The sequence below is a fragment of the Nanorana parkeri genome, unplaced genomic scaffold (genome assembly GCF_000935625.1).
Source record: "Nanorana parkeri isolate BGI_ZX_2015 unplaced genomic scaffold, ASM93562v1 scaffold1138, whole genome shotgun sequence".
Lineage (NCBI taxonomy): Eukaryota > Metazoa > Chordata > Amphibia > Anura > Dicroglossidae > Nanorana > Nanorana parkeri.
In genome coordinates, this window is record NW_017307406.1 from 286881 (window position 1) to 358969 (window position 72089).

A 72089-nucleotide genomic window follows, 5' to 3' on the forward strand; every position below is an offset into this window, starting at 1 on the left:
CAAACGTTCTCGTGCTGTGCTGGTTGTGTATTGGAGCCTCTCTGGGGAAAGGAGACCTCGACGTGTCATACATTACACAGATGTCAAGCAATTCAACCACTGTGGCTTAAGAGAGAGGAAGAGGAAGAGCCAAGTGACTGGTGGATCAGATGGGTTAGATACAGCACACAACTCTGAACTAAGATAAGAATATTACACATACTTACAATACTTTTGTTGGAGTCCATTTAGAGCAGTGGTCTCAAAGTACCGGCCCGCAGTCAGCTCACAAGTCTGGTATACGGCCATGGACCGCATACCAGACTTGCGGGAGCAGCTACACGGTCTGCATCTCTGTTTGATGCAGACCGCATAGCTGCTTCTGTGCCGGCACTCGGATCCTGTCGGCCGGCTTCTTCGCTAAACGCTGGCCGAAAGGATTGATTAGATTAGTAAGGTCTGCAGCAGACATTACTAATCGCCACTAGATCACCAGGGATCGATGATCGTGGCTCATAGCCTCCTCCCTGCAACATGGTAAGCAGGAGAGGGGGCTGTGCATTTTATTTACATGTAGGTGTGCGGTGCAGGGGGGAGGGGGCTGATACAGATACGAATGGGGCTGGGGGAAGACTGGGAATTATATTGTTATATTGGGTGCTTTGACTGGGAATTATATATATAAATAATGTGTGTGTGTGGGGGTATTTTTTCATGTGTATGGGGGGTGTAACATTTATATGTGCAGGGATAGGTTTTTTTTTATGTGGGGGGGGTATAAGTGTATTAGGCTCCATTCACACCTATATCTTTAGGTGCTATTAGGGATTCCTGCATCAGGAATCCCTAATCTGGCGTTTAAAAGCGGCAGCTGTCACCTATTCAAGTTAATGATCAGGTGACAGCAGTTGCATATAAACTCCTGCACACCGCATGTAATGATATGTGATATTATTACATTTGTTTAGAAAACAATCACTCTCCCTGGACGCAATGATTGTGTATCCAGGGGGAGTGTTTTCTAACCGCATGTAAAAATATCACATATCATTACATGCGGTGTGCAGGAGTTTATATGCAACTTCTGTCACCTGATCATTAACTTGAATGGGTGACTGCAGCCGCTGGTGTAAACACCAGATTAGGGATTCCTGCTGCAGGAAAACGCAAGTTTCTGACGCAGGAATACCTAATCACACCTAAGCCTACAGATATGAATGGGGCCTTATTGTGTGTGTATTGGGGTCCGTAGTACCATATTGCATATAGTAAAATTTTATTTTAAAAGAGAACTATGAGGTAAGTGTTTTTCCCCATAGTTCTCCTCAGGGTCACGGGAGGACATAAACTAGCGTCCTCCAGTGACCCAAAGCTAAGTATACCACAAGATTTTCCAGAGGCCTGTTTTTTTCTGATCATTTTCCAGAATTCTTGCCAAACAATCTGCTGTTTACCAGTTTGTTAGGTTTGACATATTGCAGATCAGGTTGACAGACTGCTAGGTGGGGCTGGGGAAGACCCAGCTGTTATAGTGCATACTGGTATAAATGGAAAAGTTACAGGCAAATGGGGCATACTATGAAAAGGGACTTTTTTCAGGGACTTAGATAACACAAGCTTAAAAAAACGACCCCAAAGGTAGTACTTTCATAAATATGTATTGTGCCAAGGCCACACCAGAGGCAGTGAGGGTTCATGTAGCTGAACAAGTGGCTGAGAAACTGGTGTTGGAAGAAGGGTTTTAGGTTTCTGAAGACCTGGGCTGACTTTTCTACTACTACTACTACCGTACTACTGTAGGGATGGACTGCAACCAAACAGGGGAGGGAGCAGCTTTGTTTGGGGAGAAAGTAGTTAGAGGGGGAAGGGGACCTTAAACTAGACAGCAAGGTGAGTACATTATCTCAGTCCAATACAGTAAGTGTTTCAAAATCAAAATGTAAAGCTAGGGTGAGTAATAATAACGTCTTCATTGTTTCTGTCTTTTCGATTAATCCTAATAGACTCCATGATGTTCAAATCAATACTCTTTGTTGTTCTTTTCGCAAACTATACAGGTGAAACTCGAATAATTAGAATATCGTGCAAAAGTAATTGCAGTAAGTGCTGCAAAAGGGGCCCAAACCAAGTACTGAGTACATATGCATGCTTGTACTTTTCAGAGGTCCGATATTGTTCTATGTACAATCCTTGTTTTATTGATTGCATGTAATAATCTACTTTTTTGAGGTTGTGGATTTGGGGTTCTTGGGGTTTTCATGAGCTGTAAGCCATAATCATCACAATTATGACAAATCACGGCTTGAATTATCTTGCTTTGCATGTAATGAGTCTATCTCATATATTAGTTTCACCTTTTAAGTTGCATTAGTGAAATAAATTAACTTTGCACGATATTCTAATTATTCGAGTTTCACCTGTAGTTCTTTATGAGTTTGGCTGTGTGTGTGGGGTCATTGTCTTGCTGCAGAATGAATTTGGGCTAATACCTACCTTTTTTGCACACCAGTTTTCATACTAGAGGTGTGGCTTTTTAGTCACAAGTCTTCCATAACGACTTCTGACCAGACTTCTCTGGATTGTAGATGGGTGTATTAGGGTCCCACTAAGTCCTACCAAGTTTCAGCTGACATCTTCCAGCATGATGTGTCTTAATCTTCTGCACTAAATTTCCTAGGCTGACCACTGCATTTTCAGTTGCCTGTTTCTTTGTGCTTCTGCAGAAGAACTTAGACATCAGATGGAAACAACTTGAAAATGTCTGTCTGTAAGAGACCTTGTTGATGCATTACACTACCTTATGTCTTGTTGCTGAACTTGGGCATACCATTGTGTAAGATCTTTTTTTACATCGAACTGTCTCCAGTGACATTTTGCCTTTTTTTTTTGCAGTGCACTGTGTCTCAACAAAATGCAGAACTCTATGTCCATGTGCATGGACCTAAATGGAGTAAAAAAAAAAAGTAAACAGTGTGGTGCATGCAAACAGCGAATCACATCCACCCACCGCACCCACCACCCACCGCAACCATTACACCACACCATTTTAGGAGGTGAATGGGCCCTTAAAGGAAAAGTGTGGACACATCAAATACTGATTTAAAGAAGGCTTATATCCGGTTTAAGTACTTTGTGGGTTGTTAACTGATAAAGAAAAAATATAATTTTTTATATTTTTTAAAGCATCCTTTAAAAGTGGAGTGGAGTATGTGTGTATATAATCATATATATATACACACACATATATATCATATATACCGATGCTGGTTTTTCGGTATCAAGTACCGAAAGTACATGCTAGGTCGAGGAAAAAAAAAAGGGGGGGCACAATAAGAGCATATCATTATAATCCATCAAGAAGAAAAAAGCAAAATATGCTGCATCCTAGCTGAAAGGCACCATAGAAAAGAAGCTAATACATAAAAATAGCAAATGCAAGTAGATATGGAATAAACATATACAGGTTAAAGGGGTCTGGCCAGTCAAAGTAGGAATGAACAGCCTAATTGTTGATGCAGTCATCAGGTCTTACTTTCATTAGGCCTAACTCATTGTTGTGCAGCTAGTCTCTCTTTCTATCTCTCAATCCATCTGTGTAACCCAATTCACACAAAGATAACTTTCTAGGAGTCTAAGTTAACATGGAAGCTGTCAATCAAATTTCAAAATGTATATTTATGTACAATTCTGTGACAGATTCTTCTGGAGGAGTTTGTGACAATGCCATGTTATATATTCATCAAAATATGACACCTATTTTTAAAATGTGATGCAGTAAAACTTTTACTCAAGATTCTATTGCAAACTCTCCAGAAATTACAGCCATATAAAAATATAGAAAATGATGTACATAATAAAAAGCATTCAACATTTATGATTTCTCTTTGCAAGGATTTACTGCCACCTAGTGTATTTCTAAAACTCTTGCAGCTCTAATATATAAGAAAATACAATACAGCAGGCATTGCTTTACTTTACAATTATTTCCAGTAAAGACTTTTTAGTAACATGAATGCCTATCCTAATAGAAAACATGTATAAATATGCTAATAATATATTATGACAGTATACCATAGGATAATTAGGGAAATCCAAGAACTACTCTGACCAAATGCTGTGTTCCTACTAAACATCAATCAAAATAAACACAAAGCAATCCCTTTCTGCCTAACTTAGCCATGAGCCTACTATATCACTAACTGGTCAAACACTTATTTATCTCTACAAGATGACTGTGGTGAAGTACATTCACAGAAAATAGTGGAAAAATACTTACCCCATAGTTCTCTTTTAAATTGGATGACACTTAAGCCAGAAATAGAATTCACAGAGCAACAGTCTTGCTTACTACAGGGCAACTAAACAGCTCAGTGATATACTACCTCCCATGCGTCATCATACCTTTCTGCCCTAAAGGCCAAATTACACCATATACAGTACGTTCTGGTCCGGTTCGCGCCCGCAACGCACTGGATCGCATAGATCAAGCCAGGCAGCGTTGTGGGGCGGGAGGGGGTGTGTCGGTGCCATTCATGTCAATTGCACCACAGGCATGCCCGCAGTGCAGTTGCCCGCACTGGAACACGAGGTACAGGAATGCCCTCCGTTCCAGTGCAGTGTGATCTGAAAAAAAAGTGCATGCAGCATTTTTTTCAGATCGCACTGCACTGGAACAGAGGGTATTACTGTACCTTGCGTTCCGGAGCGGGAGATCACACTGAAGGCAGGGAGGCGTGTCTGTGGTGCCATTGACACGAATGGCACCGACACCCCCAGAACGCTGCCCGGCTTGATTTATGCAATACAGTGCGTTCTGGGCGCGAACCGCAACGGAACACATTGGATATGGTGTGACTGGGCCCTAAATCCCCTTCAGTACTAGAGCTGTATTTTTTACCTTGGAGAAGTCTCAGAGCAGCACATTACATATTCAGGTTTTGTAAACTACCCTAAAATATTATTCATAGTTTAGGGCTTTAGATCGGTAGTGAATTTGGATACATATATTTTTATTTCTTTGGTTTTTATTGGGAATCAAAAGTAACAAAAAATTTGAAAATAAAGCTTTCCTAAAGTAAGATGCATATGTTTACTTTGAGCTTTACCATTTCACTGTTACATAAAGTCACACTAATCATTTTAATCAGCTGATTTTGCTGATTATATTTTGTGGTAAATATATGGGCGTGTGAAAATTAAGTAAACACTGTGCTGGAAAAACCTACAGGAAAGTGCATTTTTCCATTTTGATGCATGTGGGGAAGAACAAATTGTTAGTTACAAATTGTAAATTGTTACCTTAGAGCGAACCTTTACACTCACAAATCAAATTCTACCAATGCATCCCTGTATGATGGTTAATAATAACATAGGCATGTCAGGTGTAAAATGCTGAGATTTTGAAATAGTTACACTTGTAGAGCATTCACTTCCTGCTTTGAAAGGGCAAAATTACTACAGCTTGCCAAAGCAATGCACACTGGGATTGCCTTGTCATCACCAGAGCATTGCTGGAAAATATCATCTGTAATCTCAGGGGATCTCAGGGAAAGGCTTTTTCCTCTCCTGAGATTTGACACGGTACCACATAAACGCTTGCTACACTTGCTGAGATCTATGGGCATAGATGAAATAGTGTGTACATAGATAGAAAACTGGGGCGCATGCGCGGGCTCCGCTAAGATGGCTGCTCTGCACCTCGGCAGCACGATACCTCTTCCCGGCAGCTAGGAAAGTCCTATACGGCACGATTGAGGCTGAAGGGGAGCCAAGGTCCCGGTCCAGATCCAGGGGAGCAGACGAGGCTTGGGTCGGCCCGAGGCCGTGTAACGAGGCCGCATTCTCGGGGACTGACAGGTGGCTCCTCCCCTCGAAATACCATGACGGAGGCTTGGAGTAGCGAGGGACGCTGAAGCCATTTACCCAGCCAGAGAAGTCAGTGGGCAGACGCTGCAAGAGATATGTCACAGAGGGGTCATTAACATCTCCAGAACTGGCAGACGGGAAGCCGCAGATACAACAGAGGTAAAACAAACAATATGGACTCTGAATTTGCATATGCAGTGCTGCACTATAAGTACTAACTAAGGGACTTAGTATGCAATATGAAGCAATATGCAATATGAAGCAGAGGATGATACCTATGTTTGATTTAGTGCTGAAAAACACAAAGTTTTAACTAGAGACTGTTTATGCTGATGATTAGGATGGATCACTGGTTCTATAGAAGTCTGGCAGTCTGGAAATGAGCGTCTTTTAAGGATAAGTAAAGAGTCTATGGGACTGTATAACATCGTGGTTTCTGTTGATTTTTGGTAAAAATCCACTAAACATCTTAGATACTGTTTTTTTTTCTCTCCTCCCTTTTTTTTCTTATACACTCTGCTTTGCTTTAAACTGAAAGGCAGGACAAAATCGAGGAGACTGAATAAATATTGGATGAACTGTCAGTCTCTAAATATTGGGAATCATAAAAGCAGCTTCAGCGGTCAATATATCTCAATGTCCGGGAGAGGGCCTAAAAAATCTAAGAAGCAGTCACAAAAGCAAAGGTCAGAGACCCTGAAATCCAAGATGGCGGCAGTACCATCTTCTTTGCCTATACAACAGAAACACACAAGAGCTAGACACAGCGATGTGGAAGATTCTTCCGACTCCACACATCGGATCTTAGCGAGTACAGATTCCTCTGAGCAAAAATCTCCTGCTTCTACTGTGTCCCTTATCGAGCGTACAATAGAGGAAATACTAGCCACGAAGAGGTACTACCCAGCCGACTATAAATCTCCAGGAGTATTACAGGGAGACTATATTCCAACTGATATAGCAGATGATCACCCCCTGATTATCAAATTGTCTGATATACTGGAAAAAGGGCTAGCTCGCACCACAAAACAAATCACAGCGGATATTAACCAGTTGACATCCGCGGTGTTAAACCCCCTTCCCAGCCAGGCCATTTTTCAGTATTCAGCGCTGCGGTACTTTGACTGACATTTATTCCGTCATGCAGCGCTGTACTGAAATGAATTTGATACCCTTTTTTGGGGACAGATAGAGCTTTCTTTTGGTGGTATTTATTCACCACTGGGGGTTTTATTTTTTTACTATATTAAGGAAAAATTCCCGAAATTAAAAAAAAAAAAAAGTTTCCCCTATATTAAATGATTAAACATTTATTATAGGATATACAAGAACTGGGCTCCCGAATAGACGCCATAGAGCAAAAAGTAGATGATACAGTAGCCTGCACTAACGAAAATACTGCTCAGATTCAATCTATACAAACACAATTAGAAGAAGCCCAGGCTAAAGTCGATGATCTGGAAAATCGATCCCGAAGAGGTAACTTTAGAATCAGAGGACTGCCAGAATCTATTAGTGATCCAGAGGCAACGGTCAGACTATTTCTGAAGGATACTCTGCCTGGTATCCCAGATCATAAACTTGAATCGGACAGGGTCCATAGGTTGTTTTCAACACCTCGGCAAGATGGCCCAGCTCGAGATGTTATCGTGAAACCGCTCTACTTTCAGACCAAAGAAATGCTGATGGTTAAAGTCTGGAATCTACCTGACCTACAGATCGCATCTCATCCGATACAAATTTATGCAGACATCTCCCCTACTACTATTCAGAAGAGAAGAACTCTAAGGCCCCTTCTTCAAACTTTAACTAAACATACTATTAAATATAGATGGGCCTTTCCATTACGGGTACACTTCTACTTTGAGAATGGGTCATACTCCTTCTCAACATTGTCAGAGGGAGAAAGGTTGCTCACACATCTGGGCCTTCAGGGGATGGAGATCATACAGCCAGGCAAGGCTTCCTCAGAAGTTGGAGGGAGGGGAGGAAGAAAGGCTGCCCCTCTAACATCACTTTGGGACAGACCACGTCCACGGCCTTCGGCCCGGAAGACCCAGATGTGAAGAGAACCTAAAGGGGGGGAGAATGATTGGTACTGATAAATATGAATACTCCTGATGGCCAGACGGAGGTGCATTATTAATCTACAATAGAACTAAAATTGATTTAAGGCTGTATACCCATAGCCTGTAAACATCGGGCACCACTCCTAAAGGAGGGGATATGGAGTGGGAGACCCTATATTTGGCGAAGACCTAGTTGAGTGGGCCCAATTGTAGTGCAAAAGGGCCAGACTAGCTGACAAATAAGTGAGGTTTGGTATCCACCGGTAATCACGATGGGATAGTAAAGGCACATTATTGGGCTGAGGGGTAGAACACGGGATTTTCTTTTTTTTTCTCAATGTTTGAGTAATGGGTTTGCGCCCTGCGGTGGGCGCCTTATGGGGGGTAATTAGTAATCACTGTATCGGGGGAGGGTTTTATACACTTACACTAGAGGGGATAGAATATGAAGTTGAAGCAAAATAGTATGGACAAATAAGGGGGGGTCTACACAATAATTTTTACATCTTGGAATGTACGAGGAACCATTATTAGTTGTAAAAAGAAGGTAAGGGAGGACACTTTTTGGAATTAAGTTCACTAGATATTATAATGATAATAGTTAATTAATCAATTATTTTTCAAACACATTCGCACAAGAATTCAGGGGCAGCAACACTGTAGAAAGAATTAACTGGGGGAAGTGGGCACAGGGAGGGAAGGGTCATAGTGGTTGGGGTCTATTACCGGTTGGATACCGATAAACAACTCACTATCACGGATTCCATATTGTACTGGGTCTTGAGAAGGCTAGATCATGATGAGTATATGAGTAGGGATTACATACCAATTTATAAATATAAACCCCCGATAGAGATGTTCAATAGTAGAGATCAGGAAACAGTTGAATCTGGGATATATGTACAAGTAATTGAATGTTGGCAGGGTTTATTCGCTTGCTACGGAACTTATATTCCTTACCCGTAGCTACCATTAAGATGCAGGGATTTAAATCAGCCCCAATACCGATATATAAGGGTACTAGACAGGGATGTCCCCTGTCACCCTTATTATTCGCATTAGCGATCGAGCCGCTGGCTATTTCGATAAGGGAAAACCCCGACATTAAAAGGAGTGTATTGTGGACCTAGAAAACATAAATGTGCCCTATTTGCAGACGACTTATTGCTGTTTTTTACTCAACCATTGATTACACTGCCCAATGTAATGGCATCTTTGGAGAGTTTCTCGAAGATGTCGGGGCTTTATATAAACCCAGCTAAGTCCGTGGCTTTGAACATAAATTTGCCCCCGGAGATGGTGACTATACTGAAGGGTGCGTTTCTGTTCTCATGGCCGGCATCTACGATACCTTATTTGGGGATTAACTTGACCCCCTCCTTTGACTTATTGTACCAAGCGAACTTTCCTCCCACTTTCAGGAAATTGAGGGGGGACTTGGAGAGGTGGTCTTCATACAATCACTCATGGTATGTGAAAATAAATGCTATTAAGATGACCCTTCTTCCTTGTCTGTTATACCTATTTAGGGCCCTCCCTATCCATGTCCCTAGATCTGAACTGGCTACCTTTCAGGCTATCTTAGTGAAATTTATATGGGGGGGAAGGGGTCACCGTTTACCTAGAGTCACACTATATAGCGCTAGAGAGTCTGGGGGGCTAGGGGTCCCAAACATATATCACTATTATCGGGCCGCACGGATAGCTCAGCTATCTGCTATTTATGCAGCGGAGAAACCACCAGATTGGGTTCTTATGGAATCCAAGGCAGCTAGAGATTTGCCTTTAGACTTATTGAAATGGTTACCCTCCAGATTACGCCCTCCCATTATGGCTCCGACTCTTTCTAATTCTTTAGCCCTTTGGGATCGTGTGAAAACTTACATAAATATCAGCTCGCCCCACACCACGCTGGCCCCTTTATATCAGAATCCAGCATTTTTGCCTGGAATACACTTGAAGTCCTTCAAATGGTGGCTAGATAAGGGGTTATATAGAATTGGTCAATATCTTAGGCTGGGGAGACCCCTGACGTTGGAGTACTGCAGGGAGCAATTGGGCATGCCGACAGCGCAGTTATTTCATTTTCGTCAAATTACACATTTTTTAAACACCATACTCTCACGGGGTGGACTCCCGTGGAAGCCCTAGCTCATACGAACGCTGGTGCCTCCAAGCCACCAATCAGAGAGGAGCCATCTCCATGTTGTACTCCATATTGCTCGATTCTCCCCTTAAACAGCCGTATATGCTGGCTTGGGAACAGGACTTAGGTGAGGTGGATTCAGAGGAGGTATGGAAAAGTCGATCAAGGGTGACAACCCGAGGCTTACTTAATGTCTCACTCTCGGAAGCTAATTTTAAAGTATTCTCCAGGTGGTACCTAGTGCCCTTTAGACTTGCACTTATGTACCCGGGAACATCGCCCTTATGTTTTCGGGGATGTGCGCTTGAGGGCACTATGTACCATGTATGGTGGACATGTCCGCGTATCCGAAACCTCTGGGGAGGGGTTTTTAACTTAATCTTCCGGGTTGTGGGCATAAGGGTCCCCGGAGACCCTAGGCTGGCCCTGCTTAATGATACTATCCCTGAAACTCCTAAACACTCTAGAAGATTGATAAGTTTCATATTTCTGGCAGCTAAAGTTACGATCGCTAAAACATGGAAGACACCCAGGGTGCCTCTGAGCCAGGTTAGGACTAAGTTGTCTTGGATTATGACTCATGAAAAATTGGCGAGTATCCTCCAAGACAAAATGGAACAGTTTGAACTTACCTGGGCACCTTGGGTGGCATATGTAAATCCTGTAGGAGTACGAGAGGAAGGGAGTGAGGGCGGGCCCTAGCCCACCCCGATCAGAAAATTTCAATATGTTCAAAATTAAAACCTATTGTGATAGTTGTTCTGTAGCCACAATGTTTTTTTGATTATGTCTTTGTCCTGTAGGTCTTGTAAGGCAGTCTCAGGTTGACAGACTGATGTATGATACACTATAATAGGGATTACCTAGCAATCTGGTCTCGTTTGTTCTTATATAATCTCATGGTAAGATAAAGGGATGGGCGATAATTTCCTTGGTTTTTAAAAATCTGTTGAGTAACTGCTACACCTCAAGATAATGAGATGTGACGTAGGTATATTTACAGGGGGGAAAATAGGAATAGTTCCTTTAATGCCGGAGTTTGGAGCGGGAAGCTGGGCAGGGGGCCAGCTTTAGCCGAAATAAAAAACGTTAAGCGTATGTTATCAATCGAGACCAGATACTATTCAAAGTATAATCAATAGAGATGGAATAATAAGGTATCCCGCTTAGATGAACTGTCTTTTTGTTTTATGTTGTTTTGTTACATTGTTTTATGATGGAGATGGTTTCTGTATATGTTTCGATGAAAATAATAAAAACGTTTGACTACTACATAGATAGAAAACTGGCTACAGAAACGAGTACAAAGAGTATCAATAAATGGCACCTTCTCAGACTGGGCTAGGGTCACGAGCGGTGTGCCTCAGGGTTCTGTGCCGGGCCCCATGCTTTTTAACCTGTTTAATAACGACATCGGGGAGGGAATGAATAGCCATGTTTCAGTGTTTGCTGATGATACCAAAATTGGGAGGGTAATAGACACGGACTTGGACATTATAACATTACAGGAGGACCTGGATAAAATCGGGGAGTGGGCAACTGTATGGCAGATGAGGTTTAATGTAGATAAATGCAAAGTAATGCACTTTGGCGTTAAAAATAGGCAAATGGGCTATACAATTATGGGTATGTCACTAGGGAAGTCAGAAATGGAGAAAGATTTGGAGGTCATTGTAGACCGCAGATTGAAGAATAGCTTGCAGTGCCAGGCTGCTGTAAAGAAAGCAAGAAGGGTCCTGTCCTGTATTAAGAAGGGGATGTATTGTAAAGACAAATCTTTAATTTTGCCACTTTACAGATCACTGGTTCGGCCTCATCTGGAGTACGCGGTCCAGTTTTGGGCACCAGTCCACAGAAAGGATGTCCTTGAGCTGGAAAGACTCCAGCTGAGGGCAACCGAGCTCATTAAGGGGTTGGGGGACCTGAGCTATGAGACAAGGCTACTAAATTTAAATATGTTCTCGTTGGAAGTAAGGAGATTAAGGGGGGACATGATTTTCATGTATAAGATGTTCAATGGTGACAGCAACATTAGCAACAAACTCTTTACGGTTAACCCCATAACAAAGACAAGAGGCCACCATCTAAAATTGGTGGAGAAAAAATTTCAGCACATGGGGCGGAGGGAGTTCTTCTCAGTTAGAGCGGTTACGGTGTGGAACTCGCTGCCACATGCAGTGATTTCAGCTAAATATGTGGAATCATTCAGGGGTACAGGTACTCCTAAGAACAAGATCACACATGGACTCATACACACGCACACACCAGCAGAACCATAAATGTATACATGCAATAGGTTGGACTTAATGGGCACTTGTGTCTTTATTCAACCTCAAATACTATGTAACTATGAGATGATGTGCATGGTCACATATCTAGTCACATGTGCCAGAAATCCAGGAAGTAAATGGGGAGGTAGTAATCTGCCCTTAGTAAACATGGCCACGGTCAGAAGACTGGGGAAGAAAAGAGAACTAAGGTATGCAAAGAATACAAAGCGGGCAATTATCTACAAGTATGTGTTTGTAGATTGTCATTACTAAACATTTCTCAAGGTGTGTTTGTTGTTATTTTAAAGATATGGGTAAAGACCCACTTTTACATGAACTCAGGTTGAAGAGGGCACAAAATTAGGACAACAACCTTACATGTGTTAAAATGGTTTTCTAAACGCATATTTGTGTTTAGATTATTTTAGTCAAGTCAGGTGCATTCAGGAATCGATTTTAGCTTCTAAACCCATGTAAACACGATTTGATGCCAGGATTTGGTACCGGGTGCATTGAAAAGCATATGCATGTAAATGCTCAAAAACAAACATAATTGGCGCGTGGCCGGCACTCGAGCTGTATTGACGCTGCTTGAGAGAGCTCCGTGCAGCATCGCGCCCTGAGGCTAATATAAGCTACTCTCAGCAGACTGCCAGATTCCTCCGGGCTACAACAAATCCCCTACACCCGGTGGAGATGTCGTGGAAGAAAAAAAACCGCTCCCGTCCGCGAAAGATGACCAATTTCTTTGCCGCGCCGTCCCGCAAACGCGGTCCAGATGGCGGCGGCCCGGCCCGCTCAACGAGGCCTAAGGCTCCGGCTGGAGTCACAACCTCCCACTCACCTGAGGGATCACCCGGATCTCCGCAAACAGGGACCGTATCGGAGGCCTCGTCCATCCGCGGTACTCCGCTTGAGGGCAGAAGCCCTGCGAAATCCAGACCGTGGCTTGCCTCAGAGGTGGAGGCCCACAATGAGGTGAGCAGAAATAACTCATCAATGGAGGACACTAGAGAACTGATTGAGCCTCTTGAAGCATTTCCAATATCAAATCAGCCTATATCAGACTCAACCCTTAGAGACATGTTAATATCCCTAAGAAGCTCTCTGACTGCTGATCTGCATTCATTTGTGTCCCAATTTAAATCAGACTTGAACCAACTAGGGGACAGAGTATCCCACGTGGAAGCCAAAATGGGTGAATTTGCTGAAACATTTAATGATTTAGTGGACTCACATAACAATAGAGAAGACGATATAGAATGGATGAAAGCTAAAATGGCGGATCTAGAAGATAGGTCTCGCCGTAACAACATCAAACTGCGGGGCATACAAGTAGGGCTGCAACAACTAATCGACATAATCGATTATAATCGATTATTGAAAAGTAGTATACTCACCTGCAATTTTTCACTGATCTGTCTCAACATACCATGCTGTTCCGCAGGCATCTCCTCCCTGTCACCAAAGCTCTAAGGATCCATCAAATTCGCTATAAATGGGGATACCCGGCTAAACTTCTTATAACCAGAGGTGACGAAACATACACAGTGATGTCCCCAGACCAGGGCTTGTCCCTGCTCAAAAAGTGGGATATTCGCCCTCCTGCGGAATCCACCCCCCGGTCCATTGGGCCTCCACGGGGCACCTCACCTGAATGGCGTTCTCCACAACGCAACCGCAATTCACGAGCTGAAGAGAATGGTGCGGGCTGATTGTCTGGCAAATCCCGTGTACATGCCTAATGCCTCCTGGTGCCACATTGCTCACTTTTTGTGATACCCCTATATGTTGCGCTGCGTACACCGCTGCACTGTGGTCCCGATCTAGGACCTTGTTTTTATATGTTTCCAGTTTGACTTTATTGTTTCTCTTTTATGTTTATATCTTTTTCTGAGCCTTCCTATATACGAATGCATGCTGCTTCACGCCATTGAGAGACTGCCTACCTCCCAGTGCCTGCTGGCCTTTCCGCCTTTACTGATCTACCACCCACTTCCTATCATCGGTACTGTAAGTACGCCTCATGCATCTAGCGATCTGATATACCTTAAGGATGCCGATTAAAATAGTGTCTCTTAACGCTAAGGGCCTCAATCATCCCGCCAAGAGGAAAAACCTGTGGCTAGAAGCCAGATCTCTCCGTGCGGACGTTGTCTGTGTCCAGGAAACGCATGTTTCTCTATCTCAAGCCCCACAGTGCTCTCACAAACATTTCCCACACATTTATTATGCCACCTCACCCAACAAAACTAAGGGAGTGCTGGTTGCAATCAAAGACACAGTTACGTTTTCTGAACTCTCCTGTTACAACAACCCCAAAGGTCGGTTCCTTATATTAGTGTGCAATATTAACTCAGCTATTTATACTATTGTATGTGTATACACACCTAATACTCATCAAGTTCGCTTTTTACATAAAGTGTTCAAAAAGCTGTCTGAGCTCCGAGAGGGCTTCGTAATAATGTGTGGTGACTTCAATATGGTTATGGATGCATGCCTGGACTCTTCAAATCCCTCCAAACGGCACTCGCCGGATATGCAACGACTTATATCTGAAGAGTCTCTGTTTGATGTATGGCGCTGTCCACATGCTTCAGAAAGGGACTACACTTTTTTTTCAACTCCACACAACTCTTATTCTAGAATGTATTTCATTTTTGTGGACAAACAGCTATTGACACGGATTCATGACATTCACGACATTACGTGGTCGGACCATGCGCCAGTGTCAATCTCTATATCTGATCGCTCTGTATGTCCTACTGTTTATATGTGGCGTAATAATGTGTCTCAAATGCTCCTCCCTACTAACAAACAGGTGATTGAAAAAGCAATGAAGGAATTTTTTGATATTAATACCTCCTCTGTTGACGATATATATTGTCTATGGAATGCCCATAAGGCTGTTATCAGGGGACTCCTGATGCAAATCGGAGCTCGCACGAAAAGGCAGAGGGCCAGCCACCTCGCACACCTGCTTTCTCAAATTCGCACATTAGAAGCCCAAAATAAACCCCACCCCTCCCTGGTTACCTCTACTGCCTTGGGTAAACTAAGAGCAGACCTTAGAGACTGTTCCTTTTGGAGCAACATGATAACCAATTATTTCGCTATGAAGCTAACTTCTACTCTAATGGTAGCAGAACAGGGAAGCTCCTAGCGAACCGTCTCAAATCCCAACGAGGGCGGACCAAAATCCCCTACATACTCCATCCAAACACTAAGAAGAAAGTATGGCACCCACAAGAGATAGCTGATGCGTTTAGCTCCTACTATAGTGACCTCTATAACCTTAAGGATGACCAAACAACTCCCCAACCCTCAGATGCAACCATTCTTAACTTCCTGAATAAGATATGCCTGCCCACTCTAACTGATGCCCAACTTCATAACCTCAATACACCCATCACGACGCATGAAATACAAAATGCTATTAAATCCTTGCCTACCAATAAAGCGCCCGGGCCAGATGGCTTCACTAGCGAGTACTACCAAACCTTTGACCATATCCTCCTACCTTACCTAACGCAGTTGTGCGAAAAGGCCTCCACCTCTGCTTTTTTTCCCCCCTGAAATGTTGACTGCTACTATCGTGACAATACCAAAACCGGGAAAAACTCCTGATTGCCCCCAAAACTTTTCGCCCCATTTCACTCTTGAATACGGACTTAAACCTATTTGCAAAGATATTAGCGAATAGAATAAACACAGTTCTCCCCCCAATCGGGCTTTGTCAAGGGAAGGGGCGCCTGATGCCACACGTCGCGTCCTCAATATAATACATCATGCCCGTAGCTCCAGGGCACCCTCTCTGCTTCTGCACTGGGGCTATATGCAACATGTCCTTTATAAGTTTGGCTTCTTGGGCTGGATACTATCTGCCATTATGGCACTATACTCGGCACCCTCTGCTCAAGTGTTTACATCGAACGCAGTATCTAAACCCTTCACTATAACCAATGGCACTAGGCAGGGGTGCCCTCTCTCCCCATTGATCTTTAACCTAACCACAGAACCCCTAGCAGAGACCATTAGATCCAATGCTCAGATCTCAGGCTTCCAATTCAACCAACAACCACACAAGATCAGTCTATTTGCGGATGATATTCTACTACTCCTTTCCAATCCAGAAACTTCCCTGGCTGCGGTATCCACAGTATTAGAATCCTTTAGCGCAGTGTCGTACTACAAAACCAATAACTCGAAATCTCAAATTCTAGACCTGGGTCTTCCGACTACCAGTAGGATGATTTTACAGTCTCAATTCCCATATCAGTGGAACCCCACAGGCCTCTCATAGCTAGGCAGTACGCTTACAAACTCCATCTCCATGATATTCAACCACAATTATATACCCTTCCTAGCCCACCTGCAAACCCTATTAAACAACCTCCACAGAGACACCTTGTCTTGGTCAGCAAGATTAGCCACCTTTAAAATGATTGAGCTTCCTCAACTCCTTTATCTCTATAGAACTTTGCCGATCCCCATTCCAAACAGCTACTTTAAGTCCCTGCAAAGTATTATCAGTAAGTTTATTTGGCAAGGGACAAAACCAAGATGCTCCTTATCAATTCTGCGGAAACACAGACGAGTAGGAGGGATGGGATATCCAGACTTGAAAGACTATTATCTAGCCACGCTGTTAGACCAACTTAAAGTATGGTTAAACCCGCAATATTCTAAACCTTGGTGCGAAGTAGAAGCCTAATTTCTACCTCGGGGTAATACCTCTATTTACCTACTATGCAACCTTATACCGACGACTACAATGGACCGAATATCACCCATGACTGAAGCAACCTTGGTGGCGTGGCGCCTTCTTCGCACCAAATCAGAACATGATGAAACGTTTCGTAGTGTCACCATTCCTATAGGAGGCCCTAGAAATATTAATCCCAGAAACTAGACTAAAAGCATGGGTTCAAAAAGTTATTACTTCCCTTCATGATTTATATACAGGTACTAAGCTGAAAACTTTTCCCGCACTCCAAACGGAATTTCACTTGCCAGTTGGAGATGCATATTTATATTGCCAAATCTCACATTCTCTCCGTAATTTTACTTTTGATTCATGTGAAATCCCTATCCCCGCATGGAATTACTTTTTCACACGGCAATCTGGCCCCAAGGGCATATCCCTATTTTATAACATACTCCACAAAAAATTGAGATTCACAAAATTTCGGTCTCTCCAGCAGTGTGAAGACGAATTTACAAGCACCTTTTCACCGCAGCAATGGATGAGTGCTTTTGCCTCTACCCATAAGGCGACCAAATGTGTCGACCTTTGGGCGCTTGCCCATAAAATCACCCTTCACTGGTATTTCACCCCAGCAAAACTGAATAGAATATACCCCACTTCTACATCAACGGCGTTGGAGGAATTGCGGTTAAATAGGTAACCGATACCATATACTTTGGAAGTGTAAAAGCCTTACGAGCTTCTGGAAACAGGTATTCAACAGAATTTCATTGGTATCAGGTATTTTGACACCTCCAGAACCTGCATTAGGCCTACTGTCGGTGGGAATAGAAAACTTCCCCCCTTACTATAGAGCTCTCATCTCCCACATACTACTGGCAGCCAGATTGACAATTGTGCGTCACTGGAAAAGCATAAATTCTCCAAATATTTCAGAAACAATATCCATTATTACATAAGTAAGATAGAGGAGAGGATTGCCGCAGAGCACACCACTAAGACAGAGGAAAAGAGCCCTGGAAAGCACACAAGAGAAGAGAGCTAAAAACATACAAGAAAGCAGTGAGAAGTGAAGTCCACAAAAAAAGGTAGAAAGCAACGTGAAGACATAGGGGTGTAACAAACACACACAAAAGTCGAGTGGTGAGGTGAGAGCACAAAAAAAGGAAAATGGGGAAAAAGGGAAGAAAGGGAGAGTTGAGCGCGCACAAAGACATGAATGAGACATGTAAGAGCACACAGAAAGGAAGAATGGAGAAAGCTAAAAGTACACAGAACTGTAGGAAATGGAGAGATAAGATCCCAAAAAAGGCAGAATGGGGTTGTGAAAGCACATAAAATGGAAGCACAGGCAAGTGAGAGCACAAAAACGGCAAAATAGAGAGGTAAAAGCATACAAAAAGGCAGGATGGAGAAATGCGAGAAAGAGGTGAGAGCGGTCAAAAAGGCAGAACGAAGAGAGGTGAGAGTGCTCAAAAAGGCTGAACGGAGAAAAGGTGAGAGCGGATAAAAAGGCAGACCGAAGAAAGGTGAGAGTGCACAAGAAGGCAGGATGTAGAGCGGTGAAAGCGGACAAAAAGGTAGAACGGGGGTGACAAAAAGACAGAACGGAGAGGTGAGAGGGGACAAAAAGGCAGAACGGAGAGAGGGGACAAAAAGGCAGAACGGAGAGAGGGGACAAAAAGGCAGGATGCAGAAAGGAGAGAGGTGAGAGCGCACAAAAAGGCCAGATATAGAGCGGTGAGAGCGCACAAAAAGGAAAAATGGAGAGAGGTGACAAAAAGGCAGAACGGAGAGAGGCGAGAGCACACAAAAAGGCAGAACGGAGAGAAGGGACAAAAAGGCAGGATGCAGAAAGGAGAGAGCGCCCAAAAAGGAAGGATGTAGAGAGGTGTGAGCGCACAAAAAGGCAGAACAAAGAGAGGTGAGATTGCACAAAAAGGCATAACGGAGGGAGGTGAGATTGCACAAAAAGGCATAACGGAGGGAGGTGAGATTGCACAAAAAGGCAGGCTGGAGAAAAGTAGGAGCACACAAAAACATTAAAGAAGAACTCCAGGCAAAAGTGTTCTTAACCCTTGTAGTATAGCTACCCCCGCAGTGCAAAGGTTAAGTGCTTTGTTTTTGTCTGTGTTAAAAAAAAAAGTTATACTCAGCTGAACCGCCGAGCCAGCTCCCCACTTCTCTGGCTACTAAAGCCTGTCTCCTCCTCCGCTGCATCATTGGAATGTTCCTTAACTTTCTCACGTCTATACACAGTGTATAGAACATGATGGATTACGGGACCCTAGACCGCTGCAGCGGAGGGGGACAGAGGCTTCAGGGACTGGCCAGCTCAGAGGATCAATGTCCCATTGCAAGGGTTAAGAGAAATTCTACCTAGAGTTCTGATTTAACCCCTTCACGATCTCAAGGGACTCCCGCCAGGACTCTGTTCAGATTTGTAAAGCCGGTGGCTGTATACCCATACACTATATAACACACACACTCGTAGTACCATCTCCATAAAGCTCAGCAGCATGTTTAAATCCCTCTCCCGCTCATACAGTGTAACAGGAGGTCACGTGGAACAAGTTGAACTTGGTCACATGACAGTGACGTCATCTCCTCTTGTGGAGCACGTCGGTCTATGGATTCTAGCTAACTTTATCGCATGTTTAGCATTCTATTCAGTCCAATGTGTCAGCGGGTACGTGGAAGGGGTTAACGTCGCCATGAGGTTTCGCTGCAAGATCGTAGATGTCAGCTGCCTGAACCACTTCACCCGTCTGTATCAAATGCTTGGACTCATTGTGATTGGTTTATTGTAGTCTAGTGTTAGTTCTCGCTGTAGACTGATCATTATGGAGAGCTTTGCGTCCTTCGTTATAGATACGTTCACTTCTGTTAGAATTTACTTCTCGTGCTTATTTATTTTAATGACAGGTTAATGTATGGCTGTGTTTTTATACAGGTTGACCATAAACCATGCAATCTGATTAGAAGATCTCCTTTAGATTTACCAAAGCTGTGTAACATGAGCACAAACTTAAACAATCCATTCCATTTGTATCAGATTGGGCAGGCCATTGCACTACATAGTTGATGGTAGATCTCAAGCAGATTGTACAATCAGACTGTATAATGTATGGCTAGCCCTACAGCTGAACTAGTAATAGAGTGTTGTACAAGGATGTCCTTTGTTGCTAGGATGCAGATGTTGTGAGCCGCTTAGAGTCCTAGCAACAAGTATTGCTAGGCATCAAGGAGCCATCTGCATCCTAGCAACAAAGAATGCTAGGCAGCTCAAATCATCTGCATCCTAGCAACAAAAGATGCATGGTGGTTCAAATTGTCTGCATCCTAGCAACAAAGAATGCTAGGCGGCTAAAATCATCTGCATCCTAGCAACAAAGGATGCTCGGCGGCTCAAATCGTCTGCATCCTAGCAACAAAGAATGCTAGGCGGCAAGGGGCCATCTGCATCTAGCAATAGTGGACACTTGAGCAATTGGTACTTCGCATCGTCTGTTGATAGAATACTGGTGGCTTGCACCACCTAGTGTCTAAGCAACCAATAGGGCATCTTTGCGATCCACGCAGGTTCCTGTGTACTAGTCTTCCTATTTTCATACGGCTATGTGCATGAGCCCTTATACTGGAACATATTTGGATGAAATCGGGGAACATAGCTAAAGCTTGTGTAAAAACAGTTGCAGTCTGTTCTATCTTTTCATGCTTTCCTTTTATTGTTTCTTTTACAGGGGTTTTGAACACAATCACAAAGCTGACTAAGTCATGCACCTTACGACTTACACCCAGCAACCTTTACTTTATTCTCACCGATAAAGTGGCTAATGGAGGTGTCAGCATGTGGTGTGAGCTTTGCCAGGTAATCCGCAACATTTTTCCACTGAAGGAAACTGCTATTTATTTAGACATTTACCCACTGCCTCCATTAAAGCAACCTGTAGCTGTAAAAAAAATAAAATATATATTTATATTATTTTACTCAACTCTGAGGCCTGGTTCAATTATGTTGTGTGTCCTCTTAAAGGAGAACTATGGGGTCAGTGTTTTTCCCCATAGTTCTCCTTAAGGTAACGGGAGGACACAAACTAACGTCTTCCCGTTACCCTAAGCTCAGTATACCGCGAGCTACAGCTCGCGGTATACTGAGACGCCGGAGCGGATCCCGACTTAGATGACGAACTACTTCTGGCAGTGGGTTGATTGTAAATGCTGCAGAGAGCAGCTCCATATATTGACGCCGTATGCAGCATACTCCTGTAAATCCAGGGTGGGGGACGGAGCCTTGACACCCTGAGTTCAAAGAAAGAGGGTTAAACTGGATCTAAACCCAAGCAATGAATTTCTGCTATGCTCCCTTTTGGTCATTTAAATCTAAAATGAAAAGTGTTTTTGTTATATCTGTTCATAAAGTACAAAATAAATACTTGTTGATTCTGCCCGAAATCTGAGTTGATAACTTCCTTTGCTCTCTGCGTTGGCTTCACTGTTATCGGCAGGGCTCGAAAATCCACTCGTCTGCTCGTCTGTGACGAGCAGACAGTGGAGCCCGACGAGCAGCTTCCAGGCCGGCCGTTGTAATTACACGGCCGGCCGGGAGCTTTACAGTCAAGCGATCAAGCGTCTATAGAGACGCTCGATCACTGTTACATTGTACTACAGAATACCTGTCTTCATGTTATGGAAAAGGGAAGAGAAGGAGGTGTTCTATAGTCTTGTCCTTGGGTGATAACACTGCTCTACAGATACAGCATGGTGAGTGAATGTTGTCACCCTTCGACAGGAAGTGCATTCCTAGCAGAATTACAAAGTGATAAAGTCTGGGGGGGGAATGGAACCAGTGCAGCTACCACATTTAAGGATTGTTAAGCTGCAATATATTACATTTTAGTTCTTGGGTTTAAATACGCTTTAAATGATGCAGGGCTCACAAAAATGTGTACTTAATGATGCTGGGCATCATTTAACCCACAAGAAGAGCTGGAGAAGTGAGTGATGTGGGAAAAGTAATAGAAATTGCTGGAATATAGCAGCTGAAGTTGTATATTTATTTTTACATGCTGCAGAGGGACAAACTTTTACTGAAATTGCCAGAACTGGAATTGGACTATGAATAAAAAATATTCCAGCCAAGCAAGGTCCTGGTAGCAGCCAGGGATCCCTTGCACAATCTGCAGACACTGTCACTATAGACTGCATGTTCTCCCTCTGCCAGAACATTGTGCTGCATGCTTCTAGCACACAGCCTTCAACACTCCTGGAAGTTTTTGGAGGCGATTAAAACATAAGTACAGATTTCAGATAAGCAGGGGAGTGAAAGTTAAGAATTAGTTACCCTTATTATTTGTGAGCGCTTTTACCTGCTATGTCTAAATTGATGTGCAGGGGGTGGTGATAGGGTCTCTTTAAAGTCCAACTCTAGCCATACGGGAGAATTTATCAAAGCAATTGCGACTGTTTTAGCCTCTTAGATAATTTTTTTTTTTTGTGTGTGCAAATCTGTCTTTCAACGTGTACCCTGTTTTGACCAGAGCTTGGACTACTTTTTCAACCATGTTTTTTGCACGCGTTTTGCACCTGTTTTGACTGGAGCTTGCATTACTTTTTCAGTTGGATGTTTTTTGCGCCTGTTTTCATCTGCACTTGTTCTGGGCTGTCTGAAACTGGAGCATCACCTAAGAAAACACAACTTAAGAAGTCCCCATGACCAGTTCTTCAAAATGCGACAGTTAAAGGAGAACTATAAGGTGAGTGATTTTCACTCAACCTCATAGTTAGAGCCGACATGTGTCAATGAAACTCACATGTCGGCTCAATAGATCGGGAAGTGAGCGAACGGATACCGTCGCTAGCCCACTTCTCGATCATGTCCCTGCAGAGAGCTGTGACTGTCACTCACGGCTCCCTGCAGTTATTCCTCCCCTCTCTGATCCTCCAGCGCTGACTGGCGAAACGGGAGGGGGCGGGTACAGCTGGCTCTGCCTCTAGATAGGCAGAGCCAGCTGTTACTCACACAGCTGGGTGCATCTCGACAGTAATGTCGGGATCCATCCCGGCTGCGGCGGTCTCAGTATACTGCAAACTAGCTCGCCATATACTGAGCTTTGGGTCATGGGAGGACGCTAGTATATGTCCTCCCGTGACCCTTAGGAGAACTATGGGGAAAGACACTTACCCTATAGTTCTCCTTTAAGCTTTTTGCCTGGAGTTACAAGTCTTCTTTCCTGCAGTCTATTAAACCTCATTTATCAACAACAATATACTAGCCTAATAAATCTGGTACAAATATATTCCGTGCAAGTTCAAACACTCGCAATTGCTGTGATAAATTCCCCCACAGTATTTCTGTTTTCTAGTTTTAGATAAAGTGGAAAAAAGTTAGAAAGTGTACATGGTTTTCACCTTGGCTAGCCATATTTGGCTTGAATTTTGTCCGCTTGTCGCTGACGGACAAAATTGGAGCCATGGTTGGCCCTGTCAGCAAAATGGTGCCTGTATCCAATCTGATGTGGGGGCTGCTTGTCTATTGGATTTAGGTGATTCTCTCGTTCAGCCCTGCAGCAGATATTAACAAGTCCCTGTCCCTGCTATATAGAGCTTCGCTTCTGAAGTTCTTAGTGTTACTTTGTTTATTTTTCTGCAGCTTTTCATTTAGCCCCTATTTCTGGCTATAAATACAACTGGCTTAGGCCTCAATCACACAGACATACGCATTCGTACTGCATGCACGCCTGTGCAGAGACCTGTTCCAGGTAGAGACAGTGCTGCGTGCAGCTACCTGTACAGTAAAACTCTTTGATAGGATGTGGTTAAATGACGACCTGAACGTGCGCATATGTACAGTTATAATGCATGCCCTTGGACACAGACTTTTTTTGCAAAAAGATAGAAATGACTTTCTTTTCGTTATGCTTTGCATATCTATAGTCAAAAAAGTAACAAAACTTTAAAAATTCACTTTTTCCTACTTTGAACAGTGTTAGTTTTAAGAGGAAAAAAAATGTTACTTTTCGATAAAAAATATAAATTTTGTTGTTTTAACATGGCACTAAAATGTTGAATCCAGCATTGCAAAATTATTTAAAAAGAAAGTGAAGGTTTTTTTTCCCCAGTGTTGCGCTTTTTTTAATGCAACAATAAAAACAATGGATGAACAAAATTAATAAAGCTGGAAAAGTTTAAATGTTAATGGTTAGAAAATTAGAAATAAACCCCCAAAAATCTACGGGAAAATAATAGCAAAGTGGAAAAAGAGGTGCCAACTTTGAAACCACAGAGCAGGTACGCAGGAAGAGGGAAGGAGGTCAAATGCAGAGACCCTACTCAAACAACTTCACTAGATCTTTTGTGAACTTCTTTACTGTAATAGAAATGAAGCAAAAACCCTTTATTGTCAAAATGTTTGCAGAAGCTTGTCAGGCACTGGTTAAGAATTAATGTATTTTCCTTTCAGGCAAATTTCTTTGATGAATATCAAATGGAAGGTGTGTCTGCGGAGCAAAATGAGATTTATTTGGAGATGGTGCCTGAAAATTTTTCTCGAGCTTTAAAAACAGCGCAGAATGCCAAAGCTGTAAAAATCAAGCTGACAAATAAGCATTGCCCTTGTCTTACAGTGGCAGTAGAGCTGGTAAGCAAACACACTGTGGTGAACGTAGGTTATGACTGTATACTGACTTACCGTTCCTTGTTCTCTTTTGGAGGCAACTACCTTGGTAGAGAGGGCTTTGTTTTCTAATATCAGAGCTGTCTACCCCCTTGATAAGTGGAGATTTTATGACTGGTGGGGTAATAATCAAGAAGCAGCAGGAGAGGAGGAGGAAACGCTTATATACAAAACAAAATCTTGCCAAAGCAGGGAGATCTTTGCACTGCAGGTACTAAGGTACTGATTCCCCTCCTTCAAGCCCTCAGGAGAATAGTAAGCTTCACATCCGCAAATGTCTCTCCAAATCGTGTCAGACTAGCAGTCAAAGGCAGTAGTGCTATTGATGGTCTCACACAGCAGATATACAACTATTGGTCTACAGAAGAGACGTGTCTAAGCAGTCATATGTCAGGAAGTGCACTGTTGTTTTCAGAACCAATTTAAGGCAAAAAGGGTATATTTATCACTGTAATAAAAAAAAAAAGTTCAAGCACCGAGAAAAATTTACTGAAAAGTGTAGAATAGTACAGCATAGTTACATAAAATGTATCTTATTTGTGTATCACTCAGCTGTAGATCCTCAAATTATCTCAGAATTCATGCTGACGCTGTCCTTCCTTCTGGAGGGTGGCTACTCTTGTTCCCCATAGTCCCTGTGTGTGTTAGCCACTGCTCCAAGCTCACTCCTGTAATAGACTACTAATTGTTACTGAAATTCTAAACTAAACGTGAGATTGTAGTCCATCACAAGAGCAAGCTTGGAGTGGTGGCTACTTTACAACACATGACATTGATGTAACATAAAGATCTTCAACTCTAGTAATTATGTAATTTATTAATGTAAAGTATTACGTGTAGCCTCTTCCACCAAGTGGAGTAGCTACTTACATTTAGTGTTGCTAGTACTGTAATCAGTCCGGCTGATTTGTAGTCTGGTATCACTTGGTCATTTCTAGGTGTTCTGCTATTGATTGCACCTACTTGTAGTGGGGTGTGACCCTGCCACAGAGTGGAGCAGCTAATAGTAGAACATTAGGAGTGTCTATGCCTCACCAGCCAATCACAAGGAGTTTCATGGCCAGTGGTGCATGCTGGGGATGTGCATAAATACTCAGGAATTGCTATGTGCTCGGGCAGTCTGCCCCCGGGCCTAGCCTGTGGGTGGGATGTACAAGTTTGGAGAAGGTGACTAGGCCTCAAGCCTGGCGGGGGCCCCCGGTGGACCCAGGTGGGGTCTGGAACTAGCTGAGAAGGAGAACCAAAGGAGCCCTAAGACTGCTGGAGGTACCAGGAAGGCCAGGGTGACATGGACCTCAGGAACAAATCTGGTGTCTCTCAAAGGGAAGATCTCATGCTTATCTTCTATTCAGCTGTTGCCCAACTAGACAGTGTCATCCTCTGCACAACTAAAGTATTTCTGCACTGTGGAAGCTGGAAGGGATTGGTACGTCTGGAATCAACTTTTGCCTTGGATGTCTGTAGCCCTATACCCTCTCTCCCAGTTTGACTGTTTTTTAATAAAGCATCTAAAAAGTCCTTAAAGTGACTGGCGCCTAATTTACTGTTGACATCCTGCAACCCGGCTAAGGATCCACCCCTGAGAGTGAAATGTCAGCCTGTCCCTGCCTTTGGGGGTCCACAACAGGCCTCTGGGGGTCAGGGGGGCGCTACATGCTCTATATTGCCAAAAGTATCGGGACACTCCTCCAATCATTGGATTGAGGTGTTCCAATCACCTCCATGGTCACAGGTGTATAAAATCGAGCACCTAGGCATGCAGCCTGCTTCTACAAACATTTGTGAAAGAATAGGTCGCTCTCAGGAGCTCATTGAATTTAAGCGTGGTACCGTTGCCACCTTGCTACTAAATATTCCACTGTCAACTGTTAGTGGTGTTATAACAAAGTGGAAGCAACTGGGAACAGTAACTCAGCCACGAAGTGGTAGGCCGCGTAAAATGACAGATCGGGGTCAGCGCATGCTGAAGCGCAAAGTGCGCAGAAGTCGCCAACTGCAGTCAATAGCTACAGACCTCCAAACTTCGTGTGGCCTTCAGATTGGCACAACAACAATGCATAGAGAGCTTCATGGAATGGGTTTCCATGGCCGAGCAGCTGCATCCAAGCCTTACATCACCAAGTGCAATGCAAAGCGTCGGATGCAGTGGTGTAAAGCACGCCACCACTGGACTCTAGAGAAGTAGAGACGTGTTCTAGAGTGATGAATCACGCTTCTCTGTCTGGCAATCTGAGGGACGTGTCTGGCGATTGCCAGGAGAACGGTACTTGCCTGGCTGCATTGTGCTAAGTGTAAAGTTTGGTGGAGGGGGGATTATGGTGTGGGGTTGTTTTTCAGGGGTTGGGCTTGGTTCCAGTGAAGGGAACTCTTAAGGCATCAGCATACCAAGACATTTTGGACAATCTCATGCTCCCAACTCTGTGGGAACAGTTTGGGGATGGCCCCTTCCTGTTCCAACATGACTGCGCACATTCATGTGACAAGCCTGCCTTTCATCCCACTATTTTTAGGTGGCTTAGGCATAAATAATGAGCTGCCTATAGGCCTAAATAACAAGGTTCCCCCTTTAAAGTGACACTAAACTCCGGAGAATATTAAGGTACTTGAATGTATTTTTCAGATCTAACTCCTGAGTTTAGTGTCACTTTATCTATCAAGGCACACTTTTGATATGTGCATTACTGCTTAGTCTTATGCTATTGTATTTATAGATTTCTAAGCTGTAACAAGCAGTACTTCCACACATTTAGGTGTCTGTCTATACAGGATTTGCACAGCAAATGTTTGGACGTTCGTTCATTTGTGTTTTACAGCATTTGGTTGTCATAGGATTAACTATACGTGTAATGCAGCAGCAGATGGGCGAAACTTTGAATACTTGCATTTAAATGTGTGATTGAATGTTGTTTGGAATGTATTAAGTGGTCTGCTGATAGGTGAATCTTGTAATTGGAAATTCTCTTTTATATTGTATGCTGATGGGCGAATTCTCTTTGAAAAAGTTATATAATTTATGGTAAATCCTCTATTAAAAATGATAGCCAAATGTTGTAACATACAGACAAATGAATGTCTAGCGAGCTCTTCACAAATAGGCCACTAAATAAGTGTCTTTTTCTGTTTCATGTCTTAAAATGCATGCATGTTTTTTGTATACCCCGTTGTAAACTGCTTTGAGAATCAATGGTTCTGTGTAAACAATAAAATACTACTAATACAATTATTATATACCCTTTTTTACATAATATTTTATATTTTGTTGCCACTCTTTTTAAATAACAGGAAATTACATGTGTGTCGTCAATTGGTGGACACATGAGGTCTTTAATTTTTGGGTTAAACTACAGGAGGATTGGAAACAGGCAAACAAAGTGTAGGTTTGTCAAGAATAAAGATTTTTGATTGTTCTTCTTTTTACCAGCTCTGCTGTTAAGACTAACTTGTTTTGGATAGCACTTCATTTTTCTTTAATCATTACTCTATATCACTGCTAGAGCTAGTCTCAAGGATTGCAGCTTGTTAATGTAGCCACCAACAGCCTGGCTTTTTGTGTGCTAGGTCTGAACCCGCTGGACTGGATGTTGCTGGGCTAGCCTTGAAGTGACCTTCAGGCACTGGGTGTCAGGTAAGGTGCTTTCCCTTCTGGGAACAAGTTAGCCGGAGCATTTTTGGTCCATAGATTCTGGCATTGCCTCAGCTCTTGCCCTGTGAAGACTCACTGTGTGAGTAGATTGATGTTGTCGAGCAGTGAAAGCTACATCGTTTGCATAGATTGCAGAGTGACTTTAAATTCTCCACACCCTCTCCACTTTGCTTTTCACTGCAGAAGGGGCTCATGCTGTGGGACTGTGCTCTAACATTGTACACAGGGTAGAGTTCTCTGCCCTCTTTCCTGACATACGGCATCTAAGAAGCCTCTCCCTGCTGCTGCCCCTGCTTGCAGAGGAGCCACGTGGAACTCAGATCTCCAGGTTGTTCTTGCTGCCTGCCTACAGTGACCTTGGTCACATCCAGCTATCTGACTCTTACTTAAAACCAACTGTTTTGGTTTTCTGAGTACTTGAACTATTGCCTTGTATCTTGAGCTTAAGTTGCCTTTCTACTGCATGGTCACAATTGTATCTAAACAGTCCTGCTGCAACCAAAGACTCCATCTCACACTTCACTAACAGTTCCGGGGATGTTTGTTCATGCCTTCTGAAGGTGCTGGAGCATGCAACCTGGATTCCTGTTACCTCTGCTCATAGAGTCTAATTTGTCATTGGTCTCCCCACAATCTACGTGGAGTGGTACCAGGTCCTCTACCTTTTCGGCTGGGGTTCCTACCACAGTCACATACAACCTTGTGGCCCAATTCTACCACTATCTAGCACAGAGACTTATGCACGCTCTCCCCATGGCTTCCCCTGCAGATTCAATGGCTGATCTTCTCATGGCCCTAGTGGCTTCTAAACCAGCAGTCACTATATCTGATTCTGAGTCTATTTAATCTGTAGCTGATAAAATAAGACACTGTTTCAACTTTTACTAATGTGGTGCAAACAACTTTGAAACTGGAGGATTAGACTGCTGTCTCAATTTTTCTATGAGATCCCCTGAAACTGCAAAAACCTTCCCATTGCACCCACTTTGAGGTATTGCTCTATTGGATTAGACACAGCTCTGCATTACACCCCCCTCCCAATCCCACACACTTACTAGACTTGTGCTTGTTTGGAAAGGATTTTGTTACTGTGGTCTCCTCCCGCTGTGGATCTGCAAGTGATCCACCTTAAAATACTTTGAGGGTAGAGGAGTGCCTACCTGCCTTCCCTTTACCCTATTCTGGCTGTAACTTGGGGGCCAAATGTAAAAAAATAAATAATAACTTTTTTTCCCCTCAATCTCTAGTGGTATCCAGATCGCTAGCGCCACTCCCCATGTATGGATGCCTCCATCAGTTGCCGACTGCTGTGAAGAAACCTGAACGTGCACGATCATGGCCATGCCCGCACCTAGCTGTGTGTGTCCATAAATAACACACAGCGTGCGGCTGGCCACGCCCCCACCCTTGCAGTTACAGCTTATCTGACAGCAAAAGGAGCCTATGGCTCCTCTGCCCTCTACCCGTAACCAGGAAGTTCAGGGAAGCCCAAGTATCTTTTGTGAATAACCCTGCTAGTCTGCATCCTGGAATTTCAGGAGATGTGGTTCTTTCTATATCATTTGATCATCCCCTTGGCAGGTCACCTGGCCTGGCCCCAGTTGGACAGTGCCATGGCGCTGGGGTGCCTCAACCAGGTGGAACAGGGGATCTCTCTGCGACAAGAGATCCTGACCTGGAAAGAACTTAATTTTCTTGTCCTGTTTGCTACTCTCATCTCAGGTGTGGACATGTTGTAGGCCCTCATCCCCAAATGATTACATCTATACATGGGGGAGCGATTCGTAAATCTGAGTGGGTTCTAGGTAGGGATGCACCGATATATAGACCGCCGAAACATATCGGCCGAAAATGGCACTTTTGGCATAATGCCGAAAGTGCCATTTTTCTGCCGATACATCGGCGCATCCCTGGTTTCTTTTCTCCCCGCTGAGCGCTGCTCTGTATCCCAGCGGGGAGGAGAGAAACTGTGATAGCAGGCCGAGCGCTGCAGGAGGAGAGCTCTGTGAAAGGCCGGCGTCTCCTCCCACACCGCTCAGCCTCCTATCACAGTCCGGCAGAGCGGTGTGTGGGCGGAGACATTCCGCGCTGTCGCAGGGTGGCTCTGGAGCTGCAGGCAGCCCCCAGCCTTTTTCTATTAATGTTGGGGCTGTTAGGAATTGTAATGCTGTGTTTCCCCACTCCCCAGTTGGACATTTTTGAGACACATCCCAAAAGACGTCCTGTGTCTCTCAATGTACAAGAGAGGAAAATGCTTGTACTCTTTGCTTGGGACACTGGTCCCACCCCTCCTGGTTTTTTTTTTTCTTGGTTTTTTTTATCATGCTTTTAGTACTTCTGTCTACAAAACTATAGCATGCTGAAAGTGGGGGGGTTTCCTGGGCTGGCCTACTGTTTTTGTTTTGTTTTTTGTTTCCAGTGTCCAATCCTGTAGACAGCAATATTTTTTTTAATTTTTCCTTAAAAGGAAAAATAAAACAGACGGAACAAATGGCAAACCCATAGTGGCAACATCAGAAGGAATAACACAGATGGTACTCAGATGAAACAATAGAACAGACCAAAAATGACATTTCTTTAAATATTATATACACCTAATAAATAAGCAAAGTTTATTTGAGTATTAGTATATTTTCTACGTAATTCTTTATTAACAAAAGTTCAGACTGGTCTTTTTTTGTTGTTTTTGTAGCCTTCTTTATCTAGCAGCAGTCGTATTGTTACGCATGACATTCCTGTGAGCGTTATTCCCAGAAGGCTGTGGAATGACTTTAAAGAACCTACTGTACCAGACTTTGATGTGAGTACCTTTTAGGTTTTCTTACTGCTACTTTGATGAGAAAGCATAAAATGTTAATGATCTACTGTGAATTGCTATGTTTACTTTTTGAAACTTGAAAAATATTTTTAATCACAGTGTTACTAGTCTGTGTGAACAAATGGTAAAAAGCAAATGTATTGAATGATGATTTGATGCTGGAACGTCTTTGTATACACTAACAATACTGTAATGTAGATTGGATTCCTGTAGAAAATAATACAGATATGTATAAGTTATAAAAACTAAAAAGTATAGCAGTGTACATTCTATTCGCAGATTAACTTTTCCCACTCCATTTGTTCGCTAAATCTACGTTGGCTTTCCTGTTCTCTTAGTTGTCTACTCTTTTGGTTATTCTTTACAGCTGTCTGATCTCAACAGTATGCTACTTCTGTAGTAGAAACAGATTTGCCTTGTGTGTTATGCTCTAGCCTGTGCATCAGGAAACTTAAATGCATTATGTAGTTCTATGAAAATAGTTAAATAATTTGGCTCTTGAACTGTATTTTTCTCTATGTATGGAGTTTATCACTGACCAAACCATATGTATTATAGGTTTATAAATATCGAAGGTCTCCTGTAAGGTCTTACTATATTGTATGTTATCTACATTCATATTTGAGAAATTACTACGCCAAACAATGTAAATTGTTTGAAAACTTTGAAACACTTAAAATTGTAGAGTAAAAAGAGTGTTTAGAAGCTGTGTTTCTTCTGTTGAAAAAATAATGAAGGCTATTGAACATAGAAACTGAAATAAATGAGTTATATGTGATATGGTAAAGCGATAGTTATATTATATTGCACAAAATTAATCCCAATGGACAGTTTTTACAAGCTCCAGCCATGTGGCTGTTTTCTCAATAATACAAAATCACCTGCACTCAATAAAGCGTATAGCCCTTGGATGAAAGATTGGTGCTTGAAGTGACAACATGGATGGCGCTGTGTCAGATGCAGTCTATAATAGAAGTCACCAGCACTCGATGATGTGTGCAACAAGTAAAGCAAGAAGTAAAGCCACGCAGGGTCCCTTCTGGGCGACATAGTGAGGTCACTATGTCGCCCAGAATGAGGGACCCTGCGTGGCCCCGAAACGTTGGCTGTATGAAGCATGTAACGATTTAATAAAAAGTGCTTTACTTCTTGCACACATCATCGAGTGCTGGTGACATCTATTATGTTTTGTTTTCTCAGGCACACTGGGGGTCCAAGAGAACTATCCAGGCATATTTGACCCTACTTGTTCTGCAGCCATTTTTCAAGTTTATTTATAGAGCTATGAAAAACCATCTGGCATATAATACAGAAGAAGTTATTTAAAGTAACTTCCACTCTACCCTCCTTTGCCATGTTTACATACATTTTACAGTTTATTATCTCTGAATGTAATAATAAATCTTGATAAATCTGACCCATTACCATTGTTAATTGTGTTTCTCTAGGTATATAATGCAAACCAACACCTCTTCTTCCTTTTTTGTTGTTTTTGTTTTGGCTAGAGTGGGTAAAGATTAGAATGTCTATCAATTTTAAATGTCTGTGTTATACACAAAAAAGAGGGGACACTGACAGCAATATAAAGTGGACAGAGAGTTTAACCTTTTATTATCTATACTAAACAAAACAAATAACAGTGTTTTACAATCCCAATTCCAAAAAAGTTGATACATTGTGTAAAACAGAATGCAATGATTGGCAAATCTCATAAACCCATATTTTATTCACAATAGAAAATATATCAAATGTTTAAACTGAGAAAATGTACCTTTTTTAAGAACAAAAATACGGTAATTTTGAAATTGATGGCAGCAACACGTCAAGTTTGAACAGGGCAACAAAAAGCTGACAAAGTAAGTGTTACTTAAAGAGCATCTTAGAGAGTCAGTGTCTCGTAAATAAAGATGGGCAGAGGTTCACCAATCTGTAAAAAGCTGCACCCAAAAATTGTCGAACAATTTCAGAATAATGTTCTTCAACATAAAATTGCAGAGACTTTAAATATATAATCTACAATATGTAATATCAATAAAAGATTCAGAGAATCTAGCGAAATCTCTGTCCACAAGGGATAAGGCTGAAACGCAAAATTGGATGCCCATGATCTATGGGCCCTCAGATGGCACTGCATTAAAAGCAGGCATGAATCTGTGATGGACATCATTTGCATGGGCTCAGGAATACTTCCAACATCACTGTCTGTAAACACAGTTCTTCAAAGAAGCAGCCATATCTGAACATGATCCAGACATAGTACCGTCTTTTAAAATGGTCTGTTGCAAAGTGGAAAACTGTTCTGTGGTCAGACGTATCAAATTTTGACAATCTTTTTGGCAACCATGGGCACTGCGTCTTCCGGATTAAAGAGGAGAGGGATCTTCCGGCTTTTTATCAGCACTCCGTTCAAAAGCTTACATCTCTGATGGTCTGCATTGGTGCATGTGGAATGGGCAGCTTGTACATCTGGAAATGCACCATCAATGATGAAATATCTATCGAGGTTTTAGAGCAGCATATGCTCCCATTCAGATAACGTCTGTTTCAGTGAAGGCCTTGCATATTGCAGCAGGATAATGATAAACCACATACTGCATCTATAACTCCAGCATGGCTTCATAGTAGAAGAGTCCGGGTGTTTAACTGGCCTGTCTGCAGTCCAGACCTTTCACCAATTGACAGTATTTGCGCATCTTGAAACGAAAAATACAACAAAGACCCAGGACTGTTGAGCAGTTAAAATCCTATATCAGGCAAGAATGGGCCAACATTCCTCTAAAAGCTCTAGCAACTGGTCTCCTCAGTTTACAGAGTGTTGTTAAAAGAAGAGGGGATGCTACACCGTGGTAAATATGGCCCTGTCCCAACTTTTTTGAGCTGTGTTGCTCCCATCAATTTCAAATCACCTTATTTTTCCTTAAAATTGAACAATTTCTCAGTTTAAACATTTGATGTTTTTTTTTTATTTTCTATTGGGAATAAAATATGGGTTTCTGAGATTTGCAAATCATTGCATTCTGTTTTTATGTAGATTTTACACAGCGTCCCAACTTTTTATGAATTGGGGTTGTAGATAAAGTTGGACTTTATTATTTTTGTATAAAACCTTCACTTATTGTATTGACCGAAGTTCATATTTTGGTTTTCATTTATTTTAGGTAAGCATATATTTGCCAGCAATTAAAACAATGAAGAGTGTTGTTGAGAGAATGAAGAATTTAAGCAATTTCATAGTAAGTTCTGCTCACTTGGTGATTATTTAGAGTTTTAGGAATGGAATTGAAATACAAACTTACATTTCTAGTTGAGTTGAAATAAGACACACATCTATCAAAGTTGACAGAAAGGCAAAAAACTAGGGCAGCAGCTAACGATTATTTTCATAATCGATTAGTTGGCCGATTATTAAGTTCGGTTAATCGGATAATAAAAATAAAAAAATGCTCCAGTGATTGACGACTAGTTTGTGTTAAGATTGTAGTCCATCACGGGAGCAAGCTTGGCGCGGTGGAAGTAAAAAAAAAAGTGTGGTGTGCAATATAGTACATTATACAGCGGCGCAGTGCAGAATACCAGCAGCTATAGAGGAATGTAGCAATAGTACATTATACTATAATGTACTATTAAAAAACAACAACTTATAAACCTCTGTCCAATTTGTTCACACATAGAATAGAATATTCTAGAGTAGAGTAGAATATTCTGGATTTCTAAAAGCATTTGGAATACTCCCCGGATTAACGTTCTACAATACAATTTCTTACAAATACTAATAACTCTGTTATATTTTGTGCATCTAAAAATACATCTGGACTTATATTAAAGGAGAATTCTGACATAAAGCAAAATAAACATACTCATTACCTTTTATACTAGTAATAGCATTGCAGACTTCCAGAGGGACTGCCCAGCTTGATTCTTCTTAGGTGGTGGACAAGCATTGCAACCCTCTCTCTGCTTTTTTTCAAGCCCACAAGCCTCGGTGTAGCCACGCCTTCACCTTGGTTTGGGACAAGAGCATGCACGCTGTCACGTGGGAGGCGGAGGCTCAGTCCAGAAGCAGCATTTGGAGAAAAGGCGGGGACAGACAATGGAGACGGGGTGGCAGGGACAAGAGGTGGAGACAGCAGCGTGTGGAGGGAAGGTGAGGAACAAGACGGAGGCAAGGATAGGGCTGCAGGGATAGAGCTGCTATACCTGCGCGTATATTCATGAACGCACAGCGGCTCATAAAATGCGCTGTCAATCACAGGGAGGAGAGCAGAGTGGGGCTTAGCCCTGCCCAGTGTCTAATATGTTAAATAACAGGCTTGTGCTGGACTATTGATTACAGGAGTACATTGCAATATGCACTCCTGTATCGTTGGCAATCTAAAACTGCAAAAAATGTTGGACCCCATAGTTAGAGCCAGTTCCTGTGGAAGAACTATTTCCATATGTTGTGGAAGAACTATTTCCATATGTTGAGGTTATGTGTGTAAATATATTGGGACACTGGCTTTCCAGTTCACAAAACTAAGGAAGCAGATAAGTATTCAGAAATTATGTGGAAATGTCAAATGCTGAAAATATTGAGAAATACATTCAGTTGAATGTGACTAACTCCTTCTAGTTTTAGTTGTGTTATTAGGCAGTATAATTAATCACAGAACAAAACTGACTGATTACATTAGCCTGTTCACACATTTAAAAGTTATTTCATTTTATCTAATAAAATGTGGGAAGATGGAGCAGTGACATAATTAGGGAATTATCCACCTTTTATCAAGCTTGTGTGTTTCTACCATACAGTATGTGCAGCTGGATCTCTCTGGGATGTCCATCTTTTCCCATTATTTGCACCTATGTTTAAGCTCCATTGAATTTTCAGTCTGAATCAGCTTAATACATTTCCTGGTTCATCAAAACAAAATATGTTGAAAGTCTGCAGGCCAAACTGCTGCAAGAACAGGCATTATTTTAAAGCTCACCGAACGCTTAGCATCGCTTCATGCTAAAGTGAAAATGGACAGCACACTGTGTAGTACACGTTTAAAAATTGTGCAGGGTTTGCATTGGGGGGTGTCTAAATTGATCCTATATGTAAAATTTGGCAGGCTGTGTGCTTATCAACCACCCCCATTCATGTCAATTGAAGCGCACCTTAAACGCACCTATAACATTTATGATGTGATTGCAATATTCTGCCCTAAAAAACACTCAAAATATATGCCCCAAAAAAAACCATTGATTTCTATGGCCTCTGTTTACATCTGAGCGTTTTGTCACAATAAGCAAAATGTCTGTCGCTGGAAAAATACATGGGCTTGTTTTGGCATATTACAGCTTGACTAAATATAAAAAGCTTAAAAACGCACGTTTGCTGTGTTTTTGCGTGTGCTTCGTGCATCATTGCCCATTACCATCAATGAGCTAGAATCTGCTCACAGAAACGCGCAACTTGATTTATGCGCATAAACCTGATGCCGCCATGGTGTGAACCCAGGCTTAGTGCTGCTTGTCTTGTGGGAGTCAGTAGGTTTTATTTAGTAAATAAGCAATGTTTACTGTGCAAAGTCAATTTTATTTATTAGCTTAGTGAATGGGTTGACTTTTTTTTTTTTTTCTGCATCTGATTGGGCATTTTTGCAAAGTACATTTTTATTTGTTGACTCATCATTTAGTAAGATAAGTGAAAATTCACTTTGGAAAGTAAACATACACCATTTCCTTAGTGAACCAACCCCAATATCTCTTTAAGGCATTTGCCCGTATTTAGCCAAGCTTATGTGATCACTATTGTTTGTCATACCTATAATATATAACAGTACTTGTTATAGCATGTTATAATATTTGTTATATTTATATTTTCCAAAGGTTATTGAGGCAAATAGAAATGGAGAAATTAACTTAAAAATAGAGACTGACTTAGTATCGGTTTCAACTCACTTCAAAGATCTGGGAAATCCTCCTTGGGGTAAGTGATTTAATATTAATCAAAATGGTCTGTTTCAGACAATGCAGACTGTTCCTTTTTTGGGGAGATGGGAAAGTGCTATAAAATATTCATTCAAAATTCATTAAAGGTTAATTCGACAAAGAGCTCTATGTGCTCCGTGATTAGGTGAAGAAAATGTAAAAAGTAAATTATCCTTCTTACTCCATTGCCTCGGTCCACAGATTTGACCCTTGTGCAGTGAATACATATTTCTAATGTGAAAATTAGCGGATTTGAGTTAGTGGACAAACTATGTGCAGGCAGTTTATTCTAGTGACAGAAGGGGATCAGAGAGGCAGATTTATTGTGCCTGCAGCACTACAAGGAGATAAAGGTTCATTTTGCATATTCTTTAGGTGATCCAAATCTTCTCCGAGCCCCTAGATTTAAAACATCTGGTTTCATTTTTATTTTTTTAAATAGTGCTTATATTGACAATTTGCATTGCATTGACAATTTGCATAGAGCAAGCCCTATTTTTTGCGTTTGCAGTGGAACGTTTGCCACACATCCGATCGCACTGCAGGCGGGGGGGTGTGGAAGCGGTGCCATTGAATTCAGTGCACGCCACGCCCCCTCCCGCCCCAGAAGGCGGGGAGAAGTTTCTTAGCGCATTCGGTGTGAACAAGGCCTGAGTCATTAATTAGTTTGCTTCTGCAAAGCACATCAAATTACTGTTTAAAGTGAATCTGTGGCTAAAGTTTAACAATTTACAGTGCAGTTTAAAAGGCACCAGAGAGACTTGGACAGACTCTTCTCCCAAAGTGAGGGAAATACCCCCTTAGACAGCTGTCACCCTTATATGTGGTAGATTGTTTTCTGTTACCCAGTATTTATGTACAGCAACAAATCATATTTTAGATTTTGCCTCACCAGGACAAATAAAAACAGTAAATCAGAGTCACAGAGCACAATTAAAATGTGACATGGGCTCCAACCCCTAACACCAGTATATCCTAAAAAAAAAAAAGTTTTGGCTTTAGCCACACTTTGAAGGAAACCTTGGAGCTAACTTTTCATTCTGCAAATGTTTGTTGCTTGAATATCATGCTAATCTTGGTTTATTTGGGTTAACAGCTGCCCCTATATTTCTGTTAAGAAAATGTTACTTTAACCTGACCTTTGATGGTGCAAAGAGCTAAACCTTCTACCTCAGAATGCTCAGAAAGAAAACTTGTGGAAAACTTTAACCTGACTTGGAGGCACAAATGGAACATTTTGATGCAAGATAAGAAGGTTTCCTTAGCTGTGCATAACTGGGGTAAGAAGAGGTCTAAACAGAGAAGGGGTCACCCGAGTGTGAACGCTATCACTACTTTGGGATTTTGACCAAACAGAGAACATTTGGAAAATGATGCGAGCATGTGTTGAAGAGGAAACCCCTTGATGGAATGTTTGGGTTTAATAGGCCTCATGCCAGACACCATGTTAAAGGAAGGAACATGGTATCCTTTAATGTTAAAGTGGAATGTGCTTCCCAGATTTGAAAGGAAGCAGTGTGCTTCTGTTTAGGGGAGTGCAATTCAGAATGCATGAATGTCCTCCACTAGTAAAGGAAGGGAATTAGCATGTGAAAATGAATATTGTAAAGGAACCCTGACAGAATCAGAAATATGAAGCACCCCTACTGCAAAAAGGGCCTCAGCTGTTGCCGACGTCACAGACGGAAGTGACTGAATAATAAAAAGTGCGGCAGCTGCGTATAATATAAAGTGAAAAGTGGGTCCTGAGTTTGTGGAAGAGAGAGAACGAACTGCTAAAACCTGAACTAGTTGGGTGACTAGAGAGACTACCAGGATTTCAGTATCTAACCTGAATCTACCAGCTGTTGCTGATGGTAGAAAAATCTTCAAAATAGAGAAAACACATCCACACTGCTTAGGATACACAACAAAACTGTGCAGGTGAGGGGGGTTATAAATGCTAGGGGGCTGTCCTTCAGTTTCTATGTGCCTATAGTGAATTTCTCCTGTAGGCAGCAGTATAACCCTTGAAAGCTTAGTAGCCATATAGCTGTGTCCCTTAATGGTCTCACATAAAATTACAGAGTAAAGGAGGGTTTAAACCACTGTCAGGTTTTATTTTGCCATCTGTGTCTTATCAGGGAGACTTACTGTTCTGCAAACTCAACAAAAAGTGAGGCAAGCGGCAATAAAAACAAGACCGAAATTCTAACCCCTAACCACTCTATCGAGAGCTAAATGAAATGCTTTGCTTCTGTTATAGTTCAAGTATAGCCAACCCATAGCAGGTGTGCAGAAAATGTATCTTATAAGAGAACGGTTAGGACGTCTGTGAGTTTTCACTGCTCTCCCTTTTGGAAGATTTACCCTCACTTCCTAATCTGAAGACTGTGATGAAGGCGGCAAGGACACAGACAGACAAATACTCCTGCCTTAAGAAAAAAAAAATAATAAGGAAAGGCTAGGACCTTGATTTTGTTTTGTTTTTTGCAGTCTTTATTTTCATTAAAGATTTTTACTCACTTCCTGTCCAGATGAGCACAATGATTTAAGGAGACCTTGGACAGTTTGACTGATTCTACCCGTTTACTCACTCTACGCAAAACTATATTTAACCACTTGATCTCTCTAGAGCGCGCGAGCGGGAAACGGCCGAAATTTAAACAGGCAGCGATGCCTGTTACCATAAAAGCGATCCGCCGGCTGTAGAGCCGGCGGATCGCGTGTATGGGGTGCCGATCAGTTTCCCTCCCCCCCCCCCCCCCCCAAAAAAAATATTTTGCTATCACATAGAGGGGTTTTTATTAGCCCCGTATGTGATAGCAATAAAGTTTAGTAAAAAGGAAAAAAGAATTTTAATTTCCCCCCCCAAAAAAATGTAAAGTTACACATAAAAAAGAATAAAAAAACAAAAAAAATTTTAAGTCCCCACCCATACATACACGCATGCAAACATGCGTCGGGGGCCCATACGTGCAAAAAGGACGATTGCGCCCATTACGCCGCACATGTTACATATCGCCGCGAACGTCGCAGTGAGAGCAATAAGTCTAGGGCCATCAATCACTGATAACACTAAACTGATGACCGGTAAAAGCTTTTAAAGTTGTAGCCTATGGCCAATTTTGGGTATGGTATTTTTCTGCGATTTCGCGGGTGCGCGCGATTTTAAAGCTTGACATGTTTGGTGTCTATATATCCGACGTGACCCTGACTTTTATATTTTACCAAAAAACTGGGTAATAATAAATTTTTCCTAACATAATGTAAAAAAAAAACTTTTTTTTTCAAAAATTTTTTACATTTTTCCTAATTATAGTAAAAAATAAAGACCCCCAGTGGTGATTAAATACCACCAAAATAAGGCTCTATCTGTCCCTAAAAAATGTATAAAATTCATTTCAGTACAGCGTTGCATGACGGAATAAACTTCAGTCAAAGTACTGCAGCGCTGAATACTGAAAAATGGCCTGGCCAGGAAGGGTGTCTAAACACCTGGTCTTGAAGTGGTTAAAAAAAAATTCAAACGCGTTTTTGGCTGAAGTTAAACTATAAAGGTCTGGGGTTTATCTATTAAATTCAGCAAAGCTGTAAAATATATGGAAATCAATAAATTGCTCCAGTATAAAGTGATTCCTTTATAATTCAACAATAAAAAGATCAAATAGCTTTGCAGGTACCAAATCGCTATTTCTGTTTCTTTCTATTGCAGTCTCAGATGATGTTTCACAGACTAGCACTCAGGAAAAAGACCCAGAGTTCATGTCAGAAGCCAGAGTGGACATTCGAAAATTACTGCAGTTTCTTGCAGGGCAGCAAGTAAATCCTAACAAAGCCATATGTAGTAAGTAATGCTTTAAAAATGTATATAGTCGCGCCACCCCCTCCCAGACCCCCCACCCACCACCCCCGTGATTCTCGTGTTGTTTTCCATTGTTCGTCATCTCTTTATGACCACATCATTTTTAAATGAGGTAGCACAAAATGCAGTGTTTGAAAAACGCTATAACTTACAGCAGCCAATTGTATATGACCTGTATCCGCATTTGACCGTAATACACTGAGATCAGATTGTTTCTGTGGGCTACAGTACTTTTGACTTAAGCACTGTACTTTGAACTGTCTTATTAAATAAGCCTGCATGTATGCACTTTCATACTTCTGACTTATTGTATGCATGCATTAGAAAATCTAAGAAGCTTTGTCCTGCATGAGGAGACCTAGCACTCGTGTTGAAACTGCTAGTTGCTTTGAAATACGTGAACACCGAAAGAGTGATCCTTTATATTTAGTCATATGTAATACCTGCCGTAATAGGCATTGATATTCGTATTATGGTATCATAGTCAGTGATGTCAGCAGAGAACACCAGGTAGTCATCAACTCAATTCTCTGCATCATGACAATGGTTTCCCGGCCAGGAATTCTCTAGTTTTCATATCCTAGTTTGGTTTTGGTCAGAAGAGACCTTGGGGTCTATTCACGAAGCTGCCGAGGGCAGCCGAGTGAATGACCGATCTGAAGTGAAGTGAGCCGAACACTGTTCGGCTATTCACTTCAGGCTGGTACTGCTAATTTCAGCCGTACATCGGCTGAAATCAGCCGTACATCGGCTAGAATAGCCCGTACAGCAGGCTCTCGGTTCGAATTAACCGATGGACTCCCGTAACCGAAGCTAGCCGAAGCGAAGGCTAGATCCTTCGGCAGCTTCGTGAATAGACCCCCTTGTGATTAAATCTTTTTTGTAAATCAAGACATAACCTCACACCTTTTTAAGTATGTGATATTGGTATCATAGATTGATTCATTCTGTTACATTGAAAATACCAGATAGCTTTTCTCTCTTGCTTTTGTTTTTTGCAGATATTGTTCATAAACGAATGGTCCACTTCATTCTACTTCACGATGATGTCTCCCTGCAGTATTTTATCCCAGCTCTTGCATAAATAACCATCTCACTTAAAACTGGCAGAAATGATTTTTTTTCATGAAGAACTACAAGAATAATATTGAGGACTAAATGCATTTTTACTTACATAAATAATGCACAAATTGTGGAATGTGTCCATTTTATCTTTGTTTTGTAATAATAGTTTTGCCCAAAATACCAAATACCTCTTGCATACTTATAGAACTAAAGATGTTGCTAACGTGCTACTGGAGTACAGGAAGACTGTTCTAATAGAAAAGGTATAGACAGAAACCATAAAATGCAGAGAGAAACAAGTAGGAACATGCAGGGAATAAACAGAGATTCACTAAGTAGGGTACACAATATGGGACTGAAAATGGCTGAGCCATAAACTGGACGATAAGCAGAAAGAAACAAAGGTGTAAGTGAGGTAAATTTCCATCTCCCTAAGGGGATGAAAAAGACCAGTTGCAAAATGAGCCAAACAGTGCCAGAGTGACCTGCTATAAATCAAGCCACTCACTTGATGGGCGACCAGAGTCGGAATCTTTTAGATCCAACATTGGAGCCTTCACTGAAGGCAAGAAATTGAAACTAGGTTGAAAGAAGTGTACTCTTTAAAACATCAGGATTGTGTTCAGTATTCTAATTGTTATCAAAAAAGGAAAAGAGACATTATATAAGGGGAGAATTATACTGTATAGCTAATCCTGTTCTTCCGAGCACTGGTTACATAACAGCCCTTATGACAACCCTGCGCACTTCTACCAAATGTGTGACTAAAATTCTTTGAAAACATCTATTCAGGAAGTGTACTTTGTACCACTTTGTTTTGTGTTGTTTCTGGTTACTGCCTCTCTCCAAATAATTGTGAGGGGTCATTGGATTTTTGCCAACAGACGGGATAAAAGGAGTGACATCTCTGTCCATGTTGATGGTCTGTCTGTGATAATGCCTTTAAACAGGTATTAGCAGGGTGTGATTTCAGCCCCAGTGAATATTTAACCTATGCTGACTAGGATGCGGGAGTATTGCTGGGCTCTTTAAAAATTCTGAAGAAAAACATTTGTCAGGAGTGGCGCTGTTTTGTCTTTTTTTTGTCGGGGGGATTTTTTAAAAATGGCTACTATTACATTGTAACAACATACTAAGTGGCTACGTATTTTAGCTTTGCTTTCAGGTTCACTTACAGGGGTTTCTGGTTTGCTTCTACCATTTTTACTAACATGCATCAAATTGTATTCCTACCCACCCGTATGGGGGGGAAACGTTGTTGAGAAGCAGCCATTAAAACCCTTACAAATATAATAACCAAATAACTTCTTGTATTTGGCCACATGAGGGAAGCAGTCTACATGTTCTTTGTGTTCAGTATTGGTAGTAATCTTATTTTTTGTAGTATGTCAACAGTGGTGGATTATAATTAGGGCAGAAAATGTAGATGCCCATGCCACCAGATTTCAGGGGTATCCATGGGGATGGTAAGAACCTAAGTAAGTTATTTTCAGCTTTACAAGTTTTTAAACTTTTTTTGTTTTCAGAGTGCTATCAGCAATGACAGTCTTTTGTATTGCTCTCAATGTATAGGTTTCCGTTAAGATTATTTGTCTTATGTATACCTGCCTATCATTGGTATGTCATTTAGTAAAATAAAGAAAGCGTGCAAAGAGATATATTGCTCATTCTACAAATATATTCTAAAATAACTTGGGTGGATTTGTTGGTACCTCTAGACAAGATTCTAAATAATTGAATCACAGTGATATTTCCAACAATTCTTTGTAATTAGTATCACACATGTCTTCAATCTCGTAATCAGTCAGCTTGATGTTCCTGTGACTACAGTTGCGAATATTATTTAGAAGTTTAAAGCATATCTAAACCCAAAAATATAATATATTGCAGCTTACCAATCATTGCATGTGGTGTCTGCATTCGTTTTCTTTTTTTCAGGCTTTTTTCCCTTTATTTTCACCTGGTGATCCGACCAGCAACATACTTTCTGTCTGAAGGGGGGCTTCGCTCTATGGGGGATCAACAGAGCCACTTTTGGACAGCAGCGTTGTCAACTTGTGGGGAGGGTAGTGTTAAGGTGCCCATACACTGCTCGATTCTCATACGAGAATCGGGCGAAATCCCGCGATCGTACGAGAATTGAGCAGTGTGAACGAAGACGTGCGACCGTTTCTACTGTACGGTCGCACGTCTTTTGTCGAACCAACATGCTCGAAAACCCGCCGAGAATCGTACGATTGTCGGCGGGTTTCTAGCCTGCTCGTCTGATAGCTGCGGGAACGGGCCGGTGTGTGCACGCGCACACTGCCCGTTCTGCATTGCGGTCATCGGAAGCCCGCCCCTCAGCGGGGTGGGCTTTCGATGATCGCAAGTACGATCTGCCCGTCCAAGGGGGCAGATCGTACGAGCTTTCAATAAGCATACGACCATCGCAAGACAAGAGTCTTGCGATGGTCGTAAGGTGTATGGGCACCTTTAGACGCACAAGCAGGTTTAGATGGATTGGACTAACAAATCAGGTGAACTCCAGCGAACAGTTTAAATAGTAGTTACAGCAACAGTTCTTTCCTTGTCACACGCTGGCTCTATATACTGAGGGTTAAGTGATCACAAGCCACTGCTCGCTCAGCTCACAATCGTCTTCCTGCAAAGAGCAATCACTATCGCCATTCCTCCCTCTCCTCTTTGTTCCTCCAACACGCATTGGGAACAGACGGGAGGGGTTCTAGAGAGGCAGAGTCAGCTGTCAATCAGGCAGCGGGGTTGATCCTGACAATATTATCTTTCCCAGCTGCAGCGATATAGCGGGTAGTAAGCCACAATATGCTGACTTTGGGTCACAGGAGTACGTTAATAATTGTACTCTTGTGACCCAAAAAAAGCTCGGCTTTACCTCCTTTTGAAATGGATTGTCTCAACCCTCTACATGCTATTTTTGCTGGGCAGCTTAATCTGTTATAAAAAGTTGAAAATTAAATTGCCAGATCCCCAGGTGAAAAAATGAATGCATAGAAGCTTAAAAAAAGAAAAATGAATGCAGCCACTAAATGGAATGATCAGTAAGCTGCAATATGTTAGCATTTTTGGTTTTGTGTTTAGATGCACTTTAAGGTCCATGAAGCCAACCTCCTTGGACATGTCTGCAAGAGAAAATGTAACCCCTGGTTGAACAGAAGGATAATGGTAATGATAATGGTTGGAATGGTAGATAAAGAGCCATAGAAAATGTCCAGAGATACAAGTTGAAATCCAAGATCAAGGTACATTACTGTTTGATCTCACCATCCAAACACAAAAGTTTCCCAGCTAGCCTGAAAAAAAACGCACAACATTGGTATAGTAGAAGATGCTTGAAAAACTCAGGAATTGACAAATAGTTACATGCAAATATAACGTTCTCGGTAAAGTGTCTGAAAAATGTATTGCCGTTATGTTATAAATAAGTAACTTAAACAGAGTAAACCTTTATACCATATTTTATATACATACATATAACATGCATCCTTTCAACAGATTGCATTTTCAATTGGAAATATTATGAATTATGCATTCATAGACCCACATCATATGCAGATCATTTGCATTTTATTTTCCTTTTGTGTATAATTTGTTATATTTGTGATTGACCCTTGGTATTGACAACACAGATACATTTCAGATGTCACTGTTTAGATGTTAAACTCTTCAAGCTGTTGTCATCTATTCCTTTATATACAATCTGCACAAATCTATTATGCTGTATCTCTCATAGCCTTGTATTCTAGATGTGGCCTTACAAGTGATGTATGCATAAACAGTGGTACATTGACATCACATTTTTACAAATCCTAAGACTTATTTGCAGCTGCTGATTGGTATTGGTTGTTGCTGTTATGCTTACTGACATTCCATTTCCTTTTCCAGCTATGTTTTGCAGGACTGTCTTATAATTAATGTGTAGGCAACAATTCTATTCTCATGGCTTAGGGGCAGAAACATAATTTTTCAACATTAAAGTGTAATTTACAGCACCCTTAAGCACAGTGCTTCTGCATCCTTCCTATCCTATACTTATTGTAATAACGGATACAATAAATAATTCCTGCCTGATCTAGAGATTGCATGTTCAAAATAATAATATAGAAGACTGAATAAAAAAAAAAGACTCCATAATAAAATAAAATGCTTACCTTGAAAGTAAAAGAAATAAAGAATAAATTTGAATGTTGGACTTCTACGTGATGCTACCACATTGCAAGGGCTATGTAGTGATGGAAGCAGTGAACGGCTTTAAAAAACATCTACATTTTTGACTGCCTTCTTCCTCTTAGCCCAGACTTCTTTCTTTCCCCAGGAACAAAAACTGAGCACATTGTCCCAAGAGTCTGAAGGAATGACTGACCATAGAGACTTAGTGGCCAAGTGCATAGCTGTCAATTCACCTAAGAAACATGGAGACACCCTGTTTTGAAAACCATCTTCAAGGTCTCCTGGTGGATGAAGCAATTTTTCAGGTCTCTGGGAGATAATCTGCACCTACAGCCTGAACTGGGGAGGGGGCGATATCATGAGAGGAGGCCATGGGAAGAACCAAACACCCATAAACTCCAGGCTCAGCCTATCCTCCTCTCTGCAAGTCCCTGTAGTGAAAACAAGTAGGGAGCAGTACCAATGGGTGAGCAGTGGCAGAGATGCTGGGTGGCAGGGGGTGGGTGCTGGCTGGTGGTGCATTGTTGGGGTGCTGGGAGGTATGATTGTTTAGAGTAAAATATGCAGTGCTTGGGGGGCAGGGAGATTCATACTCTATGAGCCAGTGGTAGGAGTTCTGGCTGACAGGAGGATGCAGAATGCCAGTGGTACTGAGTTCTTAATAGACTTGAAGGCAAAAACTTTTTAATTGTTGGCCTGCAGGGAGGCTTCGCCAACAGTGTCCCACCCAATATGGGGTATGCTCCTGCAATGCATTGCACACTGATCTAATGTACAAGTATACAATTTGAGCTAACATGGGGGGTCATTAGAAATAAAGACCTGCACTGCAGCGCACCGTAAAGTACGTACCTTGCATTGTGGTGAGCTGTGTTAAAAAAAGGTGCAGGTTTGTTTCTTCTTAAATTGGCCTGCATTGACAGTCCATTCTTTATAAACTAGTTGCTTTACCGTAAACACGTTAACATACGAAAAAATACCGCACATTAACATGTATGCAGTAACATAACTCAATGGAACAACATTGTGTAAGTGGGCTTTAATAGTTCAATATGCACTGCTGGCCATGTAATGTGTCAACTCAGGACTTACGAGGGGACATCCCAAAATGACCGTCAGTGTTTTTCATATGTCCCAGCTTACTAAACCAGAGATGCTTTATTATGTTAGAGTTCTTATCAAATATGTTATGAAGCAGTCCAGAGTTTATTAAGCTGGACATTTTGATTGTCAAAAGAATAGTCATGCAATAAATAGAAAAAACACATATACAGTATAAATGCTTTTAAAACCGTATAGACATTTTCAGACTGTATTTTCTGAAGGTTTCTTTGGGGATGAGGCAAAAATCTTTAGGACTGAAGGTGTTCTCCAGTTTTTTTTTACCCATGTACAAACATTTTTCATAGTACGTTTAACCTCAGTTTCTGTACCAAGCTATTATAAGGAATATCATCAGATGTTTTAGCAAAGTCCAAATATCCAAACACATCATCAGCATTTTCAATATGCAGATTTGAATTTACCTTCTAATAAAAGCTGATTATGCTAGTCATGGCCTATTCTTATTTCTCTGTTATTAAATTGTTCTCTGCTATATATTTTTTATGAACATACAGCTTTTTTTTTAAATGTATGCTAAAATATTGAATTCTAATTATAGTTGTTTTGTTACTAATTATTATGGCCAAGGCTTAAAGAGACCCTGTTGCCAGACCATGTTTTCAATAAAAAGCTTCCCATAAGATTATTTGTGCATTTAATGTATTTTAGGCATGGCATTTTTCTGTAAAAACCTTGTTTGTATAGACATCCAAAAGCCCTAAGACTGTTACTGGATGCCCCCATCTTAGATGTATTGTAAGCAGCCCCAGTAGCCTATGAGTTGTTACTCTGTGACGATCTATAGTAGGGGTAGGCAACCTTGGTGCGCCAGCTGTACTGAAACTACAAATTCCATCATGCCTCTGGGAGTCATGCCTGTGGCTATCAGAGTCTTGCAATGCCTCATGGGACTTGTAGTTCCACAACAGCTCGCGTGCCAAGGTTGTCTACCCATGATCTATAGCAGGGGTGTCCAAACTGCGGTCCTCCAGCTGTGGTGGAACTACGAATCCCATGAAGCATCTCTCTCCGCGAGTCGTGGCTATGAGAATCTTGCAAAGCCTCATGGGATTCGTAGTTCCACCGCAGTTTGGACATCCCTGATCTATAGTATTCACCTTCACTCCTTAAACGTTTATGTAGAAAGGTAAGGGACAGAGATGCTGTGTCACTACAGAGAGTAATTAGACACTTCCAGAACAGAAGACGGCTAAGATAAGGCAGGATCGAAGGTAATGTACTAGGGAATTGACTTTTTACATGATAGTTGGCAATTACTTTGTATTACACAGCAGGAGCAGCTGTCAAAATGTGTAAAATGACAGTTACAGATAGTCTACAAATATCTTTGAGTAAATACCAGAAATAAATATATTGTTTCATTGTATGTACTACTTTATTCATATGTGTGATTGTTAAAACAAGAACTTGGGGCAGAAATGTTATTAACCCTTGCAGTGGGGCTACCCCTGTATTGCAAGGGTTAATAACTCATTTGTGCTTAGGGTAAAAAAAAAAGTTTTACTCACCTGATCCTTGGAGCCAGCAGAGCTTCCTCCAGCCGCTCTTCTCCGCTGCAGCGATGACATTGTCCTTCGAATTCCTCATGTCCTATACACTATATTGACCTAGACCACTGCAGCGGAAGGGGAGAGGCCGGCCAGCTCAGAGGATCAAAAAATTATATGCAGCGCTTTACGGTCACATTAGTCCCCGCCCTCAATGAGCTTAAAATCTTAGGTCCCTATCTCACATGCATACGTATGAGGGCCAATTTAGACAGGAGTCTATTAACCTACCAGCATGGCTTTGGAGTGTGGGAGGAAACCGGAGTACTCCGAGCAAGCACAGGGAGAACATGCAAACTCCTTGCAGATAGTGACCCTCAGTGATGCAAGGCAGTAGCGCTAACTATTATGCCACTAAGCTGCCAGTGGGGTAGCATAATTTGGACCAGAAACATTATTTAATCGAGTCCATTGAAAATAAAATAATTTTTGCAAAGCAATATTGCCAAATGAAAGCCTAATTTTTCTCAAAAAAATAGTATAACTGTTACCTTAAAGGATAATTAAACCCTCAGGTTTTTGCAGTACTGTAGATATATGCAAAAACATTTTTTTTTTAAAGTTACGAAAAAGGTTTAATTTACCTGTATCTCCATCGCGCGTTCCCGTCTGAAGATATGAAAAATCTTGGGCGGCCGCAAAGGAACATGGGGCAGGCGCATGCGCAGTAAAGGTCTTCGGCCGGGAGACGAGGAGAGGCACAGCAGCCCGGCAGCGTGCACCCGCACAGACTCCGTAGGACACAGAAGACATAGCAGTCAGTGCTGGATCAGAGACTGGCACCAGCACTGGAGGGACTGCTGAAAACTACAGGAAAGAAGATGTTCAGATCAAGAGGCATCATTTAAGGTAAGTCCTTACACTATGATGGGGGGGATATCTTTTAATGTCACTTTAAGGAATGACAAAGTTATTGTCAAATAAACAGGCCCATACTAGAGATGTAAAATTGCTCTGGTCCATAATGTGTATACAGGTACAAGAGCTAAACCCCAGTGGAAACACGGAATGCAATAAAAACCTTATAGGGGGGTTCTATGCTTCCCCCACTCTGCACTAAAACCTAAAAAAAAACTTTCGCAGCTGGAGTTGGACTTTAATTCTAGTGGTAACCACTCTACTCCAGGAGCACTGTCATTAGCAAAAGTAGGTACAAATAGCCCCAGGGATACTTGGCAGCACATGAAAATATTTTTATCATGATGGAAAAAAGCTGTGACGGGGGAGTCAGGAATTAAATGTGTGCAGAAGGTCTGCAGAGTAATGTGGCTACATTTTCCAACACAATATTCTATAGTTCCTGCTGAGTGATGTGCCCTTTGCTTCTCTTAAGTGCAAGAAACCCAGTGTCACAGACCACCCCAAAGAGACCCCCCAAGATAACACTCGGCACACCACAATATGGCATACCCTAAGATCTCCCCACCCTAGTTCCCCCCTTCATCCCACTAACACAGACAGAGTGGCATTTGAGTCCCTCCTATTTGTCAGAACTATTGAGGCTAAAGAATTGGACAATAAGGCATATACATGTTCTTTTACACATTATAAGATGGCATCCTGAAAGCCATTTTGTACTGTCTAACAGATCTAATTGGAACTTAAGTTTATGAGTTCTGGACAAAACTTCATCCCACACATTTCTCAGCTAGTAAATCGTGAGAAATACCATCATAAAAGATACAAGACAGCCAGGAAGTTATACTTCTCCGGTTATGGAAGGTGAGAAGTGTCATCTACGAGATAGGCTGTGTTAGAATCACACATATTGCCTACAATGGGTCTTTGAATAATTTATTTTCATGAATGAGAGAAAGAAAAATAACTAGCACGTTATAAAGTTGTCTTAGATACAATTATTATTGAACTAGCAATATTAGCAATAATTTAAAAACTTATTGAAGCATATTAGCATATATTAGCATTTTTGATGTGTTTATGTTTTAAGTACGAATAATATAATTAGGTTAGGTATAATGTTGTATCAGTGAAGAATTTTAAGGTAACCAATGTGTCAGCAAATTGCTTCTCAATCTTATGTTGAAGTTTTAAAGAAAGGTCCAAGAGTTATTTCTAATCCAATATTGCCCTCTTCCGGTAGTTACAGGGATCGTGTTAGAAAAGTCACGCCCCTCTGGCATCATAATTAAAGGTAAAAGATAAGCAAACCAGGCCCACAGTTTTGGGTGATAAAAAGTTAGGGGAAGAATATACGTGCAAATTGGCCAGACCTATCATTCAGTGCGGCACGCTACATGCTTCATTATTAGCCCCACCCCCACTAAGGGGTACAGTTTATAATAATGGACTGCCAAGGGGTACACAAGTAAAAAGAAGTTGGGAACCACTGCTCTAGACGTACTGGTATATCCAGAATGTTTAGTTCATCTAAAAACCGTTCAGAATTGTATCTGCAGTAGATGGGATATTATAAATATACTGTATAAAGCTTTGTACTATATACAAATCTCTTAATTTGTTCAAAATATCACAAGTAAAAGTAATTTAGGGAGTAGACTGTTGTGCATTAATAATGGTTAGTAACAGCCAGCCAGTCTGTTTACTCTCAGCAAAATGTGCTTAGGCGAAAACTGTTCTCCTGCTTTATCCCTAAGTATAATAATAAAAGAGCCTAGCATTTCTGCCCAATCATTATGTGTTCACTTGCTGGGATAGGCTATATAATGAGCTTCAGCAGATTAAAATACATTCATCAAGTCCTTTTCACATGTCTTTGTTTTGGACTTAATGGCACTAAATTATTTTTTAAGTAGTCCCCTGAGGTAAAGTAAACTGTACATTTTTTCAACTGTTATTTAGAAGTGTGATGAAAAGCATCATCAAAATCATTTACAATATATTTAAAGATGTTTCTGTTTGGCTAGCTTAACTACATCTCTCATGATGTTGCTTTTACTACTATTATATTAGAGCAGCATGCAAGAAAAAGGCATATTATTTCTTATGGCTGGAGAAGTCCAATTTTTCACTTCTATCCAGCCAAATTGCTCCATTGTTTCAACTTTCAAAAAGTGAGTTCCGCCTTGTGCTAGCACAGGCCCTTTTGCAGTGTCTATCACTGAATAGGACAGTTTCAGAGCTTGTCATCTGCTTTTGACATATAGGGGTTGATTTACTAACCTTATAAACACGCCACGAACTAGTATACACCTCTGTAGTGTGTTCCCTCCCAGCATGATCTATTGGTGGAATCTAGACGCCTTTGTAGTGTGTACACACCCAGCAGGTGTGTTGTGCAAAGCCCTGCATGAATTGCAAGGTGATGTTGTGTAAATTAGCTCTATGTTGTGTTGCTTGCGTTGATGAATGCAGGAATGTAAATGCATGAGCTAACCATTTTTGTCTAAACTGTGAAGCAGCATTATATATGCATCATGTGCATGATTTTTCCATATATGGCATTAGTGGAAATATGGTTTTAGAGACTTTTTGGTTGATAAATACATTTTGCTGTGTAAAAATCACACGCACCTAGTGCGTGTGTGTGTTTAGGGTAGTAAATCATCCCCATACACTCACTGGCTGCTTTATTAGGTACACCTCTTCAACTGCTCGTTAACACAAATATCTAATCAGCCAATCACATGGCAGTAATTCAATACATTTAGGCGTGTAGACATGGTCAAGATGGTCTGCTGAAGTTCAAACTGAGCATCAGAATGGGGAAGAAGGGGGATTTAAGTGAATTTGAACGTGGCATGGCTGTTGCTGCCAGACGACTGTTTTAAGTATTTCAGCAACTGCTGATCTACTGGGATTTTCATACATAACCATTTGTAGGGTTTTCAGAGAATAGTCTGAAAAAGAGAAAATATCCAGTGAGAGGCTGCTCTATGGGCAAGAATACCTTGTTGATACCAGAGATAAGTGGAGAATGGTCTGACTGGTTAAAGCTGACAGAAAGACAACAGTAACTCAAATAACCCCTCTTTGCATCCGAGGTATGCAGAAGAGCATCTCTGAACACACAACACATTGAAGCAGATGGGCTACAGCCACAGAAGACAACTCCGTGTGCCACTTCTGTCAGCTAAGAACAGGAAACTGAGGCTACAGTTTGCAAGGGCTCACCAAAATTGTAAAATAGAAAATTGGAAAAACATTGCCTGGTCTTATGAGTCTTGATTTCCGTTGCAACATTTGGATGGCCGGGTCAGAATTTGATGTAAACAACATGAAAGCATGGATCCATCCTGCCTTGTGTCAACGGTTCAGGCTGGAGGGGCTTCGCATATGCGATGTGCAGCCTACAAATCTGCAGCAACTATGTCATGCTATCATGTCAGTATGGACCAAACTCTCTAAGGAATGTTCCCATCACCTTGTTGAATCAATGCCACGTAGAATTCAAGCAGTTCTGAAGCCAAAAGGGTCCAAACCAGTACTAGCAAGGTGTACCTAATAAAGTGGCCAGTGAGTGTAGATTTATACCTCTTTTTTGTTGCACTACCAAAAAATCAAGGAAGAGGGAAATCTTTTGCCAGCATGGACCCCAAAGTATTACCAGGTGGTGGTGAGTGACCTTTGGACCGTAGACAATTTCAACAACAATTTTATAACTTTATTTTCCAATATAATTGAAAAACTATCACTGGGTAGAAGAGCCACCTTGTTTTCCTGTGCACCTAATATGTAAATTAAATAGTGCCACACATGAAACGCCATCACAGAAAGCTGTAAAGGAGAATGGGCTCTTATTTTGGTCACAAAGCCCAAAATAATGATGAGCATTTTAAAGAAGTTACTACATGTATATATGGAACACTGATAATGCTGAATTTACATATTTACGTTGCGGTACAGCAAATGTGTAACAGAGAATCATCAGACACTACAAGGGGAATTTATCAAACTGGACCATACATAATGTGGAGCAGCTGCACATGACAACCAATCAGCTTCTTTCTTTCATTTTCAAATCTTAACTGAACAAACTGAAGATGGAAGCTGATTGGTTGCCATGGGCAACTGCTCCAGATTTTGTCTGCTCAAGTTTTGATAAATTCCCCTCTACGGTGTACATTTAATAAACTGTAAAAGAGTGTGATAAGCAGTGAGAAGGCTTTTCTCACCTTAGCAAAGTGAAAAGGCTAGAAAATGGTGTTTAATAACCCATAATAAGTCAGGTAGGAACTGAAATATCTCACCTCTTCTCATCCTGGTGATAAGTACACAGAAAGTAATGGGAATGTACCTGTTTAATAAAGGGAGAAAAGTAGAGAACAGCTTTATCACTGGATAAGTATTGTGAAAAGTGCCCTTGATTTAGAACCCTGTCAGACCTTGTGATAAAGGCCTTTTTCTCGAGAAGCACTGAGCTAAGATACAGGAACTTGTCATAAACCTAATTCCTTTAGGAACCTTCAGGAACAGTTAAAATAAAGCACAGATGCTTCTCTTCTGGATTTCTGACAAAGCCGAGAAAAACAAAGAGATCTGCTGAGTAAAGATAACTCGTGATGAAGCTAGTTTTATCACGGTTTATTAAACGTACACCTACATGTATTAACTATTTGTAGCACAGGCTTAGTATTGCTTTTGTAATATATATGCAGAATATTGCTCTCTGAAACTGCATTGCATCTTCTGGCTTAACTGATAGCTAACAGAGACTGGAGGAGAGACTCTATTGGTTACTGCTTTGGCTAAGAAGGGAGCCGACCCCTAACAACAAAGGCAAGCAAGGACTTGATTGGATAGCAGCCAGAAGAGCTGTGATTGGCTGGCAGGCTGTTTTTTGGGCTAGAGAGACACCACAAGGAGAACAGACTGAGGGGAGAGAGGAAGACACAGTGAGAGAGACACAGACTGGTTATGTTACAGCCTGACAGGGGAAAGTGTCCCTTGTGCTTGTCTCTTGTGCACTGCAAGAGTCTGTGATTCCTGTGGAGACTTCTAAAGGGAGGTGCAGGCTTGAGGGGGGAGTTTTCCCTGTATAATTCTTCCATGTCGCCTAATCTCTGAAGTGGTGCTAACAGTGCAGTGACATCTAGAGGCGGATTTCTGTACTGCGATCATCATCATCCTGTTTGGAGGATTCTGTGGCCTGTGTTGCTCTCATCGCCATCCAGTCAGCTGGGACAGCGATTAAGCTACCAATTGCTGGAAGGAGGATATATCAAGTGCATCTAATGGTGAGAGATCTTCTGCCATCTTTGTGTGAGTTGATCTTGTTTAATCCGGCTAGATCCCATTAACTGGCAATGCAGCTCTATCTGAAAGAGGATCACCACATCTGTTAATCTTTGTTACCCTGTGACACTTTGTGAAGAAATCCCTTTCCATCCTGTGGTACAAATACTGCTTCACAAAAGTTACCCAACCACAGAATTCAAAGGGCCCCAACGCTAGCCGACTGTGTGTGTGTGTGTGTGTGTGTGTATAGAATTCCCACTGGCCAGTGATTAGTTAGAACCTACAAGACCTAGATAGGCTCTTATGATCAGTTATATTACTTTTGGGTAATTGTTGACCAGTGTTTCTGTATTGTGCAACTGATAGTGTCGTTCACCACTCGCTCAGTGCATTTCAGGCAAGGCCTCTCACTGGCGGTCAAAGTGAACAAACACAAATCCTGTTTTATTGTGCTGAGTGGTTGCATCATATCATTGCATTTGATATTGTTATCCTGTTATTCAATTTATCTATTTCCAGGGCTTATTGTTAGCTGAATAAAGCCCATCTAAAACTTTAAACGGTGTATTGGTGTTACTTGGGTCCAGGTGAGGGTGAGTCATCACTGGTGTGGGACAGAAGGCCCGTATATTACAGCGGCCCTCTCGGGGGTAGCTCTACACATTTAAAGACCAGGGGTGGGAATTTATCAAAACTGGAGCAAACCGAATCTGGAGCAGTTGCCCATGGCAACCAATCAGCATCTCTCTTCAGTTTGCCCGGGTAAGATTTGAAAATGAAAGAGAGAAGCTGATTGGTTGCAGTGCAAATCTGCTCCAGATTTTGTCTGCTCCCGTTTTGATAAATTTCCCCCCTGGTGTTTACACCCCCTTCCTGTCCAGGCCATTTTTCAGTGTTCAGCGCTGCAGTACTTTGACTGACATTTATTCATGCAACGCTGTACTGAAATACATTTTATAATGTTTTTGGGTACAGATAGAACTTTCATTTGGTGTTATTTGATCACAACTGGGGTTTTTATTTTTTACTATATTAAATACATAATTTCCTATTTTTTTTTTTAAACGTTTTTTTTTTACATTGTTATAATACATTTATTATTAACCAATTGTTGGTAAAATATAAAAGACGGGGTCGTGTCTGGTAAATAGACACCAAACATGTCAAACCTGCACCTGCAAAATCGCAAAAACTACCATACCCAAAATTGGCCATAGGTGACGCTTTAAAAGCTATTACCACTCTTTGGTTTAGCGTTGTTAGTGAATAATGACCCTAGAATTATTGTCCGCGCTGTGAAGGTTGCGATGATATGTAACGTGAGGTGTAATGACCGCAATCTTCCTTTTCACACATATGCGCACCCTATGCAATTTTTGCGCACATTTATGTGGGGCTGGGGACTTTTTTTGTGTTTTTTCTGCTTCATCAGCTTCACTCCAGCTTCTGAAGCCAGAAAGAGACAGAATGCGGAAGTGATGAAATATACATCACTTCCACATTCTGACACCGGAGAGGAGATCATGTGCTGACCTCCCTCTAATCCCATCACAGAGCCACTGTCACGGGCTTGCACCGGGCACAGCGGAGCTCAGAACCAGTGCTGCGGAGCTCAGGACTCACTGACCGTCACCTCATACAAACGATCCGGCGGCTCTACAGCCGCCAAACCGCTTGTATGTAAACAGGTATCATTGCCTGTTTTAAATGTTGACTGTTTCCTGAGTGGGCAAGGCTAACAGGCCTCGTACATAGCACACATTCACATCAGTCCCTGCCCCCAAGGAGTTTACAATCTAAGGTCACTATCTCACATGCATACATACAGGGCCAGGTTGAAACAGGAGCCAATTAATCTTCCAGCATGTCTTTGGAGTGTGGGAGGAAACTGAAGTACCCGTAGGAAACCCACACAAGCACACGGAGAACATGCAACTCCTTGCAGGTAGTGTCCTGACCAGGATTTGAACCAGGGACCCCCAGTGCTGCATGGCAGAATTTAATTTCCTCTTGTGTGTAAAAAAAATCAATGACTTCTGGAAATGTAAATAGTACTATGGCTGAAGCCATCATGCCTTTTTTCTTGCAAAATCTGTCCTTTAAATAATGAACAAAATACTCAAAAACATTTTTATTTAAAATAAAATACTCATTTATTTTGGATTTCAAACTAAATTTACAAAATAATATCCTCCAGCAATGTAGTTTGCAGATATTAATAAACTTTGATACAATATGCAGTAGTAATTTTCTTTGGTAAAGTAATAAATAAAATATAAATATGGGTTATCTGTTTAATCTGGTAATGTTACAGTTAAATACTCTGCATTGCAAGTTGTGTACAGTAAATATTACATGCCATATATACCGTAAAAAGTACAGTTATATTTTTTACAAGTAATACATACAATGTAGATATATAGAAAAGTAGGATACTCAGCAAGATGTTTTTGCAAAGTATCGCCAGAAATCAATTTGAATATTTTAATAGTTAAAGAGCAGTCATAACAATATAAACAGTTTTCTGTTGTTCTGTTGCTGTGGGTAATGGGGTAGCACAACCACAGCCTGACTTTGTAACAAACAACAGAGCTCTTGATAAAAGGGAAACCGTCCTAGGGCTAGTTAGAAACTATTTGTCCCACTCCTATAAGAGGTGAGAATTTGCATATACGGAACCAGTTTGGATTAACTTACCCTTAATTTACCCAATATTCATAGAAATAATTACAGACTACATTAACCTCTTGCCGTCCGCCCGTAGTAAAAAAACGGACGGACGGCACTGCAGCATAAGCCTCTTTTACTGCAAAAGTTAGCAATCAGTAACAACTGCATACTGTAAAATAAATAATAAAATACAGTGCCTAAAATGGTCCAAATTGAGAACATAAGTGGTAAGGTTGTCTCTTCAGTTGTAAATTACAGTACATCTTCACAATAAATTAATCTAAGATATTTTTTCATTTATTAGGGGATTAGAGAATACTTTAAATAAGTATGAAATATATGAAAACCCTAAATGCATAACTCAATTACAACTACCACATAATGATGCATAATATACATTTATAGCTGTACAAAATGACAAAAATATGGATGCATGTATGTAGAATAATATAAGAAACACTTGTTTGCAAACACACTGTGACTTACATTTTTGTTAAATGTTTTTTTATAAAGTATCCAACTAATTTCTGAGGTCTCTGTTGATAGTCCACCAGAACATCATGGGCACTAGAAATCTGGTCTCCCTCCAAACGATTCAAAAGTGTGACACAAACCACTGCGCCTATAACAAAAAAATAAAATTAGCTAATCATCATTAAAATAAATACAATAATGTAGGTGGTCATTTTCTAAAGCTAAGCTCTGTAATGTCACAGCATGCCGTCAATAAGCCATATGTTACATTATGATTCTGGTTCACTGACAGCTTGTCTGTCATAGTACATACTAGCAAAGTCATTAGCACAGTGCACACAAATATTTATTTAATGTCAGCACACATTGAGTGCTTTAAACAAACCTATTTGTAAGCATATGCTGAATTTTGAATGAATCTCTGCAGGCTGTAGAAGTGCTTCTTTTATCAGAATTATATCAAAATAGATACACTGCAATTACAGCTCTATATACAGGGTTGCTGTATGGGTTGTCTTTGCTTGTGTCCCATTTTGCAATAAATAAAGGGAGGCATTCAATGTGGAAAAACCATTAATGATTTCCCATCAGTAAGGTTGCACAGTAAAGGTCTTCATGTTGTCACATTTGTATTAGTAATTTTATCCAATTCAAAATGCAGCCGCTGATGTGTAAAATGACATTTGCAGATAGTCTACAAGTCTCAAAGAGTATTACAATTGTTACATTGTATTTACTGTACCATTCATCAATAAACATTTCCAAGTAAAAAAAAGCTATCAATCCCCTTCCCTACAAATTTTCTGCTGATTTTTTAAAATGTATTATTACTTCTATTGTTTGTCTTTTTTGTTGTTTTGATTCATTTTGTTTATTTGTTCAGTGTGACATAAAAAGCAAATTTGCAAAATAAAAAAAAATGTAAAACCCTTATTCATTTGAAAATAACTTTGCCATGCCTTTTACCACAAAAACATGTTATATATTGCCAGAAAAAAATCATCCTATATATCCCTGACATGCTGTGATTTGATTTTGTTATCACTAGCAAATCTGGAGCATACTTAGCTGTGGGGCTGCAGGGAATATATAGTCAACCACTGCACCACAAATTTTACCCTGGCAGTGGAGCAGCTTTCACTAAAGCATATTTTTTTTAATGACAATGAAAGAGCAGAGAGTTAAGAGGGTGACTGGAAATGGCATGTACATATTCCTTGGGAATGCATTCTTGACCCCCTCATAGGCTCTGAACTGGTATGTTTGCTCACACACCTATTGTATTTGTTAATCATCAGTGCAATCTTATTTTCAGTCAAACGTTTCAGTAAGCTTACCTCGCAGTCCACTTATGTTACACATTGCTGCAAAAACTGATGACTCCATCTCAATGTTTCTAATGCTGGCATCATAAGCAGCTTTAAGGTACTGCATCTTCTCTTCCTCTGTATATGAGCAGATTGCTCCATCAAGACGTGCTTGGCCTTTGTGGAATAAAATGTGAAATAAAAGATCAGGACATACCAATATTTCTGAATTATGTCTTTGATAAGTCAAAATCCCATCTACTGAAAATAGTTTTAACCACTATGAATGAATAAAGAGTTATATGTATTTACACGTGCCTTCTTGTTTGAAAATGTGAATAGCAAATGTTATGTCTATAATAACATAAGCCTGCTATGTAAAATGTCAGCTCTCTTGAAAACAGTCTGAGTATGTATTTACTGTCTTGATAAGTAAATACTTAAATTAAAGCTATACAAATAAGACTGTTTTCCAATAACTTTCTTGGTTAGATTTTTTTTCAGATTGAGTTTGTTTAAACTAATGTTGCATAACTACAAATTGGGTAAAACATACAGCTAATAAATGATCAGATGGCTCCCCAATGCCTGCATGTAAAATACAGGAGGATTGTGTCTGAATATTTTTGTTAAAATGGTATATATAGTATAAATAGTTTATTAAATCCAAGGAAATAAATTCAAACAAACCTTCATAGAAGTCCAAAGTGCACATTGTATTTCCAATAACAGTGTTGAACTCATTGATTTCTTGACTGCACTCAGCCAACTCTTGGGCCAATTCTGCATCCAGTTGTGTACCACGGATTACTGTTTTACCAAGAACAATTTGTTCAAACTGAGGCTCAAAACGGGGATTCACAGACTGACTTGTAATCACAACAGAGCCTGGATCAATACCTAGTTAAATGTTAAATTAAAAATCAGTTATAGAAAAACAAAAATTCATATCAGCAGTTTTACATGCTCAACAAATAATTCTAAATCCAAGAAAAATGTTGACTTATAAGTTTCTATACTGAGAAATAAAATGAAATACTATACTAGTTTACATTAGTCCCATACAAAGTTACAAAAGCAAATAATAATAAAAACTTGACATTTATAATGTTATATTTGTAACATGCATGATGAGCTAATAGGGGGCTAGCATAAACCTCACAGGTGATCTTCTGTTAAGAAAAAAATATATCTAGTATGAATAAGAGGCTTCAAAAGTTTAGTATTTCCTCTGTTAGTCACCCTTTATTTTAAGTGTACAGCTGTTTTTCTCAACCACCGGATGACTCTCTCCCTTCTGCTGTAATGAACGGACCCTGCAGGGACCTGGTGTGGGTGGCCATCGCGGTCCTGTGCAGGCGCGCCGCGGTTCCGCAACCCCAGCTCGACGTAGGAGAGGGGTGATGTCTGGTGGAGCGTTCCGTCGCCGCCTCGCGCAGGCGCATCGCCGGCCTCCGTCGTCTCTCCCTTCAGAGCCGTCTACGTCGGGCGCAGGCGCACCAAGTAGCTCCGCCCCCCCAAGACGCAGCACTCGGCATAAAGCCGAGAGACGGTAGTTGATCGGCGTCTTTCTGTTGATAGTGGAAGGACGCTGATCAACTCAGCACTCCACTCGTCTCAGCCTAAACGAACCCAGTGCCTTCATCTGGAACCTATCATTGACCACTAGAACCGCAAGTATCCCAGGCTATGCTATACGATAGCCTCAACACTCCTGTGCAGTCAGACCTATTGTGATTCAGTGACAACCTTAGGAAATCAGCTGTGTGCTGCATCTGTGTACTACTGCTTACCCTGCTAAACTACCACTAACCTAAGTTGGGAGATTCTTGTATGCTGTCAATGCATTACTATTGTCTGCTAGTACATACTTGAAACAGTGCTTCAAACATACCTGCTGTGTATAACCCTAACCAGTGCATTACCGTTGTCTGCTATTACATGCATACCTGCTGAGTATAACCCGAACCTGTGCATCACCATTGTCTGCTATTACAAACATACCTGCTGTGTATAAACCTAACCAGTGCACTACCGTTGTCTGCTGTTATATACTTGAACCAGAGCTCCTACTCTCCTGCTGAGTATAACCTTAACCAGTACATTACTGTTGTCTGCTATTACATACTTGCCTGCTGTGTATAACCCTTGATCAGTTCATTACTGTTCCCAGCTGTATAAACGGGGTGTGATGTTTTGTAGCCTCCTAACCGCTTAAACTACAAAACTGGGCAATTCAGGGAGTAGCTACTAATCTGATACCCGTTCCTATTAACCATTTCCATCCGCAGTTGTGATCCACGGAGGGAATAGACCCTTGCCCAAGGCGAGCATTACATCTGCTCCCTTCATCTGTCTTTTGATAGCAATCATTGTGCAGAAACATTGTAGTTGTACTGTGCTATGTAGCATATATCTAAAATCCAGGAGCTAAATAGGCTTCTGCACTGAACCCTGGATGTCAATAGAGTCTGAGTTTCTAGCACTTTAGCCTTCACTGACCCACTACAGCTGTATAAACCATAAATCTCATGCAAACATCCTGTAGAATTCACTGAAGTCCTACAGCTGTGATTACGTTTTAGTGGGCATGTTGGATGTGAAAGCAGCAGGGTTGAGAAAACCCCGTGGCTACTCATAGGTATTAGAGAACGGTCAGATGTGCAGACACAAGCTGTTCGTCCTAAGGGCAGTATATCTCCTGAAGCCTATCTTTAGGTAGAGTAACTGGCAGTTACGTGGTCCTGGAACAGACTGATTAGCAGGTACTACAGTATTTCCTGCATAACAAAAGTAGATCTTTTTTTATTTTTTTTCCATAAAGAATGCAAAGCGCAGCACAGATGTGCAAAGGGCAGTAATCCAAAGCAGCTAATTAGGTTTCCAATTAGTGGAATCAATCATAATGTTAACGGGTAATTGATTTTAGGTTGCTGTAAGGTATTTTGCTGTGTACATCATTTCTCAACACTGCCATAGTGAATAAACCCATCTCTAGGTGACCAGCAGTCATCCAGAAAGGATTAAGTCACCAACCTGCTCTGGGATAATTGATTGGGGATGCAAAGAATATTTTCAGATTTTATACTTTTTTTATTTTTTTATCCAACACATTGGAAATGGCACCATGAAACATTCTAGCAAACAAGCTCTTGGTCACAGGTACATTTGGGCCAATATCTGCTCTAATGTTCAGTCTAAGTGGCCATAGTAAACTGACAGAAAAAAAGTCTATATACTTTACCTATGCCTCCAGATGTACCAATACGAATAATAGTAACATCACAACATTTGGAATGATACAAAAGTTTGATCAGTTCGTGAAGCATTATTGAGATAGATGGAATTCCCATGCCATGCTGCAAAAGAAAAAGTCATTTGTTGTATTACAATTGGTTAAACTTTTAAGCCATTCTTTTTCAGCACCATAATGAGAAAAAGGTGTCCACAGGCTACTAGCATTCTACTAGTATGTTCAGTAAGAGTAGCAATAAAGGGAACAGGCAAACATTTAATATAAGAGCTATTTTACTTGCCAAATGATCTATATCTCTATAAGTAATTGGGAAAAGATCAGCTGCAGAAGGTCTACATAAAGTTACTGGTGACTAGTCCAGCTGTCTAGATTTTAGTTAATTTCCAGATTTTAGTTCTTCTTTCATAAAAAGATCAGTAAATAAACATTGCACACCTAGCCTAGTAACAAAAATTTCTAAATTAATGAATGTGCATGTATCAACAGGCAAAAGAGAAACTGTGACAGGTTATATTTGGCTAGCAATGCATACTAGCCTATAGATCATTGTATTTAGGTACAATGTTTAACTTACACTAATGGACAGCACTGGTCCTACTTTATACATGGCATAGCGGTCTGTTCCTGCACAGATGTTAGGAATGTCTGCTTTAGGGTCTCCCATTTTCAGTTCTCCAGTAATGTACTGAGCAAAAGCCTTCATCCTTGATGGACTGCCTCCAACACATACAAACTAAAAATAATAAGATATACCTCAAATTTGTTGAAACGACAAAAATAAGTAGTTTTTTAAAACATTTACACACATTAATAAAATCATTTACAAAAATCTAATCACATTAACATGCATACTGTAAAAAAAGATTATATTTTCCTTTAAAGAAGAACTCCAGGCAAAACTTTTTTTTTTATCCCTTGCAGTGGGGCTACCCGCACACTGCAAGGGTTAAGTGCTCATTTTCATCTAGGTGCTCAAATAAAAAAGTTACGCTCACCTGATCTTCGGGGTCCGCTGGCTCTAAGACTGTCCTTCCAGCCTCTCTCCCCCTCCACTGCAACAGTCACCACATCCAATACAAGGTGTATAGGACGTGAGGAAGCCGAGGGACATACCATCGCTGAGGTAGAGGGTGAGACAAGCTGGAGGAAGCGCTGTAAGGTTCAGGTGAGTATATCTTTGTTATTTTTGCAGCTAGACCAAAATAAGCACTTGACCCTTCCAGTGCGGGAGTAGCCCCACTGCAAGGGTTAAGAAAAGTATTGTCTGGAGCTCTTCTTTAAGCAGAAACTGTTCCTAATTAAACTTTAATTAATAAATCCTCTTCTGAGGTAGCGGGGGCCTCACATTTTTTTTTCCAGGTTGGAGCTATCTTCGGTCTTCTATCTATTGAGGAGTAGATAGCTACTGACCTTTAACAATACCTTAGTTAATTTTGCAAATCCCTTCAGAAGAGTAAATAGAGTGAAACAAATACACTTCTTCTTTGAGCTGTACATTTTTGCCACACCCATAATAACTCTGAAGCAAGCTTTGTGAAAGCTTTTACAAACTGTATAAAGAAAGTAATGATCTTTGCTCCTTATTGTCTCTGCCCTGGCTTCACAGGGATCATTCACTATGTTGGAAATACTAAACTGAAAACACAAACACTGTGTTAAAATATTTAAATAAGGAAGAATGTTTCACAGAATCTATAACCAATATCATATTTTACAATACACTTCTTGAAGAAGATATCACTTTTGTAAATAATATATGAATGAGTCATTTATAGACTTTTCATTTTCTTACCTTAACATCCCCAAACAGGGCTGGCAAATCATGAGTCTTTGTTCCAAGATCAAAATGATATAGTATATCTTCTTTCATCTCTTCCAGGTGAGGATTTGAGACTTGAAGAGACCTTTTTTCTCTAGCAATAAAAAGTATAAGAGTATAAAGATCATTGAGCTGGGGTGCAGTTAGTTAAGGTGATATTAATACCCAACTGAACTTTTTTTTTTCATCCTCTGGCTGAGTAGAAAAGCCTGCCTTCTTCCAGCACGCTGCCGAGGAGGAGCCTTGTTCTTTGTGTGGAAGCAGTGGTCTCTCTCCAGAGATTCAACAAGCCCCCTGCCGAGTAGCTCTGAATAGCTCTAAAAACAACAAAGCTGTGTTACCTGCTGATTGGAGAGCTTTAGCTCAGACTCAGCAAGGGGTATGTCAAACCTTTGCAGAAAGACCACTGCATGAACAGAGAGTACTTCCTTACACCTGCAGGCAGAGTTAGTTACTCAGTCAGAAGCCGCTTTCTTAAGAAAACAAGCTATAATACTTTGTACTTTTTTTGTTTTGAGGAACCTAAAATGTTTTACATTTCATTATTAATGTATCCTTCCCAAAAATTAAACATTCATTTGTATATTAGCCCAGCTGGATTATTCGCGGGTCCCCAGGGTTCTATGTGATTCAGTTAGCTGGTGAGCTATGGGGTCTGTCAATGCCTTCCAATGCCTTTCTCCTACTACTATGTGTCCTTCTGTCTCAGTCTGTCTTCACCTTGTCCTAACCATCCCTCAAGTGGTCAAGCCCTGGAATCATTTAAAGAAGAACTACGGGCTTAAAATAATTAACAATTGCAGTGGAGCTATCCTCGAACTGCAAGGCTTAACTGCTTGTTTTTCTCCAGGGGACCAAATAAAGAAGATATACTCACCCGAGCCTCCATCCTGAGACAGAGACCACTCACCTCTCTCCCCCTATGCTCTGGCGATGGAATGTCCTTTGGCATCCTCACGTCTAATACACTGTATTACACATGGTGACTCATTAGACTGCCGGAGCCCGGGGAAGAAGAGGCTGCAGGGAGCGATTTAGCAGTCAGGTGGGACCAAGGCTCAGGTCAGTATATCTTTTTTTTTATTTTAGACCAAAACAAGCAGTTAACAATTGCAGTGCAGTGATAGCCCCACTGCAAGGGTTCATTTTTATTCTGCCTGGAGTTGTTCTTTAAGGAATTCCTATAGTTGTAATGTTGGTTTGTTGTTTTAATTTACTACTACACTCTCCAGCCTTTGTTGTGATTTTGCCATTCTGATCCTGTTTCAGCAGTCTTTTTATCCTTTTCTTGCTACTGGGTGTCTTATTGTCTTTCCATTCTCTCTTTTGGTTGCCCTGTTTTGATCCCACAGTGCCTGTATTCTATCAGATGCAGTTACTGTTCAGGTCTCAGAGAGCCGTGGGTCCCATCGCTTCATGAATACAATAGCCAGCAGAGGAGATGAACATCAGAAAATGTGTTGATTCCCCCATCAACGCTAAACAGCATAGATAGGTAAATTAGCGGATTTTCTTTTAGAAATCTAAACATGTATGGCTAACTTTACCTTCAATTTGAATTTGACTTGTTCAGATTTGACAAGTTATGATTTAGGGCCCACTCACACCAACTGTGGTGCGTTCCAGAGCGGTAGCTGCTGGAACGCACAGCGATCGCTCACAAAACTTTCCCCTGCGTTCTGGGGCGGGAGGGGGCGTGGTGGTGCATTGACCTCAATGGCACCGCAGCCACGCCCGCAGCTTCTCTGGAACGCACCACAATTGGTGTGAATGGGCCCTTAGGGTTTATGGACTGATTCTTAACTACACTGGATAGCGACAGATAAAAGATGTTTACCCAAAGCTTTCATATGTCTTACTTTTCAAAAAAATAAAAATAAATAACTTAAGTTAAATTACAAAGACTATTTTGTTGCTGTAGTGTAAACTAATCCCTTGGAATTGTCAACTAAAAATCATCATCTTTTAATACAACCTCCCGAGGCTAGGTGTGACTAAGTCATGTTTCCATGTACAGTATAAGGGTCCATTCTGACAGGAAAGGTTTTAAAAGTGCCCTCAATAGACCCTTCTAGGGATCAAAACGATCAATAATTACTGACACTTGTCCAAGCACTGGACATACCTTAGAAGTTAATTGCAAATTCTAAAGTCAGTTCAACACTTAGGGGTCTATTCACTAAGCTGCCGAAGGATCTAGCCGTAGCTTCGGCTGATCCTTCGGCTAGCTTTGGCCCCAGGACCCCTTCAGTTCAGCTTAGTGAATAGACCCCTTAGTTGTGACACTATGAATTGTCTGACAGATCTAGTGTCTCTGTGGGCTATGTGTTTAGGCCCTGTGTTCTACATGATTAGTGCAAAAGTACTATGTAATTCACAAGCCAAAAAAACTATGTAATTCACAAGCCAAAAAAAAAAAAAAAAAACCTTTACCTTCCCTGAGTGAAACAAATCCTTATTCAATTGTATCTCATATGCTCCACCTCCCAGACACTGCAGCTCACAGTGGTTTCAGCAATAAAGGCAGTGCTGTCAATTTAGAAAGAAGTGGGCAGGATTAGGCGTGGCCAGATGCTGATTGTCAAGCTACAGGTTTGTGAATCAGCAATGACAATGCTGATAGCCATACCCCCTGCAACATTTTTCATCCTACTGTAGTTCAAGCAGACAAAGTCTACATGAGAATAGCAACTCTGCTCTAAATATAGGAGCAGTTCAGCATTGTTGCCACACCATCACAGGAAGCTGCCTTAGGTGGGTGGATTTCACTGGCAGACTCAACGGGTATTTGTGAAACTTTGCAGGAGAATAAGAGTATACTGTAAATGCAGATACACTTATAATAATGAGAGGCAGCGTATTTTTTAATGGAAGGTCGGAGTTACACTTTAAAGCCCTTACAGATAGAAGGTTGTAATTCTGTCTCAGCTTTCTAGAGAGCTTTTTTCCCCCCATTATTTCTTAAAGATGGGATCTATGACTTTTAAAACTGTCAGTGAGGCTAAATATCCCCAGTAGCTGTAATGTTAGAATGAATAATGTCAACTTTAAAAAATGAAGCTAGTTATAAATAGCAGACCTCTGACATTAATGTGCACTGTGTCTTGAATACTGGAAAATATAAGCACAGGAAATATGCATCATGCAGTTTCCCACATTCCCATACTTGGATGTGACACGCTAAGGGTTTTAGAATTACTACAGAAAATGAAGCCTTATCATGCATAGTTTTCTTGTTCAGAGAGATTTGGACAAAACAAAATATTAGAGGAAAAGCAGACACTGCGTATGTACATGTATGTAAATAGCATTGTCAAATGTGATAGTATGGAGTTTAGAAAGCCCCAATGCTCAAAGAAGCACTACACATTAATGTACGGTATTGACTGTTTTCTGAAAATCAATATCCATGGTTATCTGGGCAAGCATCAGCCAGTGGCACACATGAAAGATTTGTAGACTAACTAACTGTTAGATGCAATTTACAAAGAATATACAAGTTGCATTGTGTACTCTCTTATAGTAAGACTGAAAATATTCTCACTATAGTTGGCACAGTTGGTTCTTTCACTCCAATGGTGCTTTCATTTTAATACAGAAATTATTTCAAAAATTATTTGCTATCCTGCCAATTTACCACAATTTTGTTTTTAAAAATAAGTCCACTTCCTGTTTCCACTTAAGAATCATGTTACAACCACAATCTCACTCTGTTGGGGTTCAGTAGCTCCCCAAGTCTGGTAATTGCTGTGCACAGGAGCTGAATGTGAGCAAGGTTAGGGTAAGCGATGTCAGTCTGGTGGCTTTTGAGTGGGAAATCCTTGGCTTGATATGGATGCTGTGTTATGAGGTTACATAACTTGTGATCCCTGCTTTGTTGGCTGCAATCACTGCCTCCACCTAGCGTGTCCCAACATTTACCACTACCCTTTCCCTTCTTTAAAATGATCAGTACCAGCATATCCCACTGTTAACTGACTCCATGGACACCACTGGTCTAGATACTAAATTCTAAATACAGTCTATTTAGAATAACAAGACCCAGCATGCTCCATTGGTTTCTCTTCTATCTCTGTCGAAATAAAAGTCTCAACCTATCCCACTGCAGAATTTCCTGATTCTGTAAAACATGCCCAGCATGTCCTAATAAATCTCTCTTTTTAAAATTACAAGCATTGTAAATCCCCTACATACACAACGCTCACTAGATAAACTATAAGCTACATCCCAAGTCACATCCGCTGGACTAATTTCCTTGACAATATCAGAAGCTGGCAAGCAACAAATTATTTTGATTTTTTACATTTTTTGAAGGGATATTAACTCTTCACACTAAAGTGACATTATATTTTGACTCATTAGGATTTAACACAGTATTTCTTAACCAAACTTTTGTGGAACCTTGGGGTTGCTCCAGAGATTTCCTTTTATGATTATTTCTTAAGGAAACGTTGGCAAACAGAAAAGTGGGGTATTCAAAATGTATCCACCCTGACTGTCCATTATGCTTAGTATACCATATTCCTTATTTCTTTATAATTATGTCTACAGTTTACTGATCGTGCTCAGATACCGTGAGCTGTAGATGTAATACATTTTAGAAAGTTGTCTTGAGACCTTCTTAGTTAAGCATCTAACACAAACTGCCTATTGATATATGTATGCCTCCAACAACCAGGGCCGGTGCTAGACTATTTAGCACCCTAGGCAAATACTCAGTGGGTGTTTTCAATAGCCAGCCTGCCATTAGCTTTTCAAATTTGAAATAGAGGGTGGGGCGCCGTGGGGTGGAGTGAGTGGTCAAGGCTGCACCCTAGGCATCAGGGCGCCCTAGTTTGCCTAGTGGCAGCACCAGCCCTGCCTCCAACCCTGGATTACGCACATTATGCAGAGCAATAATCCTTTATCTCCTCCATTCATGCTAAGCAGAGCTGGATTTCTGGCTAGCCCACAAAAGTCATGACCCAGAGTGCCATGCAAGCCAGAAGCACCACTTAGCCAACCAGGGTACATTACATTTTTAGTGGCCTTTGGTGCAAGAAAACATGCCACCTTGCCCATTCTCCTGTAGATAGTGAAGTTCTCTAGGCAGTGCCGTAAAGCCACCTGTAGCCTCCTGTGACAGCCAGAGGAGTCAGGATGGAGTGGGGTGCGGGGAAGAGACAGCTGTCAGAGGGGGCCAAGCTGGAGGTGCGGGGGAGAGTCAGTCGTCACAGGAGATCGAGCTCTCCTCCCACACTGCCTGCTCAGCCTCCTGTAATAGCCCAAGGAGTCAGAGCCGATGGAGAGCCGTTACAAGAGTGTTTGTAAATAATTGAGGACATAGGTGAGAAGTTGCCCTTGCCAACCAATCAGCTTCTATCTTCAGTTTGTTCAGTTAAGATTTAAAAATGAAAGAGAAAAGCTGATGGTTGTCATGCACAGCTGCTCCAGGCTTTGCTCCAGTTTTGATAAATTCCCTTCTTTATGTTTACTGTGTCCCCAAATATGAATGAACAGGAAGTGCTCTACATCACTTTCTTCTACATTTAGCCCTGCTGCGGGCTAGCAGAGCTAAATGTAGATCGGGGTAGCCGACCCTCATTTAGTACACATGATCTCAGATCACTTGTATAAAATGAGCAGCAATCTCCACCGCACTTCTGGGGGACCCAAGGCCACGGCAAATGAGCTCAGGATGGACAGCGGGGAGCAGAATGAAGAACATCCATTCTCCGCTCTGCTTTCTGTAATCAGTGGGACCGTAGTGCTGTAATCACAGCACCACCAGAAACTGCATGGAAGATCTGTTCTATGTTTAAGGGCAGTTTACATAAAGAGAACCTGTTGCCTCGAAACTATCACATAGAGGCTTGTAAGCCCCTGTGTGATAGGAATAAAATTAAAGTAAACAACAATAAAATATATAAAAATGTTAAAAAAATTAAAATGCCACCCCCACCATCTGCATGCAAATAAATGCATGCGTAGGACATTGTGTGTGGGCATTGAGTGCTGCTGCCATTCCACTGTGTGCCATATTGTGGTAGCCAGACAGCAGCGCTCTGTAACACGCCCAATGTGCATTAAAGGGTAAGTTCACTTTCCCAGTAATTTGGGAAAATGGAATTACCAGCTCAAATCTGGCCTCTCTCAAACCACCACCCCACACTGACCAATGAGAAGTGCTATTTAGCACGGTTAAATACGGTTGTTTAAAACTATTTTTTTGTATTGGGACTAGTAGATTGTCATGAGGGACAAGTAGATTGGGTCCCCGCATTAGCCCTTGGGCAAGTAGTTTTTTTTTTATATTTCCACACCCCTGAGCCCTGTTAAGTTTCTATTGCTGTTTGTGTGCTTGCTTGGGATAGCCTAGTGATCACTGTCACCATATTTTTGAGTTGTCAATAGCACAGGAATAGAGGGGACATCTTTTAATGGTGACAATTGTTACACTATCAACTGGCAACAATATATAGATTTTCCTCACTTCACAAGATTTCCTTTCACCTCTTGGCTCTTTTGGGCTGGATGTGTAGGCAAACCTACATAATAGATCACAGACAGCAAAAAAAACCTGACAAGGGTGTTAACCATTCCCTAATCTAGCTAAAATTAAAATAAATGTTTTGGCTTTGGATATACTTTAATCCACTGTGTCTGTGATTGTCTTCATGTTTATGATATTTATCTGGAACAGTGCATATTGCTTTTATGTGTGTGCCTTGGGGGAAGCGGTTGTTGGGTGGGTGTGACCAGGGCCGGCCTTGGGGTGTGCGAGCTGTGCGACCGCACAGGGCGCCATGGCAACAAAGGCTGCAGGCGGCCGACACAGCTCGTCCTCGGGGTGGCTTCTCTCCTCCTCACGCTCTCCTCCTCACCGACATGATAGCGCTCCCTCGTCCGCCCCCCAGAGGGGCGCTGCCTGCTGTCAGGATGGCCGAGCGGTGAGGGGGAGAGAAGCCGCGCCCGCAGCTGTCAGGATGGCGAAGCGGGTAGGAGATCGGAGCCGCTGTCATCCTGTCAGTTTCAGGATGACAGCGGCTCTGTGTGTGGCAGAGCAGGGGATCGGTAAATATCATTGATATTTACTGGTGATAGTAAATATTTTACTATCAGTTTCTGAATGAATGGGAGGAGCCTCCGTACTGAGTGCTTCCCATTCATTGAGTGCTGAGGCTGCTGAAAAAGAAATTGAGGATTTGGTGTCCTCAATTTATTTTCTATTTTAAAAGGGAAATGTCAGGGGTCTGTTTGGACCCCAAAAAATATTTCCCCGAAGCCCCCCAACAGTAAAAAATTAATAATAAAACATTTACAAAAAAATTATTTAACTGCCTCCGGGCCGGCCGTAGTAAAAAAACGGCCGGCCAGGAGCTCTCTCGATCTGAGCGGGCGTCTCTAGACGTCCGCTCAGACACGCCCCCTTGCGCGCACCAATTTTAAAAATTATTTTCGTATATTCTGACATATAGTAATTCATTAATTTTACATGTAGTCTGGGTTTTGTGTTCTGTTTTCTATT

The 72089-nt window shown here is 41.3% G+C and overlaps 2 protein-coding genes across 3 annotated transcripts in view; one reads left to right on the plus strand and one right to left on the minus strand.

Annotated features, from left to right (window-relative positions):
• The first annotated feature begins 19692 nt into the window (after nt 1-19692).
• Nucleotides 19693-42126, plus strand: HUS1 (HUS1 checkpoint clamp component). Of its 2 annotated transcripts, none has more exons than XM_018568110.1 (8): nt 19693-19803; nt 20781-20908; nt 24500-24676; nt 31048-31155; nt 34332-34406; nt 37030-37129; nt 40826-40957; nt 41977-42126. In XM_018568110.1, the coding sequence occupies exons 1-8, from the start codon at nt 19752-19754 to the stop codon at nt 42057-42059; spliced, it is 855 nt and encodes a 284-aa protein (XP_018423612.1). In that variant the 5' UTR covers nt 19693-19751; the 3' UTR covers nt 42060-42126. The 2 variants fall into 2 exon arrangements, with proteins under 2 accessions (XP_018423612.1, XP_018423613.1); XM_018568111.1 differs by having other exon boundaries at nt 40832-40957.
• Nucleotides 42127-58058: 15932 nt separating this feature from the next.
• Nucleotides 58059-72089, minus strand: part of LOC108796610 (uridine phosphorylase 1-like) — a 17789-nt gene continuing 3758 nt past the window's right edge. Inside the window, exons 2-8 of the mRNA XM_018568109.1 lie at nt 64556-64676; nt 63338-63496; nt 62752-62866; nt 60198-60407; nt 59538-59684; nt 58203-58348; nt 58059-58125 (exon numbers count right to left, since the gene is read on the minus strand). Coding sequence (XP_018423611.1) covers nt 58209-58348; nt 59538-59684; nt 60198-60407; nt 62752-62866; nt 63338-63496; nt 64556-64676 — 892 coding nt within the window. The 3' untranslated portion in view covers nt 58059-58125; nt 58203-58208. The remainder of the gene's footprint in view (nt 58126-58202; nt 58349-59537; nt 59685-60197; nt 60408-62751; nt 62867-63337; nt 63497-64555; nt 64677-72089) is intronic.

Bases quoted from the DNA above. Each gene is read 5' to 3' on its own strand.
- HUS1 (XM_018568110.1), top strand. From the start codon at position 19,752: ATGAGGTTTCGCTGCAAGATCGTAGATGTCAGCTGCCTGAACCACTTC. The intron at 19,804-20,780 runs GTCTGTATCAAA...TTTCTTTTACAG, and splicing joins CTGCCTGAACCACTTCACCC to GGGTTTTGAACACAATCACA. The intron at 20,909-24,499 runs GTAATCCGCAAC...TTTTCCTTTCAG, and splicing joins TGTGGTGTGAGCTTTGCCAG to GCAAATTTCTTTGATGAATA.